The 64,325-nt window shown below is 43.8% G+C and overlaps 3 protein-coding genes, 1 long non-coding RNA gene and 3 other non-coding genes across 10 annotated transcripts; 3 read left to right on the top strand and 4 right to left on the bottom strand.

Moving 5' to 3' along the window:
• Nucleotides 1-4,419: 4,419 nt before the first annotated feature.
• Nucleotides 4,420-15,060, bottom strand: gmeb1 (glucocorticoid modulatory element binding protein 1). Of its 2 annotated transcripts, none has more exons than XM_076011688.1 (10): nucleotides 14,392-15,060; nucleotides 12,407-12,599; nucleotides 12,102-12,154; nucleotides 11,121-11,236; nucleotides 10,924-11,027; nucleotides 9,679-9,827; nucleotides 8,337-8,444; nucleotides 8,106-8,243; nucleotides 6,737-6,874; nucleotides 4,420-5,261 (listed from the first exon to the last, which is right to left on the bottom strand). In XM_076011688.1, exons 2-10 carry the CDS (start codon nucleotides 12,532-12,534, stop codon nucleotides 4,453-4,455), a joined length of 1,743 nt encoding a protein of 580 aa, XP_075867803.1. In that variant the 5' UTR covers nucleotides 12,535-12,599; nucleotides 14,392-15,060; the 3' UTR covers nucleotides 4,420-4,452. The 2 variants fall into 2 exon arrangements, with proteins under 2 accessions (XP_075867803.1, XP_075867804.1); XM_076011689.1 differs by lacking the exon at nucleotides 14,392-15,060 and adding an exon at nucleotides 13,500-14,344.
• LOC142878620 (U11 spliceosomal RNA) lies at nucleotides 14,809-14,944 on the bottom strand. The gene has a single exon (XR_012924876.1). It is a non-coding gene; the product is annotated as a U11 spliceosomal RNA (small nuclear RNA).
• Nucleotides 15,061-15,372: 312 nt separating the features above from the next.
• On the bottom strand, nucleotides 15,373-22,066 carry rab42a (RAB42, member RAS oncogene family a). Its single transcript, XM_076011690.1, has 2 exons — nucleotides 21,627-22,066; nucleotides 15,373-19,804 (listed from the first exon to the last, which is right to left on the bottom strand). The coding sequence occupies exons 1-2, from the start codon at nucleotides 21,839-21,841 to the stop codon at nucleotides 19,363-19,365; spliced, it is 657 nt and encodes a 218-aa protein (XP_075867805.1). The 5' UTR covers nucleotides 21,842-22,066; the 3' UTR covers nucleotides 15,373-19,362.
• Nucleotides 22,067-22,670: 604 nt separating this feature from the next.
• LOC142877229 (uncharacterized) lies at nucleotides 22,671-24,633 on the top strand. Its single transcript, XR_012923805.1, has 5 exons — nucleotides 22,671-22,790; nucleotides 23,510-23,878; nucleotides 24,051-24,105; nucleotides 24,228-24,293; nucleotides 24,467-24,633. It is a non-coding gene; the product is annotated as an uncharacterized LOC142877229 (long non-coding RNA).
• On the top strand, nucleotides 23,605-23,742 carry LOC142878606 (small nucleolar RNA SNORA16B/SNORA16A family). Its single transcript, XR_012924863.1, has one exon. It is a non-coding gene; the product is annotated as a small nucleolar RNA SNORA16B/SNORA16A family (small nucleolar RNA).
• Nucleotides 24,330-24,404, top strand: LOC142878623 (small nucleolar RNA SNORD99). Its single transcript, XR_012924879.1, has one exon. It is a non-coding gene; the product is annotated as a small nucleolar RNA SNORD99 (small nucleolar RNA).
• Nucleotides 24,634-25,003: 370 nt separating the features above from the next.
• Nucleotides 25,004-35,192, bottom strand: ctps1a (CTP synthase 1a). Of its 3 annotated transcripts, none has more exons than XM_076011687.1 (19): nucleotides 34,955-35,192; nucleotides 33,607-33,788; nucleotides 33,341-33,511; nucleotides 32,953-33,053; nucleotides 32,714-32,830; nucleotides 31,970-32,053; nucleotides 31,679-31,759; nucleotides 31,454-31,605; nucleotides 30,855-30,987; nucleotides 29,411-29,499; nucleotides 28,034-28,128; nucleotides 27,865-27,927; nucleotides 27,004-27,047; nucleotides 26,807-26,903; nucleotides 26,652-26,707; nucleotides 25,980-26,076; nucleotides 25,433-25,577; nucleotides 25,255-25,340; nucleotides 25,004-25,176 (listed from the first exon to the last, which is right to left on the bottom strand). In XM_076011687.1, exons 2-18 carry the CDS (start codon nucleotides 33,770-33,772, stop codon nucleotides 25,256-25,258), a joined length of 1,776 nt encoding a protein of 591 aa, XP_075867802.1. In that variant the 5' UTR covers nucleotides 33,773-33,788; nucleotides 34,955-35,192; the 3' UTR covers nucleotides 25,004-25,176; nucleotide 25,255. The 3 variants fall into 3 exon arrangements, with proteins under 3 accessions (XP_075867802.1, XP_075867800.1, XP_075867799.1); XM_076011685.1 differs by lacking the exon at nucleotides 34,955-35,192 and adding an exon at nucleotides 34,631-34,695; XM_076011684.1 differs by lacking the exon at nucleotides 34,955-35,192 and adding an exon at nucleotides 34,338-34,616.
• Between the last annotated feature and the right edge of the window lie 29,133 nt (nucleotides 35,193-64,325).

Below are 64,325 nucleotides of genomic sequence, written 5' to 3'. Positions count from 1 at the left end.
AGGAGGAGGAGAAAGCGCGCCTGGCGAAGCGAATGGTGAAAAAAAACGGGAATACAGCACGAAAAGCGACAATGGCATTACGGAGGGAAATGATTTATGGTGATGTGAGGCTGCGGCGGATCTCTCCGGCTGTCTCGCGGCAAGATAAGAGGAGGCAGATAGGATGTGTGTGTGCCCACCACCACCACCACCACCACAACCCCAGAACCCCCCCGCTCCCATCCCAGCAGACAGGGTGACAATCCAGGCCTCAGCAGCTCGTAAACAGGAACGTGGCTCCCTCTCCCAGCCCCACGGTGGGCCAACACCTCTGACCCTTTACCGTAGCCCCCCCGTCTGCACGTCAAGGTCCTGAGGAGGTGCCAGTGAGTGCGGCTCGTGGCCGCGCGAGCTGCTGTGGTTTTATTTTCAGCAACAGTTGTCAAAAAACGACGGAGCAGAAACAGAAGAAGAAGAAAATACAGGAAAAACGTTGAAGGTGAAATGTGTGTTTCAGAGCCAAAAACAGAGGAAGAACCAACAAGGGACAAAGAAAGAGGAGCGTTTGAGACCTTGCAGGAAGGAAGGTTAGAAAAAACATGTTTTGAAGCCACCACACTTCTTTTTTTTTTTTTAAACAATCTCATTTATGAGCACAAAATGTTTGTGAGTTTGTTTTTCGAAATCTGCATTGATGGACAAACTTAATCTGGTCTTTTGTCGGAACATTTGAAGCAAATAGCTTTTCACCAGGCGTATCAGTGCGGCAGTATGGATGTCATTTGTGTGTGTATACACATACACGTACATACAGAGATATTTTTAAATGTATATGTACATACACACATATATAGTATAAGAATGTATGCGTGTATATGTATATACATGCATATAGGAATATGTGCATGCATAGCTACATAACTATGCATATACTATATATACATATATGTATGAGTATACAGTATATACAGTCATACATACATACATATATTTATATATATATATCTACATATACACCCCCTGTCCACCCTTCAATCTAACTGCAGTTTGGTGTTTGACAGCCGAAGACGAAGTGACAATGACAACATGGATACTTACGAAAAAAGGTGCACACAGTAAGTAAACAGATATTTACAGTGTGTGTGTTGGGCTTCGTTACCAGTCAACACTCCTGTTGTGTATTTCACCCTACGGGCTTCTTTTTTTCCAAAGCTGCAAAAGGTTTGAAAATAGCAAAATCCATATTTCCGAACTGCACGATGTTGGGAAGGTTGCTGTTCTCTTGGGGACACCAGCGGAGCTTCACACTCGAGTCAGCGGGCCGCGTTTTCATCGTGAGCTTGCCGTACTTCACCCTGCAGATGGGATTTTTTAAAAAGGAATTTCTATATCTATCTATCTACGTATCTATCTATCTATTGTTCTAATCAGTGAAAGGGGAAGGGAGTCGACTATAAAACCTATTCAGAACATTTGCAACCACTGCTTCTCTCGAATTTGCTTCGCTCAGGCCTGAGTATAAAACATGTTTTGAACATGGTCTGCTTTTAATTAGGACTGCTACTGAAACTCATTTGTTCATTTTATTTTTGCCGCTCCACTCGATAAACATTATTTTGAAGGTTGTGTCAGGCTGCACATCTGACATCAAAAGCTATGTCGCAAGCTGCGTCTCCATGAGTTTTTCGCAAAATAAAAGTGATATTACTAAAATTTCCATTGAATGGCGTGAAGCGCATTAGCCGTAATTTTACGACGAAGAACAGTTGTTATATTTTTCTTTGATTACTTGTAACCTTACTTTACCGGAGTGAATCCAGGCTTTTATTTTGCCTATGTGAGAGTATTTAAGCGATACACATACTACCAGTCAAAAGTTTGGATACATACTTCTGATGTAATGGTTTTTCTGCCATTTTCATGACTATTTACACTGTCAAAGGCATCAAAACTATGAATGAACACATATAGAATATGTATTAAACAAAAAAGTGTGAAATCACTCCAACAAATATTATATATTTTAGATGATCTAGAATAGCCACCCTTCGTATAAAATATATATAACATAACATATTTAGGTATTTAACATATTTTTCTTTTGCCACACATTAATCCACTTGACCAAAGACGGTCCTTACCTGACCTTCTTTATTTGTCTTGTGCACGAGCACAGAAAGAAACACCGAACGAGTCACCGTCGGGTTCCACCTCCTCCGAGGCCTCGGGTTCACCTGCCGTCCGTCGCCCCAGCGTTTCCCCGCTTGTTGCGCAACCTCTCCTCCGCTTGCTCTCTTTCATAACCCCCGATCCTCCCTCGCTCCGTTTCCTTCTCCAGCCTGTCTGGGTGTATTAGACGCTACAAGGAGAGGGGAAATGTAATAACCAGTGAGCCCCCAGTGCCCTGTCAGCACGGCTCAGCCTCCGGAGAGGAATGCCCATCACGGACGGCGCCGGCGACAGATTACACCGCGGGCTGCAAAAAAAAAAAAAAAAAAAAGAGAAGAAGAAAGCGGACAGGAAAACCTGACACATGGAGAAGTCAGAGATTACAGCGGGAGACTATTTCCAGCCGTCCATTACCGCCGCTGAAAAGCCTGGTTTGGAGGCTCAGCCGCCGAAGTGAGGCGAGCGCGCACCGCCCCCTGCTGGCGAAACACAGACACGGACACTTTTTTATTTGGGTTCCTGTTTTAATAAGATATTAAAACAGATTACAAAGTCAGTATGCAAATAACTTCTTTTTTTTTTATTATTATTATTAAATTAAATAAATGGAAACACATGTGTTTGCAGCAGGTGTTTTTTTTTTCTCTTTCTCTCTCTCTTTACGTGAACTGCAGCCGGGAGCATAAATTAATGAGACCACGTCTCTCCAACGCAGCAAACTAATAAATATGATACACTACAAGTGTAAAATGCAGCCATACCAATTTTTTTTTTTTTTTCACTTTTCTTAAAATATATATCGACTTAAACATTCAGCCGAGCAGCCCGCACTAGCTATCATACTGAGATGGGACAAGTTGGTGAGCGAAATCAGGCAGGAAGAAGCTTCCAGTGATGAGATGCGACAGACAATAAAGTTCACTCCACCTGCACTGACACCGAGCAGTGTGGCGACATTCCGACGTTAGAGAAGCTTCTTGTGATGCACACGTTGGCGCAAAAACATAAAATAAAATACAGTTTGAATGCAATGCAAGAGTAACAGTGCAATTTTAATCCCAGACTTCTGAGCGACGACGGCCCTCGCTGGTAATACCGTCGGATCAGCAGCGGGGGGGCTGCGCACGTGATAGACTTTGGAGTTTACGGTCTGTCGGTGTTGTTGATGACGAGCCGTGGCCGAGTCTGGGAGAACAGCCGCAGCAGTTCCAGAGAGGAAAAAAAAAAAAACTTTAAAAATACGCTGTATGCATTCATTTGGAGTTTTGGCGAGAGAGCTCAACTGCACAGACGTCAGCCCGCCCCTCCCCCACCGCGCAGAATGCAACTCGGAAATGTATGAGGTGACGTACAGACACTTGTGATACCTCTTTACGCAACCCACGACCCCGTCAGCAGAGATAAACCGCAGCCCGCCCCCCCCCTTTCACGTGGGGAGGGGGGGCGTTTGTTTTACTCACAGGGACACTTTCGCAGTCCGCCGTTTGCCGAGTGAACAGCAGCAGCAGAGTCTACATCCTGCGCTGCCTTGTCGACGGGTTTGCATATTTTTTTTTCCAAGCAAGAAAAAAAAAAAGGTGCGCTGTAGAATATGTGCGTGTTTTTTTTGGTTACACCGGCGGGAAGGAGGGGAGGACACCTGAGCAGCTGAGCAATCTCACGTCGCCGCCGCCGCAAATGTTTCTGGGTTTTTTGAGACTCTGTCGAGTTCGTGATTTATTTCAGGGGGAGAGTATGACCTCACAGTTGCAGTAGGCAGTCCTTGGAGGAGAGTATGACCTCACAGTTGCAGTAGGCAGTCCTTGGAGGAGAGTATGACCTCACAGTTGCAGTAGGCAGTGCTTGGAGGAGAGTATGACCTCACAGTTGCAGTAGGCAGTCCCTGGGGAAAAAAACAATTGATCTGCTGCTCTTTAATTGAAAGTTAAAGCCTAAATTAAAGACCGAAGGCAGGAAGACTTTCTCTTTCTATGGGCCTGATGGATTCACTACTTCTATTTACAGCTCTGGTAGAAAAATAACCCTGTCGTGATAAACTATAGTTTGTGATGCTGCTTGAAAACAAGAAACAAGATCACACTCAAACCTCAAAGGAAAAGGAAAAAGGCGTCGACCCTGTTTGTTGGTCTGGGCGCTGAGGCAATCCGTGAATTTGGAAAAATAAAGAAGGATTGCCGTATTTACATTTTCGGTGGGTGGTGGGCGCGGCAGCGGCGGCGGCGGCGGCTCGGGTTCGAGTCCGATACCCGTTGGTCCCCTGTGTTTTTGTTGGAAAAAAACCGAACTAAAAAATCCCCCGGGGTCTCACTTCACTTGGCTTTCTCCCTGAGACGCGTCGCCGATGACCACGATCTGCACGTGCGACACCTGGCCGTTGGCGTTGAGCTGCAGCCCCTGCACCTCCTCGGCCTGCGCCCCCTGCAGGTGGCACTGCGTGGCGGCGGCCGCCGTCATGGCCTGCTCCACCACCACCGTCCCCTCCCGCACCTCCTCGCCGGGCGCCAGCTGCAGCTCCATCACCCCCACCGCCTGCTGCTCCATGGGGGGGGGGTTGATCTCGATGACCGTGTGCTCGTGGCCGCCGTCCACCTCGCCGTGCACCAGCATGGCGCCGTCCACCACCTCGCCCACGGCGCCGCCCTGCTGGCTGAGGTGCACCAGCTCCAGGGGGCTCACCACAGTGCCCAGCTGGCTATTGGGGTCCTGTACAGTGGCGGCTGTGGCGCCCACTAGCGTCAGGCCCGAGGACGGGTGCAGGGTGATGGCGTCCGCCTTCCCGTCCGCCGCCACCATGTAGCGCGTGAAGAGCTGCGAGCCGGCGGGCAGCAGGGTGAGCGTGCTGGGGGACTGAGCCAGGGAGGCCACGGTGAAGGGCTGCCCGATGGAGGAGAGGCTGATGGGGGAGAGGACGGTGAACTGCTGGGCCGGCTGGGCCAGCGGCGAGGCCAGGATGGTGGTGGTGGAGGTGGCGGCCGTGGTGGAGGAGGGGCGCTGGAGGCGGGGCCGCTTGGGCTGCCGCTTGGCCGACGACTTGCTCTTGGTCGGCTGCGGGCAGGACAGCAGCGCTCGCATCTCCTGCTGCTTCCGCTGCTCCTCCAGCTGCAGCTCCAGGCCTGCAGCACGAGGGGCGAGATTTGACTGACAATTAGTGTTTGCTTTTGTTTGCTTTCAAGAATGCTTGTTGTATTTTCTCACTTGGAAAAAATATTCCGTCTCCTCCTTCCGTCCAATCATAACGCGCCACTTTCACTGGTCAGTGAACTGGTCACGTGACCCCGTACGTCACGTCCGCTGACGTGCAAACATGAAAAAAGCGTTTGCATGACACCTTTGTGATATTCCTCTACATGGATACGTGTGAAAACCCACCTCACGACAGCGTCAAACCCTCTTAGCCGTATTGGAGAGGTTCTTCCAAGCGGAGCTGTTTCCAGCACCAGGTTTTATTGCCATATTTAGGTTTAGGCAATTCTAGGCGTCATGGAAACGCAGCTACTCGGGCATTCAAAAGTCCAGTGTGTACAATTTGGCTTGATTGGTGATTTTGATATTGCTAAAGGTTTAATGCTCATAAATACATTACTAAAAGTGTGTACGATAAAGTCATTTGGTTTTCCAACTCTTTAAAGAGGCCCTAAATATGAAATTTGCCACCAGGCGGGCTTCCTTAAGAATTTTCCACACTGGACCTTTAAGACGCATTTACGTGGGTTTAATTTGGCCGTTTTAAACAGGATACAATGCCAGCTAACGCTTCACAAAAGACCCCATTCTTCATTCTGCAGCGCACAGTCGTGTACACACGCAGGGTCAAAGAGACTAATTAGCAAAAACTTTTGTCTGGAAAAGAAAGCTTTCCAGAGAGTGCGGCTGCCGGACACATCGAAATATAATTTGTTTTGCCAGCGTCCCTATTGTGAATTTGCAAGTTAAGAGTGTTTGCAGGATCAAGAGGTGGTTCGGGAAATGTTTCAACCATCATCCATTATGAATGCCATATTCCCCTGAGCGCACTACCAGTCAAAGGTTTGGACACACCTTCCTCATTAAATGTCTTTCTTTCCTTTCATTTCTATGACTACTGAAGGCGTCTGTGAGTGAACACATGCGGAATTATGTTGTAAAAAAAGTGTGAAATAACTTTTTATACCCTTCATATATTATATAAATATACACATTATGTTTATATATAGACACATATTTAAATATATATATATGTATATATACAAATACACACACACACACACACACACACACATATATATACACATATACAGTACATATATATATATATTTATATATTTACATATATACAGTATATACCTATATATTCACCATGTTCTCGATGGTGAATGAGTTTCAGAGGTTTGTGGTTTCAACACATATATAGGTTACAAGGAGTGGGCAAGAATGTAGCTTCTGCTCCAGCTTTTAAAACAGACCTACAGACAAAACAAACCAAATAAACAGCGACCTCTCATTTTTTCGCCTGACCAAACAAACCTTCACGTTAGAAAACCCAGTGGCGCGGCGGCCGGCGCCTGAAACTCTTGACTCCTCCTCCTCAGAGTGCGAGGCGTGTACTCACTGTTGAGCGTGCTGAGAACTTGGCCCTGGCTGGGGTCCGTCTGCCGCCGCCTCCTCTCCAGGATCTTCTTGACCAAGTCGAGGAGGCCGAACACCTGGGCGAGGTTGCTGAGCACCGCCGCCTCCACCATGCACGTGTCTGTGGTCAGTGCAGATCAAGGAGAAACAATCAACACCGACACTGTTGAGGAGAAAGCAACAGCAACCATTGACTTCCACGTCACGTTATCTAGCAGCTCCCGCCAACAGCAGCGTCTCTTCTTCCTTTCCTTAATGTTTATGGGCTGTCAGGTGAGCTCCTAAGCCTGATTCATCCTCCATGCCTGGACACGGAAGGAGCCGTTATCCCTCTGCAGGGCCTTCTTTTGCGCGTTTGGGGGGACATTATGGATGTTTATGAACACGAGCAAAACATCTCCATACCACCATAAACTGTCATGTTGAACTGTGCCGCACACGCTGAAAGAGGTGGTTCAGACTTTTGGACACACAGGGCCTCGTTTCCAAGTTAGCTGGTCTCCAAGTTAGCAAGTTAGCTGGTTAGCTGGTGTCGCTGTTTCAAGAAGCACCATCCGGTCCTCTCTCGTGAAGCAGAGGTCTCCGGTGCTAGCCTAGCACTGCAAGTCAATGGTCTTACCCACTCCACAGTTCAAGGAGTGGGAAACATTTTGATTCTTAGATTAATCACGATTATGACATTGCCATTTATGAATTGATTCAAAAATTTAAAAAAAAACAATATTTTTTTTTTAATAAGGCCGGAACTCATTTGCGATTGCGCTGCAGCGTTGCGCCGCACTGTTTAAGGCGACGCACACTCCGACACTGTTTTCAAGTTCTCTCAGTTGTGTGTGAATCGCGATTCTCAATGAATCACGATTAATTGAATCGTAGCCCTCTGAATGGGAATCTAATTGAATCGTCAGGCACCAAGCGACCCCCCCCCACCACCCCCACACACAGCTCACCTGAGGAAAACTCATTCTATTGCCTGTTGTTGCTAGTCGGCTAACAGCAGTGGCAAACTGATATTAACCAGACAACCAAGCTATTTTCCTTGCCTGTTGCTGTTGTTGCTACAGCGGAGGGGTTTGTTCTACTGCTAAAAGCAAAGTGCTGAGAAAAAGTTCCTTAGAATACAATGCGATGCAAGGGGGTAGTTTTATTTTTAACATCGACATCAATAGTCTGGTGTGGTCATTTCTTTGCCTCAGGTAGATGTGGGAATATAAAACGATGCACTACGGGTCAGTGAGAAGACATGTAGTTTAACACCTGCCACAACTGAAAACAACGCTTTGAATCTCCGGATGATGAAACGCATCACTCTTTGCATGGGACTCTTGTCACGTCGCGGCTTTGCTCCGTACCCGTTTCCTGCATGGCGGCCGCCTCGCTGCGCTGCTTCACGCTGTTCAGCAGCTCCAGCAGCTCCGAGCTGATGTTGGGCACCACTTCGCCCAGGAGGCCCACGTCAGCGATGCCCTTCCAGAAGTTCAGCGTCTCCTCTGCGGAGGGAGAACAGAGCCGCTCAAGACGACAGGAAAAGGGGGCGAGTGGCAGCATGTCAGCGCAGCCGGTGAAGGGCCGCTGGCTCTGACCTGAGATCTCGCTGGATTCCTTCTTGTCTGCAGACTCCAGCGACAACGAGCTCCAGTCCGTCTTTCCGCCGACGACCTCCTCGCTCGCCACGCCGCCGTTTCCCAGAACTGCAAATCACATGAGAGAAGGTGCGAACAATAAACACAATAACTCAGATTATATCCAAGTGTTTTTTTAATTGGCTGTTTTAAAGGTCCAGTGTGTAATATTTAGCTTGATTTATGATTTCTATCTTGATAAAAGTTTAATATACTGTCCATAAATACATTCATAAAAGTGTATGAACGCAGTACAATAAAAGTAATTGGGTTTTCCTTCCTAGCCTTAGAATGATTCTGATTGATATACATAATATAGACACAGCAAGGGTTTTACTCCCAGTTAGCTGCGATCCTGCACCGTCATATTTCTAAGTCAGCTCATGTGCAATTCAGCTGCCTGACAGTGCAATTCATATTTCGGGTGAACGCTCGAATAAACCAACAAAGAAGAAGGTGGACGACATATCCAGGTTTGGGTGCGCAGGCCACCGTAGTTCACGGGCAGGGGAGGGAGAATGAGAGTCGCTGCAATCTGAAATGCAACCACTTAATGTTGCTGTTTCTCCTTCAAATTCTCCAAATATTACACACTTAACCTATCAGTGCTTCCCTCTAGTGGCAACAATGTGTAAAAATGCCTATTCCAATGCAATGAGAGCATGAGAGTCTGAGGTTAGCGATATTTAAAAAAAATAAATATATATATATATATATATATATATATACATATATATATATATATATGTATGTATATATATATATATATATATGTATATATATATATATATACATACATATATATATGTATATACACATATATATATAAAGATAATTATAGAGAAAACTTAGCTTTGTTGTTATAACCACGGACTTTATACACTCTACTGATACGGAGGGAAAAAAGAAGATTAAACAGGCCTGAGGCCCCGTCCAACTCTGAGCTAACAACATGACATAGACCCAGAGGCAGTCAGTAGCTGGGCCTCAAGGGCCTTGACTACAAAGCAGGCTCAGCTCTGCTGCAAAGAGGAGACAAAGGCATTTTGAACTCAGTGAGGCATTTTGTTAAGCTGCCGTATTAACGCATTTTTAAAGTCACATTTTGACGTCTCTGGGGGGCTTTTAACATTTTTTTTTTTCCAGCCAGAGGAAAATTTCAAAGCAAAACCGACTTAATTCAGTTTAAATTTGCAAAACCCAATTTTCTTCTGCCATTCACTTCAACTTGGATGACGGGTTATAGTGAACGATTCCACATGCTGGTCCGCAGCCATGGGGCAGCTGCCGACCCTCTACTCACCCAGAGAGGACGTGGGCGTGGTGAGACCGCTGCCGTCCGGAGGGAACCTGGTGTTGTTGATTAAGATGTCAAACTTGGTGCTGCGACACGTGTTGGTGCACAGTGTGCTGTGCTGGTAGAAGTCCAGCTGACCTGAGTCCATCATTTTTCTGGAAGGGCAAAAACAAGAGAGAGAGGAAGCTGAGTCAATTTGCTGCCAATTGCCCCTGAATCTTATTTTGGTATTTCCAAAAAAAAAGAAAAAAAAAAGGGGGGGAGGATGTCACAAGTCTTGGGCTGATATTCATTCGATAGGAGTGAATATCGCATCATATCGAATAATCACAGAAATATTGAATATAATTGAATATCGCAATATTATTGAGTATCGCGATATTATCGAATAACACAATATTATTGAATATCGCGATATATGCCACCTTATGCAATATTTCTCACAATATCGACTATCCAACAGTTGTTACCGCATCCTCTGCCTTTTATTTTCACAGGAAAATGTACACAGAACTGCTGTCATGGTTGCAAAATTCAGACATTTATGCAGCGCTCCAGTACATATCCATAGTGAACTGGGTCACAAAGAAGAACGCTCGCTCACAGAATTTGGCAACATTTCAGCAATAAACCTGGGAGGATGGCGAAGAAATCCAAAGAATTTAAATGAAGCTATACGGACGCCTTTGCCGCAACCGGTTGCACCATTATCAGACCTGTCAACCTGTGCACATTTTGCGTAGCGGGTACGCAATTAGACGCGCTGGTAGGACTCGCCTCTCCAAGGCTACACATTAATCCCGTGTATGTGGGTATGATCACGTGGAGCATAGCTCCCAAGTCCTAATTTTTAGTTTTGTATTTCAGCCTGGAAAACTGCAGAAAAACAAATTGTTCTCGCTGCCAAATGCAAGCCACGGTTGCTCACCACCTACACACCGACTCTGCTCGCGGCAGAGCCGACTGTGTCAGGTTAAATTAACGGAGACGTCAGCTGAAAAAAGCTAGTGGACGCAACGAAGAACACGGGGGGTAAATAAAGGAGCATTTTGGGGGCCAAAAGACAATTTAAGGAGCAGAAAAACAACAAACAATTACCCTTGCTGGTAGTGTGCACAACACATAGTAATGATTTGGGGGGGGAAAGTTGGATTTGTGCCTCCAAAACAAGGCACAAAAAACACATCATTGAGACAATGATGTGTTTTAGAAAGAGGCAGCAAAAATGGCAAAGCAGTGGACGCCTCTGACCTGAGCATCACTCCACCCATCCTGATGGCTCTCTTCCAGTCCTTCAGAGTGGCTTTTCCAGAAATGTGCACAAACTGCTTTGGGCTGATTAGCTGGTCTTCATACTGGGAAAGCACAGACATAAAGCCGTTATGTTAACTTGCAAACTTGCAGTGCAGTGAACGTGCTGAATCAGTGAGAATGCAATGAATACCAACCTTCACGCATTTAACGTTGATTCCGGGGCAAACAAATTTCTTCACAAGCAACATGGCTTTACAGTCGCCACATGTTATGGGGCAGCAGATTTCCACGTCTTCCTCCTCGGCTTGGTCTGAGGAGTGCGGAGGAGAAACAAAAGGTTAGCAGAAGGTCAGAGGAAGGGCTTGCGCTGCTGTGGTTGCTCTGCCAAGACCCTATGAGTCTGTGCAATATGAGTTTGCACGGAAGAGTCGGTCATGTTTTGACTGCTAGCTTTCTGAGAGAGAATTTCAGAGAATTTGTGAGAAGTTTGAACGGATAGTTACGGTAATGACGTGCATTGATGATGCCGTATTCAAGGTTTTATGTACACTGCTGAGGAAACGTCTTCAACCACCACCCAATGGAAGGTTTATGTGACAGCCGCCCTGAATTAACAGCAACTGTCATTACCAAATCAATGTCCTGTGTTTCCACAATGATGTACAGTGGTAGAAAAAAAAGTTTTTGGACACCCTTAAAATTTCACTCATACCCAACTGTTTTCATTAAATATTACCATCCATCCATCCATCTTCCATACCCGCTTATTCTCGAGCTCTGGGTCACAGGGGTCTGCTGGAGCCTATCCCAGCTGTCATAGGGCGAAGGCAGGATGACACCCTGGACAAGTCGCCAGTTCATCGCAGATCAAATATTACCATTTTCTAGAAAATATAACTATTTTCCAAGATTATATGTAGAAGCTGTTTGACTGAAATTATAGTTCTATTTGCTATTGTTATCCTTTGAGAAAGAAAAAAAATAGTAAAGATGTAATTAGTTAGTTAGTAAAATTAGTTTTACTTGTCAAATGTTAGGCGTGATAGATTTCTGGACAAATGAGTACATTTTTAGCGTTGTTAGCGCATAATTAACACAACACGAACCCGGTATGCCACGGACCATCGCAGCCGTGCCAGAGAAAATTCCCATTCAAAGATTTGACAGGTTCTTACCTTGATGTCCTTCAACGGTTAAGACAGCTGCATCATTTTCAGCAGAGTCAGTTCTGAAAAAAGAAAACACCCAGTAAAGTCAAAACCTGGCAGTGCTGCAGAATATGGTTGTTTGACATCAGTAAACCTGGATTTAAAGTGCGGTGCGCCACATTTACATGGATCTACCGAACATAGATATGTGTGGACATATCAACATGACGTTATTGAGAATAAATAACAGCTATAGTATATTTTAATTTTCTGGAAGTACAACTAAATCTGAAACATTGGGACGTTCCGTTAGGAAGAGCTTCGTCACGTACCCAACGGAGATTGGCTGGAGCTGGAGTATGACCTGGGCCTTGTCTGCATCATCACACTCGTCCTCGTCTTTCGTCTTCACCACCATCACCTCCCCCATGGAGACAGTGACCTCCTCCGTGGTTGCCATCACACTCAGAGTAAACACCAGAGGAGGGCTGCTTTCACTGAACAGCTCAGATCATGTTTTTTAATCTGGAAGTGTAAAAAAAAACAACAACACAAAATTGAACAAGAACATAAATAAAGTCTAAATTCATGTTTTTTCTGTTGTTGAATCCAATTTTCAAAACTACAGGTTCACAAAAAATATAATATAGGTACAAGATGTTGGAGACAGGAGAAATGAAATAGTATTCGACTACATTGCAAGTTTAATAGAGAGCTCCAAGTTGGTCGTCATGAATGCACAATGTGAAATTGTTTGGTTTATAATTGCACAATCATAGTTTTAACAATGTTCTTTGAATTTCCTTTATTTCCAAACAAATCATTAATTTGGGCAGGCTGTTTCTCAGGAGAGGCTGCCAAGCAGGAAACCAACGTTATTAAGTCCTATACCAGTCAGGCCAGACTCACTATGCCAACGCTAGAAGACGTCTCATTCTGCCAACTGTAAGTCAATAACTCATCAAAACTATTTTGCGCGACTATATAGCAGTAGCTTTAAAATTACATAATTTCCTGTTCAATTCATCCACATTCAAATGAGCCCTTTAGTTTACATGTTTTCGATTCAATACAGTTCGAGATATCAGCCCCCCCCCCCCCCCCCCCCCTTCTTTTTCGGTCTCTGAATGCATCTTGGAACTGCACTCCCCTGCAGTGCAACTGAGTGCAACTCTGAGCGCAGGTAGACCTTCCGTGTCCCGTCAACGAAGAAATTATTCAGAGAAAACCGTTACTTTGCACGCTACTTTGTTTTTCTTAGCTAGCCTAATGTACATAGTTGTCTCTTAACACGAGTGATAATGTTGTGAACAACACGTTCTGTGTTGTTGTTATCGGGTTCTGTTTTTATTATATACATATATATTGTATGTTGGTGCGTACCATTTCCTTTAATGTTTAGATTTAGGTTGTACTCGCTAATACCTTCTATTTGCAGAATTCATTGTCGTGTGGCGTCGCAGAAACCTCAGCAGAACAGCTAAATTCCACAACTGCATTATAATACTGCAAAACTTAAAATTAGTGCATCACGGCGAGCGAAGGTGGGCATGTTACCAAAATGGTTTTAAATTTTGTTTGAGGTCGAAAATGTCAGGGAAACATTCTGTCGTTCAGAGAAATTTGACTCGAAAGTCGGCGTTTGCCAACCCATACATTCGTTTAATATTTTTTTTTTCTCAAACGTGAACTTCAAAACAAACAAAAATATATATCGTTAGTTGAGATAGCGAGTCGTCATCGCAGCAACACTTTCAACCAGTCACGAACACATCCGCTTTGGTTGCTCGTAGTAAACACTTCCAGAGTCTCATGGGTTATCGTAACCGCAGCAAAGTTCTTGCCCCCGGACTGCTTTTCCGATGTTGAGCTTCTTCTTCGTAGTAACTCAACACAAGCCACGGCGCTAGCAGCCATTACGGCTAACGCTACTCAACAGGGCGTAAACTACGAACGTGCGACGCTCGGCCGTGTCGAACCGTGGCGGTCGACGACGAGCACGTCTTTGCATTTACAGTGCGCGACGGCTACGTGCCGCTTGTGTCTGAACCGTACGTCCTTTCGTAACTCTGCATTTTAACTCTCCGCACCCCCTTCAAAATGACGTCTCCCCGTGCGGCGGCACGTACAGCAAACAACGGCGCCGCGACGGCGTTGCCCCTCCGCGCCGTACGAGCCCGGCCCGCCTGAACCCCTCCGCGCTCCCCACCGCGGGGCTTTAACAAAGAAAAAAACTACCGTTTTCACCCACGGCCGAGCTTCACATTTTAAAGCCACATTTAACAAAATGGAACATTCAATAACATTGTACCCTTACCGTTTTTTCATGGCGAGAAACGCAGCTTCTAGATTGAGGAGAGCTACTGCGCATGCGTCCTTCGCTCATGTAGCTTGACTTCCTGCTGAGCTACGCTTGCTTGCCTTGGTGGAACGCTGTCGCGGAAACCCAGAGAGATCAGCCGAAACTATGGCTTTGACTGTGGTCTGTGTGCCTGATGATGTTAAGCAAAGCCATCACGTATATTATGCCGCACTTATCAGCCATTTAAGATAAGTTCGGCATTGTTATCGTCTCTCAGTCATTACAGCACAACGGCGAACGTAATTGTTCTTTGAGTCACGACGCTCAAAAGACAACTGGCCATGATGATTAAGTTTCGGGAGCTAGTTAGCAGAAGGTAGCATAAGTCGGCCGAGGTCTATTAAGATAATCTTCATCTTTTACACAATTGCGCGGGGCGCCGAGACGTGTGATCATCGGCTTCCCCATATGTTAAAAATTGTGCTTCCGAAATCTCTTGATTGCGATTCCGCAAGAGGAGTGGAACAGGTCCACCCCTCCTGTGCCATTCACAGCAGAAGCCCTTTTTAACATACGTTGGAAACATCCTACATTCTTGAAGGCAACGGCAGCTTCTTCACTCAGGGTGTCGCCACAGTTGGTATTTCACCTACATGATTTGTTATTTTTCATGTCATGTTGGCTATTTGATACAACTTTACAATGTTATCTTTTATTTAAATGGCCCTTACACCGATTATATTTGTCTGATTTGCGAGTTTTCAGCGCTAGTTTGGCGAACGAAGAGCATGATGGGTAAAAAAGGGGCGGACCAACGTGCCATTTATTTTTCTTTGATTGGTTGTTACGTGTGCTTAGAAAAATGTGGCGTTCACATACTGTGGGAATTCTAAAAAACGCAGCGAAACGTGTCTGGTCTGTGATAATTTCTAAAAGGGACAGAAGAGGGGGCCAAACCACCCTTTAAAAAAGGTAGAGACCGAGACAACACGCTGGTGACCATTCACTGTACATCTATTTATTTTCTTAAAACGTATCATTGGAATCACATCAAATCAAAGGCAAATCCCTTGTACATAATATACAAAATAACATTACTGACTGAAGCTGTGACGTACTGGCTGCAGGGATAATAAGGAGTAAATATGTTGTGCTGAGTCTCTTTGCACAGGAAAAAGCATACAGCATGTCATTTGGCATCTCACCGTCCTTTATTGGGGGTTGAATTATTGTGGTTGCTCTGTTTTGGGTACAATTACATATTACACAATATTTTGTGAATTTTCTATCATAAATCAAATTAGAAAGTTATAGCTTTATTTGTTGGAAAGCTAAAAGTAGCTTTTTTCTTTTTTTAAACATAGTTTTTTAGCACAAAATATATGTCACAACTCTGCGAAAGCTCTGTAATGACTATACTGTATGTTAGCGCTGACTGTGACATGTCGTCCAAACATAAGAAGTTTCTGTGTTGTCAATATTCTCATAAACAGGACATTTAAAAATCAGTATTTCCCTAAATGGAAAAGATCAAGTGGACGTCAACTGAAAATTGGCCACTGACACCATAGAACCACTTCACAGAATGGTTGACGCTTGCATGATTACAGTGTGTAAAATCAGAAAACAGGGGATGCCTCCAAACATACATAAACACTGCATCCTCCAACAAAGACTGGTGGAAAAGCGTGGTCATTGCTTTCTAGTTGGTCAAACATCTCCGTTTCTTGCTTGGTCTTTTCCCATCGCTTTCTTTGCCCTCCCGTTCGGTTTGTGGTGCAGTGGGCTCCTCTCTCATGAAAAGCTGAGAAATGGGGATCATGCTCACGAGAAGACACTTTGCAGCACAGTAAAAAATATACAAATTCCAGCGTCATCGTACAATTCAACCCTGTTGACGTGAGAGACACAATTGGGAAGTTCGTTTTTATTATTATAGTGTTTATGATTCTGGATGTTGCGCCGACAGATCTGGTGGTTTACTTGCGACCAGAGTGGACCACTCCTACAATGGGACCGTCAACTGTACAATGGGACAAAGACCTGTCAACACCTGATTGTCAAACACCCAAAAAAAACAAACAAAAAAAAAAACGTGCAGGTGCACTCTGCTGTGTATGCCGCGCAGACAGGAAGCATTTATCTGAATCTGCACACAAATGTAAAAAATAAAGGTATGGTGCAAATGGGTTCAATTACATTCCTTCCCAAGTAATATAAAGCTGCTCTGTGGTTAAACTCACTGGATCACCCTGCCTTTTCAACCAAGAAAGAAAAAAACAAATGCTTTTGAATGCACGATCTCTCGCTGTTTCCAGAGTTTGTGTGTCTGTGCAAGTGTTTCTATAAGAGTGAACATGGTTTCTTGCGCGATGCTGGTGAGAAGTGAATGAGTGAATGAATCAGTGGGGAGGGAGGTGACGTCTCAGGCAAGGAGCACCACGGTTTATCGTAAACAGCAACGGATCAATAACGTCTGTCTGCTGGCGAAAAGGGGGGAGACTTTACGGCAGCTCTTGCCCTCGTTACTGTATGTCTACATCAGTAAGGATGTTAGTGGCTTCAAAATCAGCTGTGCCGCACATTGAGTTGGAGAAAGTGTAGACTGAACGAGGCGAGTAATATTTTGCAAAACATGTGGCTCGAAAGTTCAAGATGTCAGCTAGCCTATTAAGATAACAGTGAGAAATAAATGACTGGCTTGTATCAAGAGGAGGAGCAGGGGGAAAAAACACAGCAAATTTTAAGCAATATAATTACAGGTAGGGACGAAATTCCTCAAAATTCAACTTTAGTCACCTTGGAGTGGTAAAACACAAAAATAGACAGAAATGCAGGCAGTGGATTGACTAAAACATTGGATTCAAGAACAGAATTGAAAGGGAATGCCTTTTTGACATATCGGAAACAGAGAGAATGCTAAATTAGGTTCAAGCTGTGCATTTGATGCACCTAAATGAGCCAGTTTTGCTTGTCTTAAGTCCTGTCACACAAACACCAAACAGTTATTTGCATTTTGTTAGGCAGGAAATCCACAACAGGAAATGAGCAGAGGAAGAGTAGGGCAGGAGGTGCCTCGCTAGAGCCGCATCCTGGGGAAGTTGCTGATTCAGGTTTTTGATTGACAACTTATCAAACGAACAGACATGTTAAAATATAGGTCAATAAGTTGTTACGACGTTGCTATGTGAAGCTGGATGCGGCCGTCTCCGACTGATTACCCTTGACCTGAAACTGGACACACACTAGACAATATTGAGCCGAATTCTCTGGAGTGTTTTGGTGCAAATATGATTATTTTACTGACATTGGAGCTTCACCAGCCTCAACTCAAACAGTTTGCTATTCGTAGTACCTAAGTTAAGTTGAGTCTGCCTGAAGCCGTGCGCGTTACCAGTGGCAAACCTGGCACACTATTGTCTTAGCTCGGATTTCAAAACACACACAGGCCAGGACAGCCAGCCGATGACACCGATTGTCCATTTTTCTGTTGAAATCACACTTGATGGTGCGAGTACCTACAAGGTCTTGTGTCTGTGGAATCGTTGGAACTGCAAAAACATTAATATAACACCAGCTGTGCGTGTGTTTGGTTTTTGCGTTCTGGATGAATCATCTAGTGTGTGTCCTCTGAGGATTACACAGTTGAAAAAGTAATGAATTGAGATTATCCTTTGTTCCATCATCTGTTATCCTTTTTTAAAAATGGTCTAAAACTTGGTACTCATCTAAGGTGGTCAGCTTCAGTGTGAAAACTTGTCGATGGACTCACTCACATCCTCGAGTGTACACGCAAAAGCGGAACATCCAACCGGTCGAGGACATACAGCATCTGCTCAGGACGCGGTCAGACTATTTCAACAACTTGACCTGTAGAAAATTCTGAAGATGGCATGAACGGCAAGATACTTGTCTTGCTATAATTTATGCTATGATACAAGTACCTAAATGAGACCGCAGACTCTAATAAAGGCGGCCTATAGATCTAAACTAGAAATACTCTTTCTTTCCATTTCTGTATATATTGTACAAAATATGAATAATCTACTCACAGGTCTAAGTCAGTTTGGCGGAAGTGCACACGCAGCTCACTGTTGCGGGAGGAGAATTATTTTCCTTCATCTTTCACTCCCCCGTTAAAGTCCTTTTCAGACACATTGCAGCCACAGCACCAGTTCAGGCCAAATGGCATGTGAACATGATTATTATTATATATGTATATATTCGCAGCTTGAAATGTGCTCTCATGCTGTTTGACCAAACCAATGAGGACGACTATTAATATTTTGAATAGAAGTGGGCAGAAAAAGTGGGAGGGAAAATACAGATGGACAAGGTGACTGACCTATTATTGATTTACTTATATTCTTATCATGTTGTTTTTCCATGTATCGTATACAGTCCATTATGTCTGAAGGTTTTCTTTCTCTGTCCAAACGTGAACATGTTGTGGTGAAACCAGCGGCTCATGCTCTTGGATGGACACCTTTGGGTTGCCTTTAAGCGTATGCCTCAATATTGTTTACTATTACTTACAATAATAAATTTCACATTTTGTTGCAGACTTTGACGGAACAGAGACAGGTGGGCTGGCAGTTGAAAGTCATAGTCTGTGGACTTGATCTAAATCCAAAGTATAAAGCAGGACAGGTTCTACTCAACTGCCAAATACCTCAACCATTGGTCCAATGGTTGAGGTATTGGTCCAATGTCACACAACAGGCCTCAACCATTGGTCCAATGGCAAACAACAGGCCTTTTCTCATACCACGTCACATGGCTGTCAAAAAAAAAACGCAACTTGTCAGGCGTGCATTGGAATATACACAGCGCCACCAGTCCTCCCGAACCCAAAACACAAAAATAGGGCACGAAGCACAAGGTGAGAACGGTGACGACGGGACGGGGGAGAACCACGAGCCTGAGTGACAGCAGTGAGGCGAGGGGAACGACTTGGACGCGGCAGGGAACTCAGAGGATCCTCAGTCAGCAGTGGCAGCCCTTCTCCGCTCTGGTGGTGGCCAATTCCTCCTCCTCGTCCGACGGGTAGAGGACCTTGGCTGTGAGGCCGCTCTTGACGCCGTCCCACCCGTCGCGGGTGACGATCTCGCCCATCTTCATCAGCTCGTAGATGTCCCTGGTCAGGAGCTCAAAGGCCCGGTCCACGTTGCTGTTGCACTTGGCCGACGTCTCCACGTAGCGGATGCCGAGCTCGGCCGCCAGCTGCTCGGCCTCGTCTCGGCTCACCTTGCGGTCTTTGTTGAGGTCGCTCTTGTGGCCGATGAGGATGTAGACCATGTGGTGGGGCAGGATGTGCTCACTCACCTCCTTGTGCCACTCCTTCACGTGCTCAAAGGTCTTACGATTGGTGAGGTCGAAGACCAGCAGCCCGCCCACAGAGTTGCGGTAGTAAGACGTTGTGATGGACCTGATGGGTGGGAAGAGATGAAGTGCACGTGAGCAAGTTAAAGACGCGGTTATCTCGGCTTACTTGTCGACTGGAATCACTCGACTGTGATCAAATGCTTCAATGGCCTGAAATGTGTGTCTAAAGAATTATCCAGTCATCCATGTTGCTTTAACAATGTTTGCACAGAGTGTACAATGGGTACACCAAACACATGACAGAAATACTACAAAATACTGCCTTAAACTCATAGTTTCGCAAAATAAAAGCCATTGACTGGTGTGAAGCTTATGAGCCGTAATTACGTTTGCTTTTGTTTGTTTATGTTTGTCTGCTGTCAAGAATGGTTGTTGTATTTCTCTCTTTGGTTACTTGTAAAAAAAAATATTCCGTCTTCTCGCCCATCCAAACATAACGCGCCATTTTCACTTGAAGTGAACTGGTCATGTGACCCTGTATGCCACGTCCGCTGACGTGTAAACGCGGAAAAAGTGTTTCCATGACACTTTTGCGATATACCTCGATATGGATACGTCTGTGAAACCACCTCATGAGAGCGTCAAAACCTTTTCGCAATATGTGAGAGCTTTTTCAAGTTAGGCGTTTCCATGATCAGTTTTTTTATTGCCATATTTAGGTTTCGTGCAATTCTAGGGGTCATGGAAACGCAGCTACTGAGTTGTGTTGTGGTTCACCAACACTTGACCTTTACATTATTGGAGCAACCACAACCAAATTCCTTGTCTAAAAATGATGCCAGCAGGACTATTTTTTATTTTATTTTTTTACATTTGCAATAAAATACTATATTATAAATCTGTTTCAGTTTATCTGAAATGTCTGTTTTTTTTGTTGTTGCCTGTATCACTTGAACACCCATTGTTGGGTATTGAGTGGAACTTCTTGTCTACATAGATTTCAGCTCACACTTTCACAATGCATCAATGAACTTCAGTGAAACGATTGAGCAAACACTAGACGCTAAAGCAGGATTCTTTCTTTTCAGCCCATTCCGGCAATAATGATCACCAGAACAATCTTGGACACATCTTCAGGTGTGAAGTTTGAACCCAGGGGGTCATTGGGTGTTTTATTTGTCTTTTACTGTCCCACACCTTCAGCTTGTCATCATTCCTGACAAAGGGGAATCCGCTGTGTTCTACGTATTATGCAAGCGCTACGTTATTTTTAAATTCAGACTTCAAACACTTCTCACATTCCGCTCAGACGGAAGTGAAAGCCTTGTTTGCGGTGACGGCCCGCAGGAGAGAGAGAAGCTTGGGGGCTTCAAAGAGGAACAGCAGATGCAAGGCAGGAGCTCCTTCTCCAAACAGAGGCGAGGGAATCACCACTGACAGCACCGGCAAGGTGGGACACAACAAGCAACAGGGTAGACCAATGAAAACACCACGTTAGGAGCTCTGGAGTTGCCATCATTGTGATATCATAAAATCACGCACATCTCTCCTGGACTGCGAGTGGGGCCTGAATAATATGAGGAGGCTGCCCATCCATCCACGGATGAATGCAGTGATGCAACGATTCCCCTTGTTTGTACATTAGCCAGTCATAAGATCCACAGCCATATAAGCTTACAGCCCCGACCCGTTCCCCATTTACTGACTGACTTGACTGTCTAACTGCACTCACTTCATTAGTGAAACAGCAGCGGAAATAGCCATGATTTTATTTTATTTTATTTTTAAACGGCATCACCTTCTAATGGGAGCAATAAAAAAACAACAACCGTGACATCGCATCGAGGCCTCGCGGTTACCCGACGACAGTCACGCTGGTAGCAGCACAAACACACATTCAAGTCGTTCGTTACCAACCCCATTACCTGAATCGCTCCTGGCCGGCGGTGTCCCACAGCTGCAGCTTGATCTTCACCCCGGGCTCGACGTCGAGCGCCCGGGCGTAGAAATCGACGCCGACCGTGGGGTCGGCCACGTCGCTGTAAATGCCGTCCGTGAAGCGCTTCAGCAGCGACGACTTGCCCACGGTGGAGTCCCCGAGCAGGATGATCCTGAACTGGTATTGCCACAAGATATCCATAGCATGACTAGAGGGGCGACACTGGCGGGTGTGTGTGGGGAAACAAAAGCCCTGCGCTGCCGCGGCGTGTTTACATGGAGCCCAGTCTGCTGCTGCTGCTGCTGCTGCTGCTACTGCTGCTGCTACTGCTGCTGCTCCCTCCCGCTGCTGCCGCTTCGCCTTCTGTTAGCGGGGAGACGCCAAAGCGCAGCTCAAGCAAATCATGTGACAGGTTCACCTATGCTCCTCCACCACCACCACAGCAGCAGCAGCAGCCACTGCCGCGGCTCAAACCTTGAATGAAACGATTCTATTGTGAAATCGGAGCTAAGCCGAGATTTTTGACATAACTCAGCTGCTTGTGTGTTATTTGGTTTATTGTTCTCTCCGCACCGGGGAATTTCGCGGTCGAGCGATGAAGTGGTACGGCTTTCACCGAGGCCCGTTAGAAGAAGAAAAACCAAACAAACGGGTTTGCGTTTCTTAGATGCGGTGATACGTCAAAACGTGATCGTGATCACACTTTGCGTGTATTAATGTTTTTGTTATTATTAGTGGGCGAAATCCACGTAGAAAGACGTATCGGTCAACGGAGGGGCTGCTGTCCGTGGTTCTGAAGTGGTTTTCAAGAATCACGGTCAAGCTGTGCGACACAATTAACAACACAATATAATTGTAATAAAATAGAAAAAAAAATGAAAATAAAAGTTTAATCGTGACCGTCTTTAAACTCTACAACAATAGCCCTCGACAACAATAGACCAAGAAAGCCCGGCGGTTGTAAGGACTGTTTGTAAAACTGCATATCCCATGGTGCAATAACCCCACGTGAGCTCGGCGAGCCAATCATCTGCCCGCTAGCTTGGCCGGGCGAGTATTAAAGCCGCGATCCAACGCTGCCTCGTTCCTTCCTCTTCCGTCCGCCAGCTGTGCGGTGAGCTGCTGCCTCAGTGCTACATTTCTAACTTCGGTAAGGCTTTGGTTTTGATTCTGCTCTATTTTCTTTTTCAATACACGCATCAGTTCATCCAGACGACCTGTTTGCTTATTACGAAGCGAAAAGTGCGTACACACCCGGGAGTATGGGACGCGTAGACTACGCTTTTAAGATTAGCACATGGAGCTACTCTGCTAGCAGGAAACTTTTATTTCAAAATAACTGCGTTACACCCACATTGTGTTACAAACGTGTTGTGCGGGCATGTGATCAACATTCAAATGTTGTGTAAAATGTATAATTTTTTTTAGTTTGAGAGACATGAAACGGTCATTCTGAAGTAACCACGTGGCTGGGCCCAGTTCGAATATGCGCATCAACTTCCTGCATGTTTTCATCCTATACTAAATATGCATTCTGGAGATTTAGGCTTTCATAATTGATGCATGTTGTCACGACTAGGAGGGTTATTAAAATCCTCCTAATGGCACATAGGCCGCCTAGACATGTTTTCATTTTGGCTGTAGAGTTGTCATATAAGTGCAACGAGTGAGGGTTTCAGCCTCTTTCTCTGCAGGGTAACCTCAACTTTCATTAGCTGGTAGTTATTTAACTTGTGTGTTCATGACCTATAAATTGGTAAAAAAAAAAAAATGAGAGGAAAAACAAAACTCGGATTTGTTTTTTCAACTGTTTTCTGAACAATGGTCAAAACTATTGCACTGTAATGTATCTCAACTTCTCGTCTACAGGATGATTTGAGAGGAGTAGCTGTTGCCTCCAGCCATGGACGTTCGCGTAGACCCAAGGCAAGTGATGAGAAATCATTCTGACCTCATGTTACTCATCAGGCTCCTATCGAAGCCGTTCGTGCCCTCAACATGGCAGTTGAACGGTCAACAGGCAGCCGAGAGGAAGACTTTCACCGACGGTCGCTGCTCAGTTTGCCGTAACTGCTCCAGCAACATTTTGGGGAAGGACATGTGCTCTGCGAAACTAGAGGTTGTCGTATGATCACTATGGCGGCGCAACTTGTCTTAAGATTCTTTATCCTTCCTGCAGGTGTTTGGCAGCACAGAAGTTGGGAGGAAAAACCATGGACTCGGTCAACTTGATACTCTGTAAGTTGAATCACCTGCCTCTCAATCCCCATGAGCACAGGCTGTGATGACACACTTGCCCTCACTGAGATGCTTGATTGAGACACTCGTACTCTCCTGAGCCTAAGTCACCTGTCACAAGGCCTTTGTAAACGGGGAGCAGTTGTTAAAAAGGCCTTTCTTGTCTTTCCAGATGATTCCAGTGACCACGGCTGACTGTGAAGTGAAAATATGTGGTGAACTCCAAGGTGATTTTATATTTTTGAAACTATGAAGCAAACTACTGTTGTGACCCCACCACTTTTTCTTTGCAATATAGCAAATCACGACTGTGCTTCAGATGTTTATGGAACCATATCTTCCACTGCAGGTGTCTGTTTGCTCATCACGCAGCGGAATGCTAGACCGTCGAGAGCTCGCACATTGGGACGTGAAGGTAAGCGAGATGAGCGCAATCTTGGATTTTCCAGATTCTGGTCAATGATGAACTCTTTAACAAATTGAGGACTGCTGGATGAAGCTTGCGGATATGGGACTGAGATCGGACCCTAATCCTTGTCCTTGCACGGCGGTGTGGAATTGCGCTAATCCTGTTACTCTTTATTTCAGGTCCAGTGTGACGCAGAATGTGGCTTCAAGGACAAAGTGTCTCCTGGCTGCGACTGAACAAAGTATGAAGACGGAGGAAAGCTGAAATTGCAGGGCTCCCTGGCCCCCCCTCAAGATGGCGGTGTTGAAGTTTTATGATGAATGAAAATAAAATCCACTTTCAAATCCATTTTTATTGAATTTATTGTTTATAAAGTATCTGTGGGATGGACATTGGTTCTGGTAGAACATATTTACAATAAGGCAACAAGATGCTTCAGGTGAAACTTGGCCTAATTCCAAAAATAAAACAATTGTATATTTTGAAATGGGCAATTTCCATAAGACTAAATATAAATTTTCACTGAAGAATATAACCGTTGTCTCTATGGAACATATTGGACTTCACCCAGTGGGTGACCTGGTGGAAACACTGGCCCTCAACACTGCCTTTCTGGCAGGACATGCAGGTTCCATGTTTTAGCAAGTTTAAACTTGGACACTAAAAATGCACATACAGAAAACAAATGTCACACTTAAAATGGCTTGGAAACAGTGTACCCAAAGATGGCTTTTTACTGGAATACGTGTGAAGATTTTACAGAGCAAGGCGGCCAGGATGTCGCAGATCAAAGTGAATTCCACAACTGGAATAGCTCAGTAACAGCAGCGTACGGTCTTGACTGTAGAGACATCACCCAGCCGGATGACTATGGGTCCGAACTGGGATCCTGGGGTGGGAGCAGGGTGTGAAAATTACATTTTTGTACAGACAACCAAAATAAACCCTTGAGAGAAAAATTCAATACCTCATTCATTTGAGATTGACGGTAACTTCAACTCTGAGATCTCAGAGTCTGGGGTGCTGCTGCCGCTCCGATCGCTGTATGTATCCCTGGAACAGAGAGAGAAACCTTCATAAAAAAAAACAAGCTACTGCAACCGTTTACGGGTGGACTGTGCAAGAGATGAACACCATTAACTCACCTGGGAGACAGACGGCAGCCTTTCTGCAAGTAGCTCTGCAGCTTCCCGGCCGAGGCGAGCAGCAGGCCCAGGTACGGAGGCGACGGCTTGATGGGCCGCGATGTGAACTCGGGGTGGTACTGCACGCCCACGAAGTACGGGTGGTCTGAAACAGAACATTTTTTTAAGAATTCAGAATATGGTTGATTTCTACTGAGGACGTACCAGTACCGATATCAGGGTCAAGAATTTGACTGGTAAAACACATGCCGATACCATGACAGCGATATCTGTTGTATATGTATGTATGACAATTTTGTTAAATTTGTGTTTGCACTGCAGTTAAACTTGTGACCATCACCCCATGCTGAGGAAAGCTCTAATAACAGAACATCTGTGGAAAACTAAAATTCAAAGTAATTCTATAATGTGTTGTGGCCTCATTAAGCACTCGGTATCGGCGAGGACTGAAATCTAAGTACTCATGCTTTACTCGTTCTGTAAAAGAAAAAGTGGTATGGGCACATTCTAAATTTCTTCCAGCAAAAGTTTCCAAAGTGTCCGTTACCGTCGAGCTCAATGACTTCCATCCTCTCCCCCTCCACGTCTTGACCTACGAAGCGGAAGCCCTTGTCTTCAAAGTGGCTCTTGAGCTCGGGATTGACCTGCAAACAAGAACAGACGTGTCAGAGCCGAGCACCGAGCCGAGGCTCACTGGAACTGGGTCAACGCTGCAGGTACACACAAGCTGCGTTTCCATGACAGTGTTTCGCTAAATAAAAGCGATATTTCTAAAATTTCCACAAAGTACAATTTCGACTTGCAGGTGTTTCCGTTGAATGGTGCAAAGCGCATCAGACGTAATTCTCGTCAAATCTCGTCCGTCGAGATTTACAGTTACATTTATTTTTGCTTGGTTAGTTACGTTTGTAGCCATATTTGAGAGCTTTTTTCAAGTTTAGTTGATTCTATGACCAGTTTTTGTATTGCAATATTTAGACATAACTATTGCAGTAAAATATTGCAATAATTTGTGCAATTCTAGGGGTAATGGAAACGTAGCTATGTCGCCCTGCGGTGACCTGGCGACTTGTCCAGGGTGTCACCCTGCCTTTGCACTATGAGAGCTGGGAGAGGCTCCAGCAGGCCCCCGTGACCCTGAGCTCAGGCAGAAGTGAGTATTGAAATTGGATGGATGGATGGATTGGGTGGATTGTACAAAGAGAAGATTGGAACAAACCTCGAAGCGATGTCTGTGTCGCTCTTCCACGTACTGTGCGTCTCCATAAAGTTTGCCTGGGAATGCAAGTGGAGCCGTGAGTGAGGAGGGCAGGTTTTAAACAGCGAAACGTTGGCAGGACTGGGATATTGACTATTGATTTGATTTTGGCTTACGCATCACGCTGCTGTTGCTCTTGAAAATGGTCCGTCTCTTGCCCAGCCTCATGGTTCCGCCCATCTGGCCGGGGTTGTGCTCTGGCATGTCAATCACCTGCAGAGGTGCGACAATCTCACTCAGAAACGTTTTCTCAAGTCAAATTGAGATAAGATGAGAACTTCTTCATTGATATAAAAACAATGCATCAACGTACCACTGGGTGCTTTGTTTCTGGGTCAAATTCAGTTGAGTTGGCGTCTGAGCACAAAACAAAGACAAGAGGCATTGAATTGAGTACAAGTACCTCAATACTGCAATATAATTTCATTTTACTTTATTGTGTGAGCTGTCAATTGTTTAACTATGAATGCATGTCTTTACTCGGTGAATGTTTCTCGAGATTACATCCCAAAAAAAAAAACAACCCTCCTGAACAGGCACATAGAGGTTCAGTGTGGAACACTTGGCCTTATTTATATTGGTAAAAACTTAATCTACGGTCTACAAATAAAATAATAAAAGTATATATTCGCACAACAATAACAGTAATTTTGTCTCATATATACATATAATAAAACGGAATTGCGTGTTTCATAATTAGGGTGACTACTTGTGTCTTCAAATAAACCAATGAAGGAGAAGGTGGACGAGGTATCCAGGTTTGGCTGCGCAGGCCACCGTAGTTCACTGGCAAACTCAGGAGGGGGAGAGAGAGTGAAATACGCTGCAATCTAAAATTTAACCACTTGTTGTCGCCAACTATCTCCAGCTATTATACACTAAACCTTTAAAGGCACTTTTTTTGGTTCAGTTGTCCTGAATATGTGAGTCAGTGGCAGTGAGGCAGGAGATGGAGACAGACATGATGTGAGGAGCTTTAAGGTGCCTTTTCAAGTTCAAAGCAGCTGGACTGTTTCACCTCTTATCTGACAGCCAGTCCAGTTGCCTTCAACTTCATCTTCAAGACTACAACGACCCGGATGACTAAGAACCTTCACAGGCGCAATGGCTCAGTTAAAGTCTGCACCTGAACTAAAAACTAAAAACACTGCCTGTAAAGAGCAGTCGTCATTACCGTCCCAGCCGATAACGTTCCTGGCGAATTCACACACAGCCAGCTGCATTCCGAGACACACGCCTGTTGAAGCAGAGAGACGGTGTCGTTTGTGGCTCTTAGTTTAAATTGGACAAAACAGAGAAAACAAAGCGCGACAGCATTTAGTTTGCGAGACGACGTCGTGTACCGAGGAAAGGTTTTTTCTGATTCCTGGCCCAGCTGATGGCGTGGATCTTCCCCTCGGTTCCTCGGACACCGAAGCCTCCAGGAACCAGGATCCCACTGGTGGTCAAAAATCAGAAATGTCATATATTGGTTTAGAGCGGGGGGCAGGGGAGGGTTAACGTTATGACTGGTGGCGCCACAGTGGGTTCTAAAATTTGACAGAGGGAGCCGGAGCAGCAGCAGATGGATGGAGTGTTTTGATGGGCCAACTCATAGGTGGAAAAAAAATATCAATTAAATCTCAATTGAAAATGAACTAAATCAAAGTTACAACAAAATTATTGAAATGACTCTTAAAAACACAGAAAAAATGGAATGCAACTATTTTATGACTTACTTACTATAGCATCATTTCTCTAAGTTCAGCGGGCCGGATGAACCCTTTCGGCGCCATGGTCGCAAAATTGCGACAAGCGCCATTGCTGAATTAAACAGGCCATAGCGGCAAATATGGTGCTGAAAGTAGTTTCCACTTTACACCAGGAGATGGCAGACACCTGCGGCTTCAATCTGAGCAGCATTTGTGGGCGTGTTTATATTCAGACTTTGAAGTATAAATCGAGAGAAAGCCCGCCTCTGTCGAGGAGACGAGGAAGTGGTTGTAGTGGGAGCAGAGAGAGAAAGACAGCGAATTTTACCGAGAATACATTGGCGAGAGGTTTGTTCGTTGACAAAGTACTTTTTCAAGTACAGGCTGACTCAGACTCCGAAGAGGAATATTCACCCTCTGACGATGACGTTCAGTCGTCCAGTGAGAGCGAGTCTGCCGGTGCGTCTTAGCGCAGCGGCGTAAAGACGCATCGGCAGAGCGAGTCTGCAGAGTCTGCAGAGCCCTGTGGCATTTCTCAATGTCACAGAGGCTCACGGAACGACACTGGCTCCGTAATACAGATGATCGTCCAGATTGCGTTGCGTGTTCTGATCGCAGCCGCCCCAAAGGCAGTCGCCAGACACAGTTCAGGTGCAGTCAGAGTGGAGTAGGTCTGTGTGCTGTGCCTTGCAACGAGAGATACCACACACTGAGGCACTTCCAGCAATCTGGATCGATGAACAAGTTTTTGATCGATAAAAACAAACAAACAAACAAAACATTTACTAATTTCACAAGTTTGGGTCATACTGAAGATTTTTCTCAGTTACAGTATGGCTTTATCTCTAACCAATTTCAAGTCACAGCCTTTTGAAATCTCGATATCAAAATTGAATATTTTCTTGAAAGAATTATGGCGCTTAAAGGGTTAAAGTGCTCAACAGGCCACATATGGCCCCCGGGTTGTAGTTTGCCAATGCCTGGTTTAGAGTGTCAAACTAACTAACTAAACACATAAGAAGAACTCACTCAGCACTGCAGAGTTTCTGCCAGGCCTCGTGGTACTTGACCGGCTCCTCCTGCAGTGTGCTGGGCTCCAGACACGCAGAGTCGATGTACTGGAAGAGAAGCAAGACAAGTTTCAATGAGGATTCAAACAAACTTGGTGTGAATCTACACTTGCCAGTCTGAAGTTTGGACACACCTTCTCATTTAATGGTTTCACATTTATTCTTTTTCACCGTAGACTGTCACTGAACGCAGCAAAAAAAATAAATAAAAAATGTGGAATTGTGTCGTAAACCAAAAAACAGTTTGAAATGACCATTTAAAAAAAAAAATATCCCCAATCTGTCCAGTCATAACGCACCATTTTCACTTGAAGTGAACTGGTCACGTGACCGAAAAAGTGTTTCCACAACACTTTTGCGAAGTACCTCTGTATGGATGCGTTTATAGAGGGTTTTTCAAGTTTAGCTGTTTCCATCACCAGTTTTTTTCTTGCCGTATTTAGGTTTTGGAAACGCAGCTATAGACTGCACTCCATGCCTGATCTTCAAAAAAGCAACAAAAATGAAAAACAATGCACGTGTTGATTTGCATTAGAATACACAATCAATCAACTCAAGACAAAGCATGACAATCTACTGTTACTCATAACAGAGGGGTTTTCCGAGTGGACCAAGCGCTTTAACAGTGCAGGGCGGTGCAGGCGAGAAACGAAGGAAGCCCATGTGACCGACTCGAAGGCGCAGCGCTTTGGAAAAGCCCTCAGCAGGCACATGACCTTTTCATTGATTGCAAAAACAAGGTAACATTGTTGCTGTTGTTGATAAGGTAGAAAAGACCTTTCTTTCCTTGTTGCCTCAGAAACCATGTTTTTATTTACCCTCAAAGCAAAGAAAAACCCAGGAAGACAGTCGATATGTTTCTTGCATCACTGGTTTGGGGGGTGGGAACAGCTGATTAATGTCCTTTTCCCATTATCTGATTGATTTTCTGCACCCCCCCCTCCGACAATCGTTTCTGAAGCAACAGTTCACTGATGGATTTCACAATAATTCACGGAAACATTTACTCTTACCAAAGACCTCATTTCAGTTTTCTTAATTGGTCACAATTTCCGCCACAGTCTACGTCCTGTAATGCACAAGGGCATCTCATCGGCTTTAATCATCCTCAGTGTCCGACGCTTGTCGTTGGTCAAGTGTGTAATTACCGCGGCGCAAAACGATGAGGCTAAAAAGGTCGACAGACATCGAGAGACGGGTGGAAAACAGAGGGAGTCAAAGATGGGGGCGATCAGAAAAGCACTCAAAGAAACGAAATGCATCCTGGCCCGGGCTGGAGGGAGAAAACCTGAACCAACACCCGAAAGATGTTTCTTAGCCCAACAGAAAATTCTAATTTTGTTTTATTTAGAGCTAAAAAACAAAACAAAAAAACAACCCACTAGCAATGTGTGATGACGTACCTTGACCTCCAGCTTGTGGCTGATGGACAGAGCCGAGTGCTCCAGCGCTTTGATGACCGACGCGTACGAGTCGGAGAACTTGGTGTACTTCCCCACCAGGGCAATGGAGCACTGCTCCAGCAGCCGGTCCGACCTGCACAGGGAAACATTCAACGTTCAACATTCAAGATTCATGTTATGTGACGTGATTGTGTGTGCAAAGCAGGAATAAAGTGGAAAAGAAGAGAATTTGAAAAGTGCAGCGTGTCACTTAAATCTAAGTTTTACAAAAATGCAAGATGAAAAGATGAAAAAAGTGGCAAGTACGGACAAGGGTGTTTGAAGTGTCATGCAATACTACATAATACAATATAAGACAATTAGTTGCAAACAATTGAATGCAAAAATATGACACAAAACTGCAGTCAGCTTTTTGAAAACAAACTTCAAGCTCAGTTCAAAACTCTTCTCTGACAATCGATTTGTCTTTTTTTTTTTTTTTTTTTTAAACGATTTGCCAAGACGTTGATAGTGTTATTTTAACAGCGAGATTCTGATGTGGTTTGAACCAACGCTGCTATGGATAACGGTGTGGTGCAGGGAGCAGGAGGAGGACTGACCTGTCGGACATCTCCTTCCACTTGGTCAGCATCTTCCTGGGCCGGGTCTCGATGGGCATGTTGAGCCTCCTGCTCAGGTAGCCCACCACGCCCTGGCTCTCCAGCAGCAGCGGCACCCGGTAGATGGACGACACGTCGTGCACGCAGATGACCTGGCGAGGTGAGAAGACGTAAGAAGACGTAGAAGTTGGGTGGGCGGGAGGAGGTTGGGGGAGGGGAGGTTACCTGTTCAGGCTCGACATGGCAGAACATGGAGATCTTCTCTTTGACCGAGTTCTCCAGCGCTGTGGAGCAGCGACACATGATCTGTTGGCAGCGACAAAGGAAAGGAAAAAGAAGTTTGCCGTCAAACATGCGATAAAGCCAAAAGCTCGAGGGACAGCGCGTTTCATATTTAGGGTGAACGCTTGTGCAATCAATCATAAACCAACAAAGAAGAAGGTGGACGAGGTCCAGGTTTGTGCTCACTGGCCACCGTAGTTCACTGGCAGGCTCAGGAAGGGGTAGGGTACTCACCAGATCAGGTGACAGGCCGAGTCCTCTCAGCTCTCTGACGCTGTTCTGGGTCGGCTTGGTCTTCTGCTCTCCAGTTGCACTCGGCTGGATAGAAAAACACAGACGTGAATGTGCTGAGCAGGCAGTTAAGTGCATGACTTTGGAGTATTCGCCAAATAGTCTGTCTGCTGATTCTGTTGTTTCACTGATGGAGGAGTCGGACAGGCAAGGGAGTGAACAGGGGAGCTGATGTCACGAGTGTGGAATCTGGGGGTTTTAGATGATTGCAGAGTGCAAGCTGTACTTCCAGCGACTTCCAAACAAGACACTGGTATCATCTTTTAACATCATTATTAAAAAGAGGGAAGCACCTCTTTTTACATCCTTCTTAGATGGATTCCACTGAGGGAAAGAAGCTCATCAGCCTCCCACTTTCTTTCACCCAATAGAACATGACCTGCAGCCAGTTTGACACTTTATATACAATGACATGAACAGAAGTTTTTTAGTTTACTTAATATGTAATTTAGTTTACATGGTTAGACATTTTTATTTCTCTGTTGGATGGATACAAGTGAAGTTTCAATATTTCACAAACTGCTGAACTAATTGTGATTTTCACGCAATCACAACAACCTCTAGGTGACAGTTCTGTTGGCCGGAAAATCCCTTGATGATGTCAGGGGTCAGAGGTCAGAGTAGTAATGACGAACAGTAACACAACTGACTGAAACCAAGGTGTGAACACACAAACCATTTGCTTACCTGTGGTATCAGACTGACGTGAATGTTGCAGAAGTTTTCCCTCTTCACTTTGAACTGGAACTGCCTGAAGGCCTCGATGAACGGCATGCTCTCGATGTCTCCGACGGTTCCTCCCAGCTGCAAATGTGCACGACAGCCGCCCACATTTTAGCAGGAGCCCGGGGCCGCTCATGAGCCATTAAACAGAACACGTGCAGAACAGCGGGCAGCGGGGCGGTTAAAAGCCACGCAGAGCCTACCTCTATTACACAGACTTGAGGCTCGACACCGTCGTCGTCGACCGGCACCTTGGCCTGTTTCACAACCCACTCCTGGATGGCGTCTGTGATGTGTGGAACCACTGGAGCAGAACGGAGAAACAAGCTGCGTTTCAATCACTTTTTTTTTTTTTTTTTTTTTTTAGCAATTTCTCAAATGTTGACAAATTATAATCTTGAGTTTTATGTGTTTCCATTGTGTATTTTAGCCACATTTCAGAAGTTTTTCCAAGTTTAAGTGTATCCATGACTAATTTTTTTTTATTGCGATTTTAGGTTTTGCGCAATTATAGGGCTCATGGCAGCTACAGCCGGCCAGGGATGTCAATTCATTGATTCATTCTATTACGGTGATCAGAGCTGCTTTTACCCTGAACAGTCTTGCCCAGGTAATCTCCTCTCCTCTCCTTGTTGATGACCGACTGATAGATCTTGCCGGTGGTCAAGTTGTTGTCTCTCGTTAGCCGAATGTCAAGGAAACGCTCGTAGTTTCCCAGATCCAGGTCCACCTCGCCTCCGTCGTCCAGCACGAACACCTCTCCTGCAGAGCATTAGCGGTGCATGATCAATGCAAATAAAAGGGCTGGATGATGGAGCAGAATCTCAATTTAAACCTCCATTCATACGGGGACTCACCGTGCTCATAGGGCGAAAACGTGCCCGCATCGATGTTGATGTATGGGTCGATCTTGATGGCAGTCACGTGCAGGCCACATGACTTGAGGATTGTTCCCACGCTGCTTGCAATGATGCCCTTGCCAATGCCTGAGATGACTCCTCCGGTTACCAGGATGTATTTCATTGTTGTGCTCTGGTTTCTGGACAATGAAGAAACATTTGAGTCAATGAAAGGCCTCTGAAATGTGGAAAATAATTTGTTTGGTTTCGCTGTATTTGTAAAGACAGTAGATATTTTTGTTGAACACAAGCAAGGCATACAACATTAAATCATGGGCTTGCGTCTTTATTCTTAATCATTAGTTCTTCATGAGTTATCATCAATTGAGGCAAAGAATAGGACTGAACAACGAATATCTAATAATATTTAGGAAGTGAAGTCAGAATGATTCAGTGGCTTGTCATCCAAATCCAAATCAAGAAAAATAAAGTGAACAAAAGTTACTGTCGTGTGAATCACATGGGATGACAACAAAGATGGCCGGATGTCGCACAACGTGTTCACAGTCACCGCCTCAAGGTGAAGCAACTAATCAGAAACACGGCCGACAGTCAATTCAACACTTGTAGAAAGGAAAACATTTTTTTTTTACGACGGCGTTAGGTTAGTTAGACCGACTCAAACTACGAGTTACGCATCATTTCTCCTCAAACAGCGTGGTACAATCGAGACGTTTGGTTACACACACCGATGGAGCCGTGAGGGCGGAAGGTGGCCCTTTAGTCTCAAGCAAGAGGGCGAACCGCCCCTCCGGGATGTGAACGTAGACAAAGTCAGCGAGGGAATGGAAATCCCGCCAGCGCTGCTAGCTCTCGACGCACAACTAATGATAACACGACTTTGCGGGTACAGCGAACAGAACCGGAAAACTAGCGCCATCTAACCACGAAAGACGACTAAATATACGTGTTGCCGGAGAGATTATTTCCTTATCTGCGAATGTTGCCGTATCTAACCGCAAACTAGCCGGGATGCTCTTACCTGCACCACGCCGCACACACACGCGCGCGGGACAAGCAACGGATGTCCATCAAAATAAAAGCATTAGTGAAATTGTAAATTAAATTATGGCGACATAAGTGGCAAATACCTCATTCGAAACCTTCTAGACTTTAGAATATGGGACTACAGCGCTGAATCGTGTGATATAGCTGAAACGCCGATTAGTTAGATCGCAATAAACTTTAATCAGAATTTTACGTTGACATCATTAACCGGACATCTCGCAGAGTTTACGATGCAACCACGCAACCCGGGAGTGTTTGCTAACTGGCCAGCTGTAAATAGAACCAAATTTCAACTCACCAAATATTAAGATCCAGCGCACTTCCTCAAAACAAACAAAGAGATAGGGAGCAACTTGGACGAAAAATAAATAAAACAAACAAACAAACAAAAAATCCCACTTCCACAGATACGTTTAAATTCAAAATGTGGAGTTTGTGTTGTCTTCTTACGCGCACATCTGGCGATATACTTTAAATTGAGCAAGACACGTGTATGGACCACGATTCAGAGCTGCAGCGCATCATTCATTACAATCCATACGGACAACACTGTGATGCGTTCAGGAACCCTCGTCTTGAGCTCTCATCCAATTGGGAACGTCGCTTTCATATTTGGTGTGTCTACGTCAAATGAAGCGTTCACATGTTTCACAGAAAAATAGGCGCACACACCTTTCTCTTATTTTCCGTCTGTTTTCATCTTTCGGTGTCACGCTCTTGGTCAAATTGAACACAATTTATTTAAAAATGCAAACTAAAATGTATAGCATGAAACCAATTACACCAAACGTTGTTGTCTTAAAAAAAAAAAAAAAAATTCTAATCCATATTTGCGTTATAGTTCTGGGACTTGGTAGTCAACAAATCGCGAGAATGTGTTTACTGTTTACATTTTGATGCCAAATCGCATATACAGTATTTTACTATGAAATTTATGTCCATACATGATACATGATAACAGATACCTGCCGTATTCAAATTATTTATGTAATAGTACAAACAGACACTTGAATGGATATATTTTCCCTGAGTATCTTCATAGCGTTAAAAACGTGCCATTATATTATGTAATGCGGCTCTCTATGGCTAATTTAACCCCCCCCCCACACACACACACACACATCAAGAAGAGACAGCTCCAAACTCAGAAATTTCTTATTAATCCATATTTATGTTTGAAGTAAAGGTACATTCTTTTGCATCTGTAATTATTATGACACACATTTATCTTCAAATACAAATAGATGTATTTGTTAGGATATAGCTGCAAAACTGCGCAGCTCTTGTTTTCGCAGTGAGTCACAAATACAAAACCACTTGGGTGAATCAGCCGCCAGAGGGCTGCGTGCATTTCTCCCTCTCGTTCTTTCTTTCTTTTTCAGAGCAACAGGGGGAGCTCGCGTTTCACGTTAAAAGGCTCAAGGAATAAGAAAAAAAAAGTGTGGCATTTTTCAACCGCAGAAAAGGCTCTTAGCAAGGTGATAATGAATTGTTTGGTTTAGTGTGGCAGATTATTTGAGGTATTTATCAGAATAAACGTTATTTAGTTTACAGCTCCTTACATAAATCATGTTATTGCAATCTAAACAGAGCAAGTTTCCCCACATCTATCTGTTTGGCCATTGGATACTCTCACACATTTCACTGGCTTACAATCCATAAAGACCCACTGCAGTACATTCATGTCCCACAGTGACAATAGATGCAATGTAACCCTGGTGATGGCAAGTGACTGAAACGGGATGAATTCATCTTGCGACAGAACACAATTTTTTGAGCTCGGTGGAACAGCCATGTTTTCCTGTGGGGTTACAACACACAGGTTCCTCTTTCTCTTCCTGACACAAAACAACACTTTCTGCCTCTGTGCCTCATATAATTATTGGCCTCAGTCCAAAGCGGTTAGTTACAGTGTGCTGTGGAAAAGGTCAACGGTCCTGTGATGCCGATCCCGCCGCATTATCCTCATTGTGCTCGCTGAGACACAAAGTCCAGGCAGGAGGCACTGCGATCTCAATTTTGCCAGTCTGCGTTTTTTGTTTTTTTGTTTTTTTGCTCTGATTATACACCCGTGTGTCCTCAATAGCCTGCTGTTGTTTGGATCCCTTCCCTTCTGCAGAAGCCGGGTTCATTGGGCGCACATAGTGTGGGTGAGCACACGCACTGCAAATTAAAACAACAAAATGACGGAGTTGGGTGACTGATGGCTGACTCACAGACGCAGATCGCTGCCGAGCTGACTGATGCTTCTGTGTGGCACCCAAATCTCCTCCACTCGTGAGTCTTAGCAGCCAAGCTTAGTCTCTGGAACATAGAAGGGGGCTTTAATGAGAGTTTTAATTCATTTTTGACCAGCGCTGTGATTGAATTAAACTCCCACAGAAGGGCTGGATCCTCTGCTCACCACAAGCCATTTCCTCCTATTAGAGATGGAGGCTCAGTGGCAGCAGGCATGAAGGCAGCGCAGTCCATCTAAGATGATACATACAGTGCATACAGACACGCACACATATATGTATGTATACACACATATATGTATGTAGGTATGTATGCCTGTAAGCCTGTATCTACTTTGATACATATATGTGTATATTTGTATATACATATACACATCTATGTACACACACACAGACACACGTGTGTATCTGTATGTATATTTGCTTGTATTTCTATATGTATATATACACACATATATGTTTATATACACACATACATGTAAGTATGTATCTATCATCTTAGATACATGTATGGGCATACATGTGTATACACATATGTACATTTCTTTTTCTTTGTCTTTTTCTCTCTGTTGTTTCTTTCAGGGAATCTGCCTCCATCTAAGCTTATCCTTTGGATCCTGTTTTTTTTTTTTTTTGTTCACACCAGCTGACTTCATGTCCTCTTTCACAACATCCATTAAACCTCCTCTTTGGTCTGCCTGCCAGTTAAGTTCCAACCTCAGCAGCATCCTCCTGACCCATACGCTGTATTCTCTAGCTGCATTCTGTACCTGTCCAAACCATCTCATCCCGACATTTTAATCTCTGCCACCTCCAGCAGCTCTGCCAGCACTGCCGCTCTCGCCGCTATTTTCAACATATTTTCTTTCGTCCTTGAGGACAAGATAAGCCTGAATCTAGATATAATATGATAGACAGATAGATAGATAGATAGATAGATAGATAGATAGATAGATAGATAGAGGGACGTGGTGGGGTGTTAACAACATATTAATGTGGCTTAATGTTAATACCAAGTTAGAAGTCAGGTAATGTTAAATGTTTTTGTATGGAAGTGTGGGCATGTCATTTTATTAAGGTGTTTTCATAAGTTTGAACTGCACAGCTATAATTGTGTGTACGTGTGTCAGTAGTAAAATGAAACGCTTCTAAGACAAAAGGCAATTTCGACCGATTTAACTGGTAGGTCTTGCGTTACTTTATCATAGAAGTAAAGTCATTTTGAAGCAATCACTGCCATGACTATCAAAGCAACTGCTTTCAATGGCATATTCTCCCAAATTCTCAAATAAAAAGAAATGTAACTTTCAGCACAGCTTGATCAAATTTCATCAAATATTTAGCGTGAGTTTGGCAATTCAGTTGAAACAGCGCTCTAAAATGTTTAAACAAAATGCTAAATCACTCTGCCTTTTCAATTTTATGCGGTAGGGAGTTTTTTCTAGTTCATTCTGTGTCTTCAGAGCCTCCCCTTATCAGCTGCACAACGAGAGGGCTGCCAGAGGGTGGCCGGCTTTGGATGTTCATGGCCAGGAAAATCCAAATGGGGGGAAAAATATAACAAAACCTACCACCAAGGACACCACCTTGGATCTCTCACTGGGTCGGATTCGCTCTCAGCCAAGGACTCGCACACATGCGTCTGTGTGTGTGTGTGTGTGTGTGACATTCAAACACGACCGGCTTTTACAGCTTGTAATTTATATGAATGAGATCTTGGGGGTAAGAAAAACAGTGGGCAGAGAACGACATGATGATTTGCCCTTCGTCCTCCCCCCGTTTTTCCCCGGTCGGAAGGGTTTTTTTTTGATTTATGTTTCCCGGGGATCAGCGCTCCAGGAACAACCCCAGCTGTTCCACTGACACGACGGAGGCCAGGGGGAGATGTGAGTAATGTCATTAACCGATGAATGAAAGCCGGGAGATGGAGAGATCAGTCTTTGTGAGTGGCCGCGCAAAGGCTCGGGGGACAAATAACCACCCCCGCCACCACCGTGTACTGATGTGCCGCGGAGCCACATCTCGGCCCGCACAAAAAAGTCTCGCTCCCGTGTCGTCCTCTCGGCATAATTAAACGAGATAAAAGTCGCACGGAAGGAGCGAACCTCGGCTGCTCTAAAGGGGCGGTTGGCGTCTCTGTGATGCTAACACACTCCCGTTATCCCCCTGCTGGGGATCAGCGACTCATAGTGGAGCATTAACAGATGGGGAGTGCGGAGCCGAGCGCAGGGACACGGGCTGCCACCGACGCTGCTGGTTTGAGCTTTTGAGGTGGGCAGGATTAGGTTTGATCATAGTTTATTCATCTACGCCCAGGATCTGCTTCACAATCTTAAAAAGGGGGCTATATTTCACCATTGCCACACATAAGGTGGTCAAATAATAAAAAATGGAGTTATTTCTCCAGGGGCAGAGCGTCACATCGCACGCCCTCTGGAGCTATCGGCTGGTGCCGAGTCCTTTCTGTCTTTTTGGTTGCAAAGCCTGACGCGGCTGCGCGTGCATGTCAGTGCATGTGAATCACCGCCTTCCTCCCGTCCATCTAGACAGTTGCCATGTCACCGTTACGATTAGCGGGAAGCCAACTACGGCGGTGCAATTGCAGGAAACACATGCAAGTAGGATGAGAGGTGCGACAATTGAAGGCGAGCGTGAGCTGGAATCATGCAGGCTGTGATGCAGAGGCGCAGAAAAGTGCGCAGAGGCCTCTGTTTTGTTTTATATGCTGTGTGTGAAAAAAAATCTAATATTCAAGTCCAACAGTGACATGATTTGGTGTTCAAAGCAGGTGATTTTTAATGGAATGCAGCAATTGTCATTGCATGGGCATGTGAAAAGAGCTGTATGCTAATCCCCTGACTGACATCATGTATAGTAATGTCATTGGACATTGCATGATCAAGTAAAAAGAAGCGGAGTGATTGAGACCACCTACTGCAGCACACCAGAGGATGGAAAAGTTGAAGAACAATACTTGGACGGCACAGTGAATACATTCAAAGATAGTTTGTGAGACTGATTTGTTAGCTTGTCTGATAAAACATAAACGGCTACGATCACAGGTGGGGGAAAAAAATACAGCAGAATAAAGACCCTATTAAACAAGCATCAATTGCAACATAAATATGGCACATCATGTAATCACACATTATAGGCTGATCACCTTGGGTCCATAATGTAATAAAGATCCTCCTCTCCGCTCTTATTCATCAACTGTGAACCATGACCAACAGCAATGCTTGCCTCCAACTAAAATACCTTGCATAAATAATTTATTTGCATGTTGTATGTTTTTTCTTCTTCCCCCGCGCGGGTGATCTGTCGCTTCAGTGCACCGGCTCGGCTGCAGCAGCCTACAGGAAGAGACACGGAGAACACGAGCAGAGAGTGCATGCACTTCATCACCATGGTGTTAGACGCCGTTAATCTGCCCATCCCCCCTCCTCGGCAGCTCCACTGCACGCCGGCGAAAGCTGGCGCGCCGACAGGGGAAGGCATTTCAGCGCTTAACTGGTTTAGCACGGTCTTTAACCTCCCTCATTATTACCAAAGATTCAGTGAGACGGCGGATCAACGGGATGAGGTGCAACACGCACGACAACAAATGCCACTGAGTCGGAGGCCTTGCCCAGTTTGGTTCTATTGTGCTGGAATCTCTTCCCTCCGATATCAAGGTCAAACAGTCAGGATCAAGAATTCCAGGGGGTTCATTTACAAATCCATTCGTGGGCCAAATTGTATCAATAATTCATTGCAAAACAGCTAGTTTTGGATTGGCTGCACATTTACTCTATTGACATCACTGTGCACATTCGTGGTGCACATTCACCGTCTGCTCTGTTGTTAAGGTGCCAAATTTTCAAACACTCATTCATAGCACATAATTAGACTCAACCCAGTCGTAGTATGAGGTTGATTATTTTCCTCTGCCATCCAATTCATAACTGGAGCAGTATTTTTATTGTCACCTGCTATTTCATTTTACATTGATGTGAAAAATTGAACTAACGGTAAAACTAAAAGCGACTGACTGACCAATTTGCACAAGTGGGTTTGGCCGGAGGTGTTTTGTCTTTCTATGTGGCCCTGCGATAAACTGGCTCATCCAGGGTGCGACTTTGTCCAATGACAGCTGGGATAGAATCCAGCAAAGCACCGTGACCCTGAGGGCAGGAGAAGCAGGGAAAGAAAGATTATTGTACAACTTTTATGTTTTCATGTGTGAGTCTTCAAATTCCGTCGTCCAGGTTGCAGCATTTCAAATTAACCCCTACTGACCGTGACTGGCTCCCTGGATAACGTGGCTAACTCCATTTTATTTTATTTTATTTTATTTATTTATTTTTGTTCATGACAACAACCCTTGATCCTGTTTGTTGTACAATTGTACATTATTTAAAAGACACAAAGGTCCATCCGAGAAAACTCTTGGCTAAGGAATTCACAGTAAGATTTTTAGCTTTACACATTCTCCACATTCATTGTAAGCAATTAAGGCCTCTTCCAATTTTTGGCTTCATGGAATGCAGACATGTCAACGCATCAATCGCACAGCCAGAGTTTCCGCGGCTTTCCTCAGCATTCGCTGCTATTTGTCATGCATGCACGCTTACGGCCATGTCTACAGCTGTCGTACTAGCGTGCATAACAAGTCTCATGCCACTGGTTTCCACTTCACTCATCTCCCTCTGTGAAGCATGCGAAGGAGAGCAATCGCATGCTCGTGTAGAAGAGCCAAGAGACAATGCAAAGGTGGAATTTCACAAGACGGCATGCATTTTGAATTTTGTTGCCAGGAAGACACCTGACAAAACCACTGGTGTTCACATATCATATACCAATAGCAGTGTATTTCGATGGTTTGCTCAGAATATGATTATTAACATTAAAGCTGCTGTGCTCAAAAACACCTTACATTGTCAATGTGGGATTAATCCACACGTCTCAAAACCTCTCTGCATATTTATTGGTGGGGAAAGTAGCAGGCTTCTGTCTTGGGAGAAAAATTCCAAACCACAAGCCCCTGCACCATCACTTCCATTATCTTGACAGCACAACCCTGCCACTGTCATCAGATACATTTAACACAACGTGGAGAGCTCCTTCCACCCCTCTCCCCCCCATGGCTGTGTGGCAGAGCTGTTTTCCAGGAAGTAACAGCTCCACGTTCACGTGCCTTTAGGAGGTCGGAGCAAGGGGTGGGGAGAGGAAGGGAAGGGAAGCCGACAGGGGGGGAAAAAAAATCACATGTTCTCAGGAATGTTAGGCTTTGTTGTGGGTGAGCGGTGGGAAGCGCGTTGCCAGCGGCATGAAATCCATGGAGGAGGCAGAGAAGGACGGAACAAGTTTCAGGATTGTTTTTGTTGCGCGCGCGAGAGCAGGGAAGCAGCGGCAACAACCACTGAGAGGGGAAACTTCTTACCAAGAATGAATGTTGGTTTATAGCACGTTCAATTCCATGGCATGCGGGAGTTGCAGGCATGGGGTGCCACAATGAAATAAACCCTCCTCAGTGTATTCATTCATAAATTAGCTAAACCATTACAACTGGTCTTCATCTCAATTGCCCTCCCATAATTTAACAGAGAATCAGATATGTTTCATAATAATTAGAGAGTCTGACTCAGTTTCATTAAAAATGTCTCACCAGCCAGTTAGCGCTTTGCCACTGGATGCTCTTCCACGCTGTCTTGCACTAAATCAAACTCAGCAACTCCACAGAATATTTCCTACCTCACAAATGAGGCGAGCTTATCCTTCTGCTCACAGCGAAAGGAATTTCAGATCAAATCAACAAATATATATGTTCACAATGTGCTCGATCCCCTCTGCCAATTAAGTAGGCAGCGAGTTTCAGGGAAGTGGAAGCTTTTAACTGTGAAAATTAGTGGAACATTGATCAACAAAGGCTTTACTTGCATTTGGCTGTTACAGCCAATTTAGAGGACATGATGTTAAAAATAAATCAGATTTGTTGAGTTAGTACAATGAAATCCCATTTCTTAACATACCTCAATGTTTCAGTCACCCCCTCCCCCAAACGTGTATACATGTAGGGGTGCTTTTGTTTTTTTCAGATCAATGCAAAGAAATTAAATCATTAAATGAAGTTAATTTTCGTGAGGCAGATGCACCACATCCCTCGAGCACCACAACAACCAACAACACAACTACAGACAACAAGTGGCAAAGTATTGGCAAACTGTCGGGAGGTATTTGCTGCTCTGTTTTCTTACACTCGTCTTTGAGAAAGAGTTTAAACTGTCTCACCGGCAATACATCTGGAAGAAGCTTTGGTCTGGTTTGAATTCATGTGAGCTACAGAGAGACGACAATCTTCTTGTACAATTAAGTCAGCATGTTGTTGCATCATGTGCAGTATGGCATGTGTGGCTGCTAAGGCAGTAAAGATCAAGAATACAATAAATTTTAGATTCATGTTAATTGGTCTTCTGATTCTGAAAATTGTCAATCGCCCCAAGATGAATTAAACAGGTGGATTGCAACACTTTTAAGAAGTGACTACACTCAATAGTTTACTGCTCACCAGCTTCATGTGTCATGACTCGTTAAGCCGCAAGATAGTCAAAAAATGAAAGGGGTCATACTGCCACTCATGGTGCTGTAGTCGGACATACTTAAGTCTTTAAATACTTCCGCCTGTGTACCGTACGGAGCCACAAGTTCATTGGCCCACTTTAGTGTCTCAGTCAACCTCTCGTCAAGACAATTTAATGGGGCTTTTCCACTAGCTCCACTGCTTTTCAATTAGGTGGTAGTCCCTAGCACCATGCACTATTTTACTACCTACTCGGCTCCAGATACGTGAGCCGAAAATGTTTCGTCAACACGTACGGGCCAATGATTGGACAGGAAGTGATGAAACAGGATGATTCATGACAGCCGACTCCTTCGCTAAACTCAAACCCACCATTCCTCGTCCACAACGAGAGGAGGGAAATGGCTTGCTAACCAGTGATGTGTTCAAACGATGAGGTTCAGACCTTTTTGTGCTTGGTGACCCACAACAAGAAGGATTGATTGATTGATGCCACTCATGGCCACTCGTGGACATTAAGACAGTGTTGACACAATGTGAAAAATCCATTTTTGACACAGTCACATGACATCAAATGGCTTTCAGGCCAATTTGCTCTGACGACAGGGGTTGCCACTTCCTAGATCTCTCAAGTCTGACGACGACGACCGGGGGGGCTCCCCGAAATATACAGGACAAAGTGAAGTGCGTCCCGTATCAGTTCATTACGGGACAGGTTTTTTAGTTGCCAAATATGGGACAATCGCATATTTTACGGGAGGGTTGGCAACCCTATCTAGACCACAGACGGAAATCAAATGAGGTTTAGTCATGTTCCCTAAAAAACGGGACAAATTGTGTCCTGGGAGAGTTTTTATTTTTCCCCGGGACAGGTGGTGAAAAAACAGAACAATTCTGGGAAAAACGGGACGGGTGGCAACCCTACTGACGACTCCTACATACTACACCCACGATGAGGTGGTACGTAATTGTGACAAAACACGGCCCAAACCCATACGGGGCGAAGCTCTGAGTGGGACTTTGCCTTTGATACTGCATTGACTGTTCGAGTGGCCCGTGCACTTGCCAGCATTCCTGGCCAAGCCAACAATGCGCAATTTTTTCTGCCATAGTCACTTACTTAGCGTACGGACCAATACCAAAGAAACCATCTGCAGCTAAATGTTGGAAAAATAAAGAATCTGGTGTTTCCGTGTGAACATCCAGGTGAAAGACATTGAGATGGTGACACCTTGTAAGCACTTGGGTGTTCATCTGAACAACAAACTGGACTGGACTCACAAGGCTACAGCCCTTTATAAATATAAAAAGGGACAGATTGTTTGTTTTCCATAACAATTTTGTACCACCTCAACGTCGGCGGAGCCTTCATAGCAAGGCGAGCTGAAAGTCCCTTGACGTCAGTACGTGGTTAATGACACCATCTTCCAATTGTGGCAAGTCCAGGCTGTCTTCCGTGAGGAAGAACATCTCCTATACCTTCCACCACAAACTGACAAAAATGCTGTTCCCAGTGAATGGCTGCACCAGACTCAAAAAAAAGTGCACGCAGGCATGAGTACTTTTGTATATACAGCCATTGTTTGTACCTTTCATAGTGTTTTTTTTTTTTTTTTTTAATTCATAATTCTTATTCTTTCCATATCTTTATCTATAATTCCTGCTGCTGCTGTAATGTGCAATTTCCCCACACAGGACTAATAAAGGTTTATTCCATTCTATTCTATTCTATTCAACCCAGCAGTGCATGTAAACCTACAGACTGTCTGATAAATTGCTCCTTCTCATTGAAAACTAGCCAAAGCAAATGATTGTGTGCAAAGGCCAACCTTCCTCGTGCATCTTCAGCGACAATATTGACTTTAGTTTCCCTTGATCTCATCTGCCAACTTTACTTTTAAGCCGCTTAATGCTCCATTTCGCTCTCCTGTCAGAAACTGCCGCAGCTTTTTATAGTTTTAAGAGCCTTTTAGGGTTAAAGAAGCAGCTACCTGCTGTGGCCGTGAGCCACGAGAGTTGAGAGATTGGACTGAAAGTGCAGCGTTTATGGACAGTTTAACAAGGAACTGAGAGGCACTGTTGTGCACTGTGAAAATCCATCCATGATACAACAGGATTCAAATGGATTCAAATGGATGATCTGTGTATTCATCACTATAATTTGTTCTAATAACATTGTTAGTTAAAGCACTGTTGATTTCAGAGAGTCACTTCAGCTGCTTGATATTGTAGGGAAATACCTGAAGTATAAAAAGGGTATTTAAGATGTCTGGCATTTATTATTTGATTTGATTTTGATTTAATGTATTCATTTATTTCGAACATGAAGGAAAATGAGAAAATAAAAGGGATACAAAACCAAAACATACTAAAGAAAAGTTAAAAAATAAATAAATAAATAGGATAAGTAAGCAAACACCAGTGAAATATACATGAAAATAATATTCATGTCCAAAAAAGGGGTAGGAGGAAGTATAAACTCATAAATACCTACCGCTAAACTCAAATAAATATACAAACTTATGAACTAAATTAAGTTTATACAACTAGATGACAGAAAACAGAAAACAAAAAAAGACAACAACCAAAGACAACTCTAAACAAAAGACAACTCTAAACAAAAGACAACTCCAGTTATAATATAGTGCAGGATTTCAACCGTAATAAACACTGGATAAATTTTATAAGTCTATATAGATATAAAATAACATCCTGACTAAGTAGTGCAATCAAGTGGTGCAAACTTTACTTTATCCTTACAATAAAAATTTTCACCCCGAATCACCTCCAAAAGTTCGCAGTAAGGCGTCGCCTTCGCCACTGTTTACATCCTGCGCCCGCGACCAAGCTGCCATCAAACTGGATGCAATCTGCGAACGGACGTATAACGAAACGAGCAGCCACCCGAGAGGTCGACATTAACTGGATAATCATAATAATGGCAGTGACCACTGCACCGTCGTCATTAAAGATGATCTCCTAATCTGCAGTTTGCCTCGAGAGCTGCGGTTCACACGGCGAGGCGCTGGCGTGGCCTCTGTGATATTCATATGGACGGGGGTGGGGGAGGGGCTGGGGGGTGGCACCGCTGTTGCCTCTGGCTTTATTGAATTCCCTCCAGTCGCTGCAGGAAGAAAATCCTAATTGACAATTTCACACCAGCTCCTTCCCTCCCCGTTATTCATTTCCTATCATTAGTCCGTGATGGCTCTTAACAGTATTCCACCTCTTTATTAAAATTACTTACACACATCCTCCACCGCCTCTCCCCTCCACACCCTCCCTGCTCGGCCGGCGTCCTGTTTACCCCTGTGCTCCCGAGTGTCCTTGCGAGGTTAGCCTTTGAGGAGGGTGTGGAACGGGGTTGTATAATTGTCCGTTGCATAACTGAATGAATTAGGCAGGAGATACGTTTAAAATGAGGGCATGGATTGGTGGCAGCGAGGAATACTGTTCCAGCTTTTTTTTTTTTTATTGCAGAAGGAAAGGGGAGTGCGTGCTTGAGTGCGTGCACGACAGCAGCAGCGAGGGATGGAGAGGAAAGCGCAGAAACAGACAGAGTTAGTACGCAGCAGAGGGAGAGATGCGTAGGCATGCTGTAACAGCATGAGTCATCACAACTTAGCTGATGGACGTGTGGCCTGAATCCAAAGAGGCACCCCTCCTGGAAAACTAATGTGCAGCTCCACAGAAGAAAGAGAGAGACAAAGGGAGAGAGAGAGAGAGAGAGAGAGAGAGAGAGAGAGGAAATCTGGATAAAACATACAAGGTGGTTCATTTTGGAAAAAAAAAGAAAGAAAAAAAGTTTTTGTTTAGCTTCCATCCCTCACTCCAATCCCGTCGGCGTTCATTTGGAGCGCAGTGGCGAGACAGCACCTGTCAATCAACAGTGGGGCGTGCTATGATTGAGAAATGCTGGATTGTTTTATTTTCCCCCTTTGCTGCTTTGGTTTAATTCACAGATGACTTGCCTTCCATCTCTGCCCGTCACATGCTGTTAGACACAGACACTCATCCAAACTCTCGGGTCTTTAGATGTTGTATTTACTCTGGTAAATAAGATGCATGAATTAATATATTAAAACAACAACAACAACAACAACCCAGAGATGATGTGAAATGCGTTGCTTTATTTTGTTTTCTGCCAAGAGTTTCATGCCTTGGGGGGAGATCTTGTGGTGATTATGAAGATGAAATATAAAGCCGTGCTGCAAGTGTCTGCCGGTAAGAAAACCAACAGGAGGATACCTCCGTCCTCTCAGCCTGCTTGTGTGTGGAAAATCTCAGTAGATTAGCGGACTTTGTAAAGTAATCACTTCATCAATGGCACCGACATCCGTGCCATGTTCAAAGTCACTTAAATCCTCTCTTCTCCTCTTCAGATGCTGGCTTTGAACTCCAGCAACTGTGGTCTTCACCATGTCTACATACCTGAATGCACTGAGTTGATGCTGTCTGATTGGCTGATTAGCTATTTGTGTTAGCACGCAATTGACCACTGTGCATAATAGAGTTACCAGTGAGTGTATTTTCCCATATTCAGTTTTCCCATACAGGAATAACGTATGAACATGGTGGAACAATGGGACCAACTTTATATTTTTAGTTCATTTTCCAGTTAAAAACTGAATACATTTCACTTTGAGGATTTAAAATTGTATTTTGAAGCAGCTCAGGGCACTTAATTCGATTCAAAAGGAGAGAGGTCAAACAGTGGAGTGGAGTTGGAAATGTTTCATTTATGAGAATTAGTTATTGAACATAAAACTTTGACTATTAATACTATATCTGATTCAATCCAGCTTTATTTGTGTAGTGCCATGTCATAAGAGGGCACTCAAGACCAAACTACAGTCAATAGTTCCCACCAAGGTCAAGCACTGAGGTGGCAGTAGTTTAAACCCTTTTTCTGTAAAGGCAGAAACCTCGAGAAAACCCAGACAACAGCGCATTGTGAAGCGAGGCTAGCAGAGTGAGTGGCACACGAGGACTGAACGGTCGCGCAGACTGTTGGTTACACCAGCAGATGCTGTTACAGACAGTGTTATTTCAATCTATGTCAGTAGCAACTGTGACAGCAATTATGACTGGTGATATGTTCACATGTAAGATAAAAAACAAAACAAAAACCCAAACACTTCTGAACGCTTGAACAGTCGGGTATTAGTCATGACGCAAAGATGGTTGGATGATTTAAAAATGGACATCACCACCAGCAGCTCATTTGTTCAGCAACACTGTCCAAGTCTAACCACTCTCAGCATATGGGTGCCTTCTTTCTCGGTATCATTTTTTTTTCCCTCAACTCGATCTTGGCAAGGACAACGAGCGGCACTAATTAGTGTCTTTCCACCAATGCGAAACGGCCCCAGCGTCTCGTTTTGTATTCCAGAGTCCATCATAAACTCCTCGAGTTTTGAGGGTAATATCACTGAGGGACGAGCATTTGCGCGACGGCGCCCTTTAACCCCGACCGTCGGTGGATTTTGCGTGCTGGGGGCTGTGCGTTAGATTCTGACCATATGTGTGTGGAGGCGTTCGGCGAAATTGCGTTGAACGTTTACGACAGCGGCATGGTGGCACTGAAATGAGCGCTTTACAATTCATGAAAAGTTGCCTCGGCGCTTTGATGCGTTTAGCCGGCAGAGTGTGCGCGTGGGCGGACGCACCTACATGGATTTGTTCAGCAGGAAATTCAAGCTGTTGCTGACAGCGGGGCTGCTCTGGATTACTGTCTCCACATGTGGAAACACAACTCGCTGCCTGATCCTCCGCCGTTAAACAAGTGCCAGCGGTGAAATGCACTGTAATGTTTGAGAAATGTAAATTGCAGCGCGAGAAACGCATTTCTGGAGACGCATGTTTGATTTAAAATTAAAGGCTACCAGTGTGGTTTTCTTCTCGAGTATATGTTTATTTTTTTTTTTAAAAGCCAATCATACAAGAATACTCCTCATCACGATTCCCGAGGATTTCACCTGGCAATCGCGATAGCTGACAATGACCTTGTTTTCGTTGTCTTGGGTTTGTGAGTATTTTAAACTGGTGAATTTGGAAAGCGGAAGAGAAATTTACACACACACAGCTGAAAGGTTGCGCATTGTGTATTCAGAGATGCTATTCTCCATACCTGGGTTGCAACTCGTGGTTATTTTTGCATTCCTGTTGCAACTCCGCTCATTCTGCCCCCTGACATCAACGGGGCATTTTTCGTCCATTTGCTTTTCTCTCTCCGAATCAGTGTCGCGTATGTTGACTGTGTAAAAGAGAAAATGGTCAAATTGGGCGACGGAAGCACATTTGCCAAATGTGGGAAAATCCCACCACCGTGTAGCATCGGCAAAACGAGCCGAACTGAAAAGGATATTAACGACTTATGAGCCACTGTGACTCTGTGTGTGGTAAGTGGAGTGGTAAGCTTCCAAGGCGGCCGCTGGCTTTGTGTCTGGCAGACTCCACTTCTCCCACACTTTATTACAGCCACATTACGCTACCTGCCTACACCGCCTGTGCCTCGATCAGTTTACCGCTCCAACCAATTAGCGGGAGTGCACCCAGTTTGCATTCCATTTACTTTTTTTTTTTTTTTGCTTTGCTGTTGCCTCACATTGAGATGGGAACCAGACTATTGTTATTCAAGGTCACGCACCTGCTCTGCATGCAGGTCTCTTATGTAATGTCAGAAATGAAAAAGTGGAAAAGGCACTGTTGTATACATAATGAAACGCTAACATAAAGCTAAATTCTCATGTTTTTTTCCTCTTAGTTCTAAAAAGTAAACAAACAAAACTGCAGCCATTTTTGGAATCTGTGTTTACAGTAGCTGCGTTTCCATTACCCCTGGAATTGCAAATCGCAATAAAAGAAAACATCACGGAAACGCCTAAACTTTGAAAAACCTCTCAAATTTGGCTCAAAGGTTTTGACACCCTCATGAGGAGGTTTTTCCAGACACATCCATACAGAGATATATTGCAAAAGTGTCACTGAAACACTTTTTGGGATTTACACATCAGCGGACGCGACGTACGGGGTCACGTGACCAGTTCACTTGGAGTGAAAATGGCACGTTATGTTTGGACGGAGGAGGAGGCAGAATATTTTTTACAAGTCATCAAAGAGAAAAATATAACAACCATTCTGGACAGCAAACAAATGTGAACAAACAAAAGCAAATGTAATTCTCGTAAATCTCGCAAAGCAGGATTTTACCAGAATTACGGTTTATGCACTTCGTGTCAATTAAATGGAAGCACCTGCAAATCGCAATTGTACTTTGTCGAAATTTTAGATGTATCGCTTTCATTTTGCGAAAAACTGCCATGGAAATGCAGCAAATCTTGGAGCATCATTCCACCTTTTCATTACAAAAACCCATCATCATTCCTCATAGTCCCCTAATTGTTCTGGTCCTATTCAACTGGGCTGAAAAAAACAAAAACAAAAACAAAAACATAAGCACCAAATTCAATCAATCGTGCATCCATTTTCCAAGTAAATGTTTCTACATTTACAATTTTCTTTGTAAATGCAGGCTGCGTTCAAGGCTAAGACATTCTAAATATGGACCATTTTCACGGTTAAAGAAAATATCTTACGCTAAAAAAAGATTCCACTTGGTGCTTCTGGCCACTTACCGAATAACGGCAAATTTGAAGAATGCCAATGAAACGTGAATGAAAGGTGTGTGCAGGTCCAACAGACACAGTCTTCTATTGCTGGAGAATGAAAGGTTGGAAAATGGCTCTGAAATGCATCACGTTTAAAAGCAGTAATGAATCAACTACAGAAAATCCTCGACAACTCTGTTCTCCCCCGAGTTCTCTGTCAATCAGCATTAACCTTCGCGTACTCCCAGATTCTGTGAAACGTAGTAAATGTTAACACAACAGGCTGAGACCCTCTCGGAATGTGTTATTATGCTCCTGTTATTGCACTGACCCGCAGTCACACCCGCACCGGACTGGGCCAGGCGTTTCTCCCCCGCAGCGAACACAGTGTCCTTTGTTTGCTGTTTGCGGAGCTCAAGGGCTCAAAATGGATGTTAGCGCAGCTTTAGGTGGGTCTTGTGGTTATTGTGACGTTACAATGAAGAGAAAGCGCAAACATCGTCACCACATCTTCAAACGTAAAACTCCGAGAATTAAAGGTACATTTTAGAATAAAAGCTTTTTTAAGCAAACACTCCGTGGGGAACAGAATTAAACGGTTAGATTGACTTTATTGGGAAATACAAAGTCTCAAGTCACCGACTGGGTAAATTAGTCGTTGGAATAGGAAAGAGTTTATCCTGTGAAAAGGAGTCAGACAAGAACAATACTATTAGCATCTTTGATTTTGAACGTGTTTCCATCCAAGTGCAAATGTTTGTTTTTGTGTTGGCCCTGCGATGACCTGGTGACTCGTCCAGAGCGTAATCCCGTCTTCGTAGTGCAGAGCAGTGAGAAATTGGACAGATGGATGTTTGCTTTTGAGGTCCAGCACTGGCCTACATTGTTGGTTTAAGCAGGACTAAATACAGATTTCATTTTAGATATGTGACTCTTTTAAAACAAAAACTGCACGTGGTCAAATATGGTATCCAGCGTAATGGCAAAAATGATCTGATGGGATATAAAACCTTGGGTGGAAATACAAATCCGGTACACACTTTTACACATGGACTGTAATATTTGTAATGCATTGAGTATGGCTTGTTTGTTTAATAGTTTGGTAGCATTTCTTGTTGTTTGCTTTATTTCTCCTCAGTCCATCAGTGGTGCTGCAGTCCTAAATATCTCTTGCCTTCAAGAGCTGGAATCTCCAGTTTTACAATGTATGCTGCTGCACTTATAAAATACATCAATACATGAAGTGTTACTGCTTGACGCCATGAATCAATCAGTAGACACTCCATCAGCCAGACAACCAACCAACCAATCAATCAATGAGCTACACTTCGGTGGCCCAGAGCTCATCAAATATGCTGTCAAGAGGGGCAGGCCTTACTTAGCACTCACTGATTAGTGAAACTAGATCGTAATTTATGGGAGAATGATGTGTTGGTTTTTACTCTCGTAGTTGTTGACTGCCACGCCTGAGTGATTTGAGAGTCCTAGATTAGAGAATAGAATGACTCTCCTTCATCCTGTAGTTAACACAGAAGGGATGCAAAGTACTTTGTTGACTACGACCATTAGTATTGACAGATAGCAGTCATTTTTTCCCCATGTGCATATCAGCAGTGGCTTGATTAGTAAAATTAGGCAATTAATTAACAGATTTTTTTGTCTCTTAATCCTTCTCTTTTTTTTTCTCAGTTTGTATGAGGTGTGCATATGTGAGTCAAGTCATGCAGCAAAGCATTATGGGAGGACAGAGTTAATTTAAACAAGAAGTCACGTCTCCTCCGGTGTGCGTGTACTTTGCTTTGTTCAAAGAAGATTCATGAATATCCAACACATGCGAAAGCAAAGTAATGAGATCCTGAAGACGCCATGCCAGCTGACTTAATTAACTGTTAAAAAAAAAAAAAAGACAACCAACCAGGTGTGAATGCACAATACAGAGAGGGAGCATTAGTCTTCAGCGCACAGAAGCTGCTCAACAGTTACGGCTGGTATCTTGATGTAGCAAACTTTGAAGCGAGACAGGACTCATTTTTCAGGATGAGCAAAATTTGAATCTCGGCATCTGAAATATCAGTTTATGCCGATATGATACACTAATATTGGACATTGTATCAGCCAGAAATCTTTAATAGTGAGCATCACTACTTGGAACCCAATTTGAACATCAGCACTTGAAATATTGGTCATTGTTCCATATAGGACACATCCATATCAGATACCATATTGGCCAGAAAGCTGTAATATCATACATCACTTGGAACCCAGTTGTTTTATGCAATGCACCTGACGAAGCAAATGTCTTTCCATTTCTGTGGAAAGGTAATGGCGAGGAGTTCACACTCTTGCCCGCTGTGTGTGATTGCGTTTCTCTTCAAAATGCACCCAACACGACTGTGACGCAAATAACAGGCTACGAAGCAGTAAAGTACGTCAATGTATAGCACAAGGAGCCTGAGCGGAGCTGTACGTTTCCTTTCCCCTTCTCTCATCTACCCCCCTAGATAATGAGCGCATTAGCAATTACACAGTGAACCAGGCTTCTATGGCAACACAGCATGAGAGCGCCATTTGGGGGTGAAACCATTTACATAGGCATTCTTTCTTTACCGTCGTTTCCTTGTCTTGCTGGAACAGATCCCTTTCATGTAACCTGCTCTTATAAAAGCGTTTGTTATGTGACATGTTATATCTCCACAAAGGACACGTGAATGCTCTCAATTATTTATACTGCATAAGCACCATTCCAGCCTCAAAGGGCATGAGAATGGAAAGCATTACGCCAACAAAGAACCACCCAACCTATTTCTGAGGATTTTAATTTGTAATAAATGTATAGGTATACTTTTTGTCCAAACCTAGTTTAAACCTCGCAATGTCTTGCTGTGGATAATCACCACTTGCGTGCCAAATCAGCAACCGTAATTATCCGGAGAAATTATTTACATTTCACAGTTTTTCCTTTCACGTAATGCCACTGGGTTGTGCCTGGCTGTAAAGGCGAGGGAAGCGAATCAGTGTCTATTTTACAAAATATCTGCGAGATCGTCCTTGAATTCCCTTCAGCGGCTCTTCACATTCGATTGCCCTTTTCTCTATGTGAAAAAAAAAAAAAAATGTGTAAAAGAGAACACGAGAAAAAGGAGTGCAGGGAAAGTGATGGGACAAATTGCTGCTGTGGCGCTGCAGAGTGGCGGTGCGCTGGTTGTGTAATTCTTGAGTCTTCCCTGATTGCGAGGCCACGGGGGGAAAATTAGTAAGTGCTCTCCTCTGTCTAATCAGAACCGAGCATGAGTTTTGCCGCGCGTTTTGCCCGTCACGACTGACGGAAGAATCAAGGAATTATTTAATTCAAAAGAAATCTGTTGACTGACCTAAACCAGCCTGTTCTCATTGTGTAATGTGTAAATAACAGGATTTGGCTTTTTTTTTGCCAAGATCCAATATTGTCCAAACACTTAATTTCTGATTCCGATATCAACCGATACCGATATATGCGTTGTTCCCAAAAATTTGTTTTTGGTCAGATCCCATATGACACCTGTTGTGAAATTAACACAATACACATTTCATTGTGACACTCTACTAAAAGCACTCCCCACATTAACATTGTCCGTACAAAATAAGAATCACGGAAAAGGGGCATTTTTTTTTTTTTTTTTCACATTTTGCTCTTTGTTAGCTCAATATCTCATCATCTCATCTCAGCGCTGTGAGAGATCATATCTCATAGCGCTGGTGTAGCCTAGCCTATGCTATAAAATAAAATGTGAGATGCTTTATTCGTTCTATGTGGCTCTTAGTTAACGATGGGGCTCTGGGAAGACAACGTTGGTGATGATATCACGGGAAACTAAGACATTTCAGTGGTTGGTGGAAACCAGAACATTTTAGCGTCCTGACAGGCTTTTGTCGGGACTCAGGATGCCCAAATGAAAATTGGGACTGGGGTGCGGGATCATCACCCCATTGTTTAACATTTTGTATCCGAAGAGGAGACTTAAAAAAAAAAAACTATCCACACCATGGACTTTTTGAGTGGCAAAAAGTGAAAAAGCTTGTTCGCCACGGCTAGCTGCACATTGTTGTTGTTGTTGTTGTTTTTCTTCCCAGAATAGTTGGATACGGTCCTCAAACGTGCAGCGCATTTAGCGGCACATTTAGCAAAATACAGACATTACGTTGTCAGGTTTTCTTTATCGAGGGGAAAAAAACAATTACTGTACGTACAGATATTACAGAATTCTGTTAACATCGAGCCGACCGATATTATCGGACATTCCTAGTAAATTACACCAAATTATTGTCCATTTCACACTGTACTTCATTTTGTTCTAATTTGTACTTTTTGCTTTTTGTCGACTGCTTCACACATGAGGCTCTCTTTGAGATTTTGGGACTGAATGTCAAAGAAGAAACTACAGAAGGTGATGCAAAGCAAGACAAACCTAACAGATTGGCACTTTGAGTTTACTGCGTGCACGATGCTGTTAATTGAGAGACACCAACGCAAGAAGGATGCTCTTATCCTCCAGATCTGCTGTGAGACGGAGGACAATTACCAAGACAGAAGGATAAAAGAGCGTTCAGTGATGCAAAATGGCAGAAGCGCTGCACCATTTGCCCGCTGAGCAAATGAGAGCCGCGTTGAGAAACGCAGCAGAATGAAAGTATCAGTAGGTGCGTGAGCCGCATCAGCAGATGTGTGAGCTTTGAAACACATATGTTTGGGAAATAACGCTGATGATGCCGCCGCAGATAGTTGTATAAATGAGCCCAGAGGCCCAGGCACTAACCTCCGTGGAGGCAGCTGAGAGGCGGGAGCGCGGAGAACATTTTATTTCCACTGTAGCGCAGAAGGCAAACAGCTGGCTGATGATTAGAGCAAGAGGTTTCCTGTTATCGAGAGAACCGAGACGTTGGGCTGAGACGGGGTTAATTTTGTGCACCCAAGATCGACACAAAGATAGCTGTAACAAATACAAACTATGAAATGAAAAAAAAAAAGGCCTTGCGCCATTGGCAAATAGAAATCTCTATCCTTGACTTCTTTGGGGTTCTTGATAAAACTCCCAGCATGGTGTTTATTCCCCTTTGAAACATGCAGAAGGGAATAAAAATCCATTTTAGCAGGAAGCTAAAAATGGGGGGATGACAAGCTGTTATTTTCAAGATCAAGAGTTTTGTGTCTTTTCTTTGAAGACAAATCTTGTGAGGCAATTCCACTCCAGTCTGCAATGGAAAATATTGGAAAATTGACATAACAAGGGGACATGGACATCGAGTCCAAGAGAAGGGACAAAGGATTGTAGTCCAGTACTGATAAAGATGCCATGAGTGCAGTCATCCACACTGCGGCTGCCACTGTTGCTGACAAGCTTGTAGTCGCTGCCTGTTTATGTCACAGTTAAATCCCGGACGTGGCTTCTGCTGGATGCTGATTGGTCATGTCACACACTAACATTCTGACATCGATCAGAATTCACATTAGCGCAATGGATGGGCGAACTTTCAGACTTTAAATCTCACAGGTCTCATTGCATTGTGACAAAATCGGATCAATCAAAACTGTTATTGATATTAAACTCACACCAAGTGTTGCTGCTGTGCACGGCCCTACAATAAGATCAAACCACTTTCACCTCTCGATCAATAATGTCAAGAAGCATAATGAACGTAATGGAGATGCAAAAACTTCTCTGATTAATCTTCCAATCTAATCATCCGTGACAGCAGAGGAAGGAAGGCCAAAAGGTCAAACAGTCGGTCAAATGAACAATTATGAATTAACTCCATTTCAGGGTCGCAACACAAACCAATATAAATCTCCACACAGCTCCTGTCATTACAACTGAGATGGTAAAGACAGTGAACACAAGTTAATTTGAGAGAACCTGTTTCCAAAACACATGATTGGAAAAAGAGTGAAATCACTGCGAGTTTACAAACTTCATTATAAATCAGACGAAGTTGCTTCAAATGATACTTTTTCCTTAAATTGCCTACTGCAATATCCTTCTTTGTGCCCATCGAAAGGCTTCGTGGAAACACAGTATCGGTAAATGACTTTCCGGCAACTGCTTTACCTGATAAAGCACAACAGCAGTTGTCTGTACGTCACTGTCTCTAAATGAATGCCTCGTGTTTTCTCACTGGACCTTATTCCCTGCAATTATGAGCCTATAGAGGTATGTATATTTATATATGACATCCACAATTCAAAGAATTACACCTTCCATTAGATCCCTGGAATGGGCTGACATTGATGTGAACCGCAAACTTGTAAATTGTAGTCATACAGGCTGCGAAAGAGTAATTGCAGTTACGTTAACGTGACTGAACGATTTTGATTTTATATTGTTAGTCTTTGACTTTCGTATTAAAGTCGCAGCACCTGGAACCAGCTAATGTACGCAACAAAGATAAGTGGGGCCCTTTGAAAATGTTATTCAGTCATTTAATCATTCACAGATTACGAGCGACTTTTAAAGTGGCAGCGTTTGCGGAGGGCGCAAAGGAAACCCAATCAGCTCAAGAGGGTTGGCTGTCCGTCAAAAATAAAAAGTGCAGGAAAACAGTCCTCACCAGCAGGTAAAGAAAGGAGTCCTGGAGTCGTCTCGTGAAACAGAAGGCAGCACATATATTTAGTTCTCATACATTTTGCATGCGCAGGTCTGTGAATGAGCAATAAGTATGCGCACAGGGCTTCCGAACGGGGAGGACAGGGAGGCGTTTGGATGAGGGAGCTGTACTGTTACCCACTTTGAACGAGTGCGTGTCGAACAGTAAACACGTCGCTGTTATGTGTTTGATGGGGGGGGGGGGGGGGGGGGGGGTCCTCGATTCAGAAGATGTCGAACCAAAGATTGCACGGTTCCTGGACTGGGGTTTTCGAGCGCATCCATCTTGTCGACCTCCGTCAGGTTGCACAATCCACAGCACTGTGCAAGTTCGGGCTGCTCCCTCAATGGAATTTTAATCCCGATTTTGATTACGCTTCCTAACGGTCACAAAGCCAAACAAACCAAATAAAACGATCGGCGCGAGGAAATATGGCAAAGCAATTCCTATGAGTGAGCCGAGGAGGGCAGCAACGAGCTTTTACTGTCAACTAGAGTGCTGGATATTTTCAGAGAAGAAGAAGAAGAAGAAGAAGAAGAAGAAGAAGAAGAAGAAGAAGAAGAAGAAGACGATTGCAAGGAATGCAACGTTTGATAAGGGAAAATCGGGAGGGTTCATTCAGTTGTTCTTAAACGTTATCGCCGAGCTCTGCTCGTCCCTTTGTGTTTTAATTTATTCGCCATGTCTTCATTAGCGGACTGGCTCGTACTCGTTAACCCTCTGAGGTCGCGGTGTCGCTGACGACAATGAAAAGCGCCCTACACCTTAACCCGTATGATTTGCATCACAACTTCAGATGGAGGGCCTACTTCACGATGCTACTGACTCCTCACAATCGCTTTTGTAAGCCTTTTAAAATACAGCCGCAAAATGCAGAATTTCTGCTGGGGTTTCTTTCTCAGTTAATCCGCAACGGTACTTAGTGTACGCAGAGATTAATGGTCCATTTTTTTTTTCCCCCAAGATCTCCTGGGGCGCTTTTTTAAACGCTGTTTGAAGTCAATCGACCAATCAAATACCACGTGAAGGAAAATGATTCAACAGGAGCAAACAATGGATGGAAATTTGTACAGTTCAAGCGTTTTTGCCGACTTGAAGTTCTTAGTTCAATAAATTCGGCATCGTTTTCACCGTCCAACATCCTGAAGAGGCAGGGGAGCTACGAGAAAGAGACGTGGCTGCTCCGAGCGTCTCTCCAAAACCCCGCGACAAGTCCCGGAGGAGGAAGCCATCGTCTGATTTACTGCAACAATCCTGCTGAAGAGATCAGCGCGCGCGATGCAGCGGCAGCAGTTTCACTCACAACACAAGTGGACGGCAACCGCGCAGCCGAAGAATAACATGAAAAGCACCGGGGGGCTTTTCCTGGTGGACGACGCTGTTTCGCATTGTTTATCGTGACACTTTACAGAAATTGGTGGGTGAGGAGAACACAGAGGGTTTGATAAAGTGAAAATCCGCCGAGCGAAACATTTTACTGATTTGTTTTTGGTACTAAATTGTCAAGGGGCCATGAATCAGTTCTCAAATTTTTATCCCGCCACGTTTTTGCGCCTCAGAAAATTCTGAAGAGTCTTTTTAGAGTCTATTTTGTCTAAATTTTCAGAGGGGCACCGGCCTTTGTTTCGTTTATAATTTGAGGCTCAGATTTTCCCTCTTTGCACAAACATTTTTACCCCTGTTTGTAGGTAAGAAAAACAGACTGCATAGGATAAACAGGGATTTAAGCTTGTGATTGCATGTGATTTGTAACTGCCAGACACTGAACATAATGCATTTACCGAATCACATCAAAAACATTGCATTTGTAGCGTGCGTACAATGTAAAGAAAACAAATGCAGCTCACCAAGTATTTGCAGTTCGATGGCCCAAAACAATTTTTAGCTAGACTTTTATTCTTTAGAGTAGTCATTTCTTAGTTCTGAATTTCCCAAATCAAAATAAGAAAAACGAGATCGTTACCGATTATGTTGAGAACTTGGAATGAAAGCAACAAACGGAACCCAGACAGATCAGTCCAGACTTTTGACTTGCTGACAGAAACGTTCTTAAATTCTACTGCTTCTCTTAGGATTCCCCCCCCCCCCCCTTTTTCTTCTGAAAAACAAATAGTCTGCAAGAGGGTTTGAACATTGTAACGCCGTCTTTTTCTAAACGGATTGCTGGTAGTGGGTGTAATAGCCGCAGAGTTATCTGATATGGATGTAATTCCTGGAAATACTGAGCTGCTTGAAAGCTCGTTATTAACAGATCTCGGCCATTGATTCGGAAATGGCGCTAAATATGAGGGACTTGCAGAGGGAAATGAATGATCAGCTGGAGCCTTTCTCTGTGTAAATGGATATTTCAGAGACTATGTAATGTGGACGTCTCGCATGGTTAACCACAGGCTAGGGGGAGACGGTTCTAAATAGGATTGCGAAACACCAAACAGACACAAAGCACAATTCAGGAGAATTAGAACGCATGAAATCACAAATAAAACGGCAGCTGGTGCAAGAAAAAAAAAAAAAAGTTTCCTCAAATCTATTACTCATCATAGCTGTCATTTATAACTCTCTGTCTCTGTAAATGAAACGTGTTTGTGTGCGTGTGTGTGTGTGTGTGTGTGTGAGAGAGAGAGAGAGGACACAAATTGACTCTCCCTTGATGACCCCCAGAGAACAAAATGTTTCACTCTAACCAGGAACATGCAAACACACAGCGGGCTGATAAGGCTCTGGGTCTGTTTGTAAAAGCAGTCATCACTTCAGTCCATTACTCCCCCAGCTCCAAAAACAAATTCCTCTAAATCTGTGTGTCATCAGAACAGTCCAACAAGCGCACATGCAGTCGTCACTGGAGTGCAGAAACCACAGAGGACTCTTCTATCGGATTCTTTTACTTTCATTTGTTATATATACATATATATATATATATATAATGTTTGAAGGACATTGTTAAATATGATTTTAGTTAGTGTTTCAGCACAAGTGCACTCAAGGAACAACAAAACGCAGACCAAAGAAACTCAGCAGCCACACAAGGCTAGTAGCTGCTTTGGGGCTAAATAGGGAAGGTGAGGTTAACGAGAGCCTAGTGAAACCAATACGGGTAATCGATACAGGTGTGCAGTGTCAGGGAAGACACAGCAGAAGGAAGCATTCAAAATAAAGCAGACAAACCAAACGTGAACTCTGAAGAATGACACAGGACGAACCTGAACACAAAAGACGGAACTGAAAAAACAACAACAAACAACAACACCACAAAAAAAAACCCAAAAAACACTCAAGAAATCAAACCAGTGCCAAGACGAAAATAAATAAATAAAAACAAGAAGGACTGCAGCAGTAACTGATGCCGGCAAGCTGTTTCGACGACTCACAAAACCACAGCGGCACTCCTCCGTCAAAGCTCCCCGGGAAGTCGAGGGACTTACCGACACCTTATCATCTGGAGACAAGGAGAGAGCGCCTGCATTTGCCTCTTCCACTATAAAGTGGATCCTGTTCCAACGAGGGCCCCCGACCCCCTTCCTTCCCATGTAAAATCATGTGAAGGGTTGAGAAATGTCATCAATGCAACACCAGCCGTGTTTCCATGACACGACCTAAACATGGCAATAAAATAAAAAACTGGTGATGGAAACAGCTAAACCTGGAAAAACCTCTCAAATGTGGCTAAAAGGTTTTGATGCTCTCACGAGGAGGTTTTTTCAGATGTATCCATATAGCGGTATACCGCACAAGTGTCATGAAAACACTTTTTTTTGCATTTACACGTCAGCGGACATGATGCACAAGGTCACATGACCAGTTGCCTTTAATTTAAAATGGCGCGTTATGTTTGGACGAAGGAGGTGACGGAATATTTTTTTTTTTTACAAGTAATCAAAGAGAAAAATACAACAACCATTCTGGACAGCAAACAAACAAAAGCCAACGTAATTCTCGTAAAAATATCGCGAAGCAGGATTTTACCGGAATTATGGCTCATGCGCTTCGCACCATTCAATGGAAACTCCTGCAAATTGCAGTTGTACTTTGCCGAAATTTTAGAAATATTGCTTTTATTTTGCGAAAAACTCTCATGGAAATGCAGCTTGAACGTACCTCTGTTCATATTTACCCAACTTTCCACGCAGTGGTAATCTCTTGACCTTTACGGCATCATAAACACAGAAGCAAATACCTTGGCATGTAGCTCACAGGTTGGACCCTGGATTACTTGGTTAAGAGGCACTGATTGCTTTCCATAAAGATAATTACTGCAGGTCACAGTTTTTACCCCTTTACTATAATGAAATGAACTTTCAATGCGCCCCAACCCCCTCCTTTTTACATCCCTTTCTTTTTCCTGGCCGACCCCCCAACCCTACCCGCCCCTCCCCCCTGTGTCTATTTGAGTTGGTGATCCTTGGTTTTGATGCTTGGCTAGTCGATAGCTCGAGCTTTCGCCTCATTAGACTGAGAAATTCACGTCTAAATTTGTCGTAAGCAGCAGCTTCCCGGGTCAGAAATACTGTCACGGGCAGTTCCGATGCTCGGAAAGTGAAGTGTGCAACCTGTGAGTGTGATGACAGCATGAACAAAGCCTCAGTGTCGTCTTTCAGAGGGTGTTTTCTCTCTTGACCGTTATCTATGAATCAAGCCAAACAGCATTCATCAGCCATTGTGCGGGTGGATAATATTCATCGCGACGCCTCTGCTGATTCATCAAAGCTAATGTAAATTTTCTACGTGAACATTACACTGAAAGATGCCGCACCACTTTGATTATACGAGACATTGCAGACAGATGTGCGGTAATTAACCTTTCAACCAGGACTACATTAATGTCAGTGGCTGCACACATAAGACAGATACATAAATAATTGGATTTTCAGTGGACTCTGGTTCACCGTTTATTACAAATGACGATAAAATAAATTCTATAATAAATCTTTCTCAGTCAATCCACCCATGTGAATTTGGAGCGTTAAAGACTCTAAAGAGCAGCGGTGGGAAGTAATGAAGTACAAATACTTTGTTAATGTACTTTAGTAGGTTTTTCCAGGGTCTGTACTTTACTGAAGTCTTTCATTTTTTTTCTTTTACTTGAAAAGTGTTTACGTATAATCCCTGAATGCGTACACAAATATCCTTCTTTCTTCTTCTGCTTAGACTGAAACAATATTTTTTGTCACTTTTGTGTTAAAAGTGCCTCAACAATACAAACTCTGTTAAAAGTAATCCACTTATTATTTATTATAGTTGTTGCTGCTTCAAGTGGAGCTATTTGAACTCTGCTGTTGTGTTGTTCAATATCAAAGTGGATCGTACTTTTGTGGAAGACTATTATTGAGAACCTCAGCTTTGGGGTCACTGTTCAGCATGTTTTCAGTACAGAGAAAAGTAAACACGTAGAAAATAACATTGGTTGTTGTTATCAAAAGTGTAAAGATCCAATAATGGCTCACAAGTCGAAACTATTTCTGATCACAGTTGAACGGATTGATTCAATAATGGCAACAAAACAACATTTCTACTTTTGACTAAAGTACATTTAAGTCTTCTTTTTTTTTTTGTAACTTTCTTACTTTTACTTAAGGAAGCGCTGAATCTATACTTCTACTTTTACCAACAAGTATCTGTATTATTACTTAATCCAGAATGCAAATACTTTTGACACCTCTGCTAAAGTGTTTCATTGATGGGTAAAGTGTGACACACCAAGCTATCCATCCCACAGCCGTAGTGATGGATCCAAATCGACCGAAACCTCACAGGCATTACCACACAAAACAAAACAAGCCTCGCAAGTGTTTGTGTTTCTGTGCGGCCCTGAAATTGTAAACTCTCGTAAAGGCCAGGCAACAGGGTAAACAGACCCACTGTACAGTTAAATAAACTCTGCATACTTCACAGATATTAAACCTAATGTGCCAGGGAGCCTACCCAGAACTGATAGAACTTATCACAATATTGTCTTGGCATTAGAAAGTTGCTGCAGTAGCAGGTTCATACGGTGCATGTTGTGTTAAAGCTCCTATGTTACACACATTTTCAGATCTTTATTTTTCATGCACTGGTGAGGTAGCCTCGCACGAATAACTCCTCAGAGCTTCAGAAAACAGCACATTTAGCCCAACTGAGGATATTATTCTGGCAGGAAGGTTTTTTTCCCCCCTTCCTCCCAGAAAAATATCCTTGGTTGGACCTTTAGAATTTTTGGATAGAGACGAACTCTAAGAGTGTCACGGACCTGGGAGAGGTAGTGTATTAGCATCCAGTACCCTCGCTAACATCACCAAGGGATGATTTCCAGAAGTGTGTGCTTTAGTGCAGGTTTAAGCGAAAGGGAAAAAAGGGATACAGCAGGACTATTCTGGGAGATGTTGTGTTACAGTATCGACACTTTTGATACCAGACTGGCAACAGATCCGTTTCTATTGTTAAGTTTGCTTTTTGCTGAGAAAAAAAAGAATATTAAAGTTCATCTGTGATTTAGTATCAGTGGTTTGCTATGATAAGAAATACGTGACATAACAACCTTTCGAAAAAACCGGAATACATCAGTATTGGTCTCAGTGGTACATCCTTTAGTTTTGCTCAGCATCACATCAGACTAGAAGTCAAAGGTATCACATATCAGGACTGGGAAAGTTATTGATATGTGTTGTT

The sequence above is a fragment of the Nelusetta ayraudi genome, unplaced genomic scaffold, assembly GCF_046127955.1.
Source record: "Nelusetta ayraudi isolate G7.1 ecotype Tasmania unplaced genomic scaffold, CSIRO-AGI_Nayr_v1 ptg000135l, whole genome shotgun sequence".
NCBI classification, from domain to species: Eukaryota; Metazoa; Chordata; class Actinopteri; order Tetraodontiformes; family Monacanthidae; genus Nelusetta; species Nelusetta ayraudi.
Note: the sequence above shows the minus strand (reverse complement) of the source record. Positions and strands in the feature narration are given on the sequence as shown.

Coding starts and splice junctions, on each gene's coding strand:
- ctps1a (XM_076011684.1), bottom strand. CDS start 34,528: ATGGCGCTAGTTTTCCGGTTCTGTTCGCTGTACCCGCAAAGTCGTGTT. Junction 31,606..31,678: donor GCCATGTCGAGCCTGAACAG/GTAACCTCCCCT, acceptor TCACCTCGCCAG/GTCATCTGCGTGCACGACGT. Junction 27,048..27,864: donor GAACGTTATCGGCTGGGACG/GTAATGACGACT, acceptor TTTTGTGCTCAG/ACGCCAACTCAACTGAATTT.
- gmeb1 (XM_076011688.1), bottom strand. CDS start 12,534: ATGGCAACCACGGAGGAGGTCACTGTCTCCATGGGGGAGGTGATGGTG. Junction 8,244..8,336: donor GGAATCCAGCGAGATCTCAG/GTCAGAGCCAGC, acceptor CTCCCTCCGCAG/AGGAGACGCTGAACTTCTGG. Junction 6,875..8,105: donor GGCCGCCATGCAGGAAACGG/GTACGGAGCAAA, acceptor CACTGACCACAG/ACACGTGCATGGTGGAGGCG.
- rab42a (XM_076011690.1), bottom strand. CDS start 21,841: ATGGATATCTTGTGGCAATACCAGTTCAGGATCATCCTGCTCGGGGAC. Junction 19,805..21,626: donor GCCGGCCAGGAGCGATTCAG/GTAATGGGGTTG, acceptor CCCACCCATCAG/GTCCATCACAACGTCTTACT.